The following is a 71,894-nucleotide window of genomic DNA, read 5'->3' as shown; positions in this document are numbered from 1 at the left end:
CATAAGCAATAGCCTGCCTTTCAAGTGCTGACTACCCTGGGGGAACCAAAACCATTCTTCATCAAGGTCTTCAAATATTGAAAGGCTTCCATACCAGATGGCAAGTAACTACCTGAGCACACTGAATTTTGTACATACACATTACACTTACACACACACACACACACACATATACACAGATACTTCCAGAAAAGTACTCAGTAAACATGAGCTCTTTGCTATTTAAAGAGCAGCCGTATTTTAAACACAGACCATATAAACAGGCAAAGAAAAATGCTCCTAGTCTCTATCATCCATCTGCACAGCTTGGTATCATCTAAAGTCAATTGTTGGGGGGTGGGGGGAAGAAAGGAAGCCCATTAGCACCAAGGACAAGAGAGCTGTCACCCTGCTCCATGCTGTGTCCCTTGAGCTGCTCCCTCAGAGGAAGAAGCCATCAGCCTCAGGAAGTGGCAGAGGTTTCCGAGTGTTTAAAAGGACGGTGTCTGCAGCATGACCCTGCCTCACACTCCATAGAAATAAAAATCGACCAAGAATAACAAGTACTTCCTTACTCTCCTATCTGATGAGTCAGAGTCATTGTCCGGCCTGTAGTTCTTTGTTTAAACGGGGTTATTAATGTAGTTGGCCAGACTCACTGGGTGTAGATAAATATAGCACGCTTTCTACTACATGTGGGCTCCTATGGAAAACTCCCATAAGGGGCACTTGTATCATGGCTCCAACATATTTGAAGGGGGATCAGTTCCTGTGATACTCAACTAAAACTTAATGCTATTACCTTTTAAATTTTTTGATTTTTCAAGACCACACATATTCTGTGATATAGTGGAAAGAGAAAAGAATTAAAATACCAACCTGACCATAACTGTCCGCTCTACTATGTATTAGCTATTTAAATTTGAATGGACTTACTTTGTGTCTTCGGGCTTGTTTTCTCACATGCATGATAAAAAAAGTCACTCTATGTGATGCGCAAGGGGTCCTGCAGTAACTAAATCGCTAATATATGGGTGCAGAGGCTTAGCTACAGTCTGTGGGAAGGAGGATCCTGTGTGCTTTCAAGTGTTACCATGTTGAAACCTGGCAATTTTAGTAGGTGTGATTGCTCATTTTCTCTGTTGGTAGGGATGGGTTATGGGTTATGGCAGATATTGGGTCAAACACAATTTTGGATATTTCACTGAAGCTATTATTTTTGGGGGGCTTATTTTTGTGTGGATGAGACTAGCATATAAATCAGTGTGCTTTGACTCTTCCCCACACACTCCCTAACTTGAGTAAGCCTCCTCAGATGCCTCTTTAAGGGATGACTGGAACAAAGACCTCTCCTCAGCAAGAAGGAATTCTCCCCACCTGATGGAGGAGGGTCATCTGACTATGTGTTACTTTCATTGGTTAATAAAGAAACTGCCTTGGCACTTTAATAGGACAGAAAATTAGGTAGGCAGAGTAGACAAAACAAAATTGTGGGAGAAAGAAAGCAGAGTCAGGCACACACCTCAGGCAGTTGCCATGCCTCTCCTCTCTGAGTCGGACGCAGGGTTAAGATCTCTCCTGGTAAGCCACCACCTCGTGGTGCTACACAGATTACTAAATATGGGTTAGTCAAGGTATAAAAATTAAGCAATAAGAGGCTAAAACTAATGGGCCAGACAATATTTAAATAAATACAATTTGTGTGTTGTTATTTCGGGGCATAAGCTAGCCAGGCGGCCCAGAGCCGGAAGCCGGAATGCAGCCCGCTGCTCCTTCTACACCCACCAGGCTGCCTATGAAACTCTGCCGCTAACAGTGAAGTCAGGACTCATTCTAGCCTGAGAAGATGGAGCGGAAGGGAAGGCAGCAGGTAGCAAAACATCCTAATTGCAACCAGGCACCACTGGGAGCCCTTTCTGACTGGCATCTCAGGCACCTAGGGGATTGATGTGCCCAGATGTCCTAGAACTTGTCCTGTCAAGTTATTCCTCGGCTCTCCTCGTTCCCCTTTTTCAAGTAGAAGAATTCAAATATTCCTACTAAGTCAACACTTGAAGATTTTGAAAGCTGAATAAAAAAGAAATAACCAAGGATAGAAGCTGGGTGTGGTAGTACATATTTGTGATAGGTATGAAGAGGCAAGAGGATCAGGAGTTTGAGGTCATCCTCAGCTTCATGGTAAGTTTTAGGCCAAGCTAGAATACATGAGGCCTACTCTCAAAAGATCAAGAAAAAAATAATTAATTAAAAGTACTAAAAATAATTACATTTTTAATTGGAAAAGTGTTATGTTAGTAGAAAAATACAGGATTATTTCTGTCAATTAAATGGTGGTAGCTTGCTTTATTAGTGCTCTGTAGTCCCGATTCACCCCCTTTATTATGCTAACAGCAATTTGCTTTATGTCTTATGCTTTTGTATTTTCAAATGTACAACAAGACTCCAACAAAGCATGTTAGCTATGGGTGGGAAACGATGTGATGGCCATCAAGACAGGGGTTTTAATGGTGCCAGTGAAATCTCACACAAGAGAAATGACTGACTTTTCTCCAGATTTCTAATTTACTATTGTATTCAGGGGTGGATTTCTTATTTGCTCCTGTATTGAGGGGTGGGGATGTAAAGTGTCCTTGGCGTTTGATTTTTTATCCCCTTGCATTTATTCCTTCATCTCCTCTTTCTGATGCAGCTTGAGAGGTCTACTCTGCCCATTCCTTGGCCTGTGGCTTTGGCTGTCTCAAGGGCTTTTTCTTACCGCTCTTGTGGCTAACCATGCGCTCACCACCTACTTCCCAACCTTCCTCTCAAGTTGGAAATGGAAACCTCTTACACTTTTTGTAGCTCTTCTACTGGAAGTGCTGGAGGATGCTCTCAAGCTAGAAGGATACATTCAGAATATGAAGAATACCAAAAGAAAAAGACCAGCCAAATTGCCTTAAAGTCAAGGTTTCAGAAAACAGGCAGCATTTCAACTGAGATAGAAGGACATGTCTACAAAGAAAGATGATAAAGGTGGAAACTATGGATTATATTCCAACAGAATTGCTCAAACTGCAAGATTCATGGAAGCTTTCGCTCCAGGATGCTAAGGCAGCAATGTGTGGGAAAGGAGCAGCAGCAGAGCGTAGCGCTGGAGCTTTATGGTGAGGAACAACGTACTCTATGCCCGAGTGTTTGGCCTTTATCCTGCAAGCTATCAGCACCCTAAGAAGGGTGCAGATTATTCATCAGTTCAGAGCCCTGGCTGTTTTTCCAAAGGTCTTGGGTTCATTTCACAAACATCTGTAACTTCAGTGTCAGGAGATCTGATGCTCTGTTCTGGTTTCCTCAGGTATGGGCACATAAATGAGACACAGACATACAAGCAGACAAAACACTATGCAATAATGTTTTTAAGTTATGATGGACAATAGATTATATCTTTTACAGGAGCTACTCCCTAAAATACCCTTTCTGTGTATATAAGGACCTCCAGGACTAACCTGGTTTCCTGGACAAATGTAATGACAGGCAAAGAAACCTTAGACAGAAACCAAACTTTAACTATAATGATAATTATATAATATGATAATTATATAATAATGATATTAGGCGGCATAAAAGAGTTAAGAAAGGCAGTTACCCTGCCTTTAATTTCAGCACCCAAGTGGAGCCAGGAGTGGGAGGCAGAAAGATCTAAAGTTTGAACACACATTCACCCACCTTTGTGGGGAAGCCAAGACAATTAGACAATTAGAGCTAGCTATTACATTTTCCTAGCCTACACAAGACCTGAGTTTAATCACCAGTACTGCCCCAAAAGGGTGGAGTAGTAAAGAGATAACATAAAAGTATTTCAGGGACTCTATTAAAAAGATTAACATAGAGTTAATTTTTAACGCCATAGCTGTTCTACTTAAAAATATGGAGACCATAAACAGACAGCTACTGTACGGTGCAATAAATACGTGGGTACGAGCTTTTCTTAAAAATGCAGCAAACCTCAATCAGTTCATCTAAGAAAATTTACTCTATGATAATAAATATACATATGGAACCTATGACCTGAAATATAAACTAAATCCAAACCTGTAGGTAAAAATTGCTGAGTCAAGCCAAACAGGTTTTGCAAACCACCAAAAATGGAAACAGATAGAGAATTAATTACATTTCTAAAGAGTGAAGGGCGGCCGAGGAAGCTAAGGTGAAGAAATATCAGCAGAAATGGATTCTACCTTTCCGTTCTCTTCTGACAGCCTCTTTTCTTCATCCTCAAAAGGGACTTTAGACAGTATCTACTCCAACAGTCTTTTCTCAGGGTAACTTTTAACAATAGGATGCCAAACAAACAGACAACCCCAAAAACAAATAGACACAGAATGCTCCTGCTGAGAAGAGGTCACAGGGAGAAGAGCCTCTGCATCCCCCTAAAACCCTCACCACTTACCCAGCTGTAGTGCCTTGGGACTGGCTCCACCCACAAGTCCTCAATTTCCTCAGCAATGTATAAAACACACTGGGGTTTATGAAGGCAGAAACTATGCTGTCTAAAGGATTGAAGCAGTTGTCCCAGGAGAGGACTTCCATTTCTTGGTACCTCTGCCAAAATTAGAATATTTCCTCTCCTTCACCAGTCCAAAGGATTTGATTAAAAATCATTTCCCAGCAGCTGGTGGTGCACTCACCTTTAATCCCAGCACTTGGAAGGAAGAGGCAGGCAGATCTCTGTGGGTTCGAGGCCAGCCTGGGCTGTAAAGAGAGTTCCAGGATAGGCTCCAAAGTCACACAGAGAAACCCTGTTTCAAACCAACCTCCCTGCTCCCCCAGTCATTTCCCATAAATCATTCTGGAAAGCCATGGCATGCCTTCATTCCAACCCAAACTTAACACAGGTCTGTAACCATTCATTGGTAAATGCTTATTTAAGATATCTAAACTTCCTCTGCTAAGAAACACATCAGCTCTTATTTAACCAACATTAACCACCACAGCATGGAGGGAAGGAGGCTCAGGAACTGTGAGTTGTTTTGTCCAAGGTTACAGAGTTAGCAGAGTAGGATTCTTGATCTGCCTCTTCACGAACAGAGTCTGGCACTTTCTAACCCATGCCTTTCTCTGTTCTGACTCCTAGAAATGCAAACTCGTTAGGACTCCTTGGCACAGGTCCTGAGGACCTCTTCCATCCAGACTTGTGGGACAATGCACGAAGAAAATGTGAAGACAAGCACGAAGCATTCAGAAAGCTTTTCGTAAAACCCGGAACTCAGGTTACAGGCCAGAGACCTGAACTCATCCACGTCAGATCTGAACACAGACCTTCAGCCCCCGCTATAAGCCCACGCTGTACATGTTCAGCATTAGAAGGAAACCGGTCCTGTTAAACACTTACTAAACGCCCAGAAGGCCAACTTTGGCCTGATACAAAGACGACAGGCTGGCACTCCAGATTTGATTAATATTCTGCATTATCTCAAAGGTAAAGGCATTGGAATTCATGTTTAGGAGCTGCCACGGGGCAAAGGATGATTGCCATGCTAAGCTAGGGGCCAGAACTGACCCCCAGCGGTTTGAATTTGGAGAAAGTAAAGGGAGTTCCGGTCGAGGCCCTTGGCTGGGCGCACGCAGGGTTAGTGGTAGCCAGTCAGCTACAGATGAGCAAAAATCTAAAGTATTGGGGGCCTGACCTCCAGAACTGGAAGAGAATACATTTCCGTTGGTGGGGGAGGGGCGATATTAAGTAAGTGGCCATGGAAGGAGAAATTTGAATGCCTGGTTTCTGTAAACTATGAGCGAAAGACTGAACAGGTCCTAGGCATTAAGAAGTCTGGGTTTCGGGGTATGTTCTGGTGTCTAACCTCCGAGGATAGACGATCTAATAGCTGGGATCTGGGACCTTGAGCTCCCAACCCCTATTACCTTCTGTTCGAAGTAAAACACTGAGTAGTTATTGGCCTCATTAGGTTGGAATGTGGGGAAGATTTGCAAGTTTAGGTTGGCGAGGGCCCTCAGGGCTGGATTGATGGCTGCGGTGGCCACAGGTGCCAGGAAAGGCAGGAGCAGGAAAGCCAGGCCGCCCATGGCTCAGGCTGGCCGGCAGGGCGGGTGGCAGGGAGAGAAGGCCACCGGCAGAAGCGCGCGCCTGCCCAGCCCACAGCTCCAGGCTGCAGGCTCCCTTGAGAAACCCAAAACCAGGCAGCTCGGTTCCCTCTGGCACCATCTGTCCTCCTTCCAGCCCCCCTTCCCTTTGGCGGTACTCCGAGTTAGCCCTAACACAGCAGCCAGGGCTCGCACCACCGTTTTCTATGACTTCCGGAAGCTTACTGCTCCGTCAGGTCAGGCTTTAGGACTGCCTGATTGTCACTGCCAAGCTGCTAGCACCGCAGCCCCATTGCAACAGCTCTGTTCTCAGCAGATGCCCACATAAGGGCATCAGTAAAGACTCCAAGGAAATTGACTGGCGATCATCACCGGGCGTGGTAACATTATGTGACCTCCGCTCACTCAACCACCGCAGCAACTGTGTGCACCACGCGTGACCGTCCTTTCTACTCACAAAAGAGGAAGGAGGAGGGCGCTCAGAGGTTAAGAGCATTGCCGGCCCTTCCAAAGGTCCTGAGTTCAATTCCCAGCACCACATGGTGGCTCACAACTGGGGTCTGGTGCCCTCTTCTGGCCTGCAGGCATACACACAGACAGAATATTGTATACATAATAAATATTTTTTTTAAAAAAAAAAAAGGAGGAAGCAGGTTAAAAGAAGTGAAAGGCCTCAGCTTTGCTGCTATCAGGAAGCAAAGACTGGAGCAAGGCTGGACAGATGGCTCTGCCCTCCTGCAGGCTGTTCAGGCTCTACACCACCGTTATGCCCTATTAATAACCTCGATCTCTGCCACCATGACCATTTTGTTTATGTGACCATTCAACTATGATAGGGATAGCCAGGGAAAGAATTTACTACTTTCTATACACAGAAAGGGCCATCCTATATACCTGATTACTGGAGTCCTCCCCCGAGTTTTAGATTTAACACGGGACACGAGCATCTTCACGTCTGCTGCTCACTGTGAGATATCTAGATATGTACCCTTTTCCTGGATGGCTTTCTCACCATTTTTTTCAGTCGTATTGTTTCCAGGTCCCCAACCAACCAGTCAAGCAATTGGCTACAGCCCACAAATCAGTATTTCATATATCTGCTCACACTTTCTTCTAAACAAAATGCATGACTATGTGCGCCAACCCAAACTAAGAGGCTTCCTGGAGATTGTAATATCCAAAGAAAGATATGGAGGAGGATGATAAACGTGTGGAAGAAGGCAAAGGACTCACTGGATAAAGGGAACCATGTGTTCAAAGGTGTCAGGAAGACGATCACAACTGGGAAAGCAGTGTGCGTGCCTCTCACTTGGAATAGCTGGAGGGGGACATGGGAGGGCCCGAAGAGCTTTCCCTGCCTTTTCCTTCTACTTCAGGCTATGTTCCATGCACAAGCATGTTAGTAGCATGTGGCAGCTGTGAAAGAAAGGTTGAAATGCATTGGCGAGGACCATGGAAGGCAGGTGCTAGCATGCCTGGGGACGCTGGGTGGCTGCAATGAAACAAATGCTCAGAAAGTCCCCTTCCAGGGTCCAGAGCATCCCATTGACCTAACAGGCTCCTTAAAGGGGCAATTATCCGCCTCTTAGACTTTGAAGGGAGTGAAAGGGGAAGAGGGGGAGAAGGAAAAGGAGGCATAAGGAAGGAAAGAGGGAGGGAGGGAGAGAGGAAGGGAGGGAGGGAAAGAGGGAGGGAGGGAAGGAGAGAAGGGGGAAGAGGAGGAGGAGAAGTCATGAGAGGAATGAGCTGTGTGCAGACCAGGCACATGAATATCAGTGCAGCAGGAGGAGAGAGCAATAAAGTGAGCAGGCCTGACGGAAGCTGGTAACCTGCTGAATTCCCAGGTCATGGAGTAATTTACCGGTTGGTCCTAAACTACTAAATAGATTGTCCTCACGGCCCCCATGCTGATGTGAAGCCTTCTGTGGGTTATTAATACTGGCAGCAAGCAGCAGGGAATGGTGGGAGCACAGGGGAGCAAACCAAGTTCTCAGGTTTCTGAAGAATGTGAAGGCCCCTGCCAGGGCCCTCTGAGAAAAGCCACATGGGGAAAACAGAGCAGCTTCAGTCTCCAGCTCTTGGCACCGCCATCATATGAGCCCCAGGGAGAGTCTCCAACGGATGGTGAGCTGCTTGGGTGAAATAAGCACACACACACACACACACACACACACACACAAAACAACAACAAACAAATAAACAAAACAACAACAACAAAAAACAGAATCTGAGTCCTGGAGTATGACCAGTTTGTGTCAAAAACCTCTGCCCTGCCGGGCGGTGGTGGCGCACGCCTTTAATCCCAGCACTCTGGAGGCAGAGGCAGGCGGATCTCTGAGTTCAAGGCCAGCCTGGTCTACAAGAGCTAGTTCCAGGACAGGCTCTAGAAACTACAGGGAAACCCTGTCTCGAAAAACCAAAAAAAAAACACCTCTGCCCCAACCTCCCTAGGTACTGACTGAACTATTCTGAGACCTCCCCAGAAAAAGTCTATGGAGCAATGTAAAACACTTGTCTTTTGTATGGTATGCCAGCTGGATTCATTGTCCAGAAATATGACCAGGGAAACAGTTCAGTCAGGTTCCCATCCCTCCCTGTCGGCCACAGAATCCATTTCACATTCCCAGGCTAACCACACTCTGCTCCAATCCCCTCTCCTCCTGCCGGTCCTGTCCTACACATTGTCAGTCTGATAGAAACAAGCACCAGCCTCAGCTTTCCAGGCCTTCACTCAAAGTAGCCAATGGAAACTAAGGAACAGACAAGAAAAGACCTCTCTAAATTCTACCTCCTGGGCAAGCCTGATTTCCAGTTTGGCCTCAGCTGAAACACACAATACCCAGTATCACTGACTTAAGAAACCTACCATGACAGTTCCCCAGAGCTTGAACAAAAACCTCTATTCCCATTTCCTGGAATTGTCAACTGTATTCTTCCCTCTTTTCAAGTAAATAATTTATATAAATGCATCTCAAGATGATCCTGTAATTCTCATTTAATGTTCACATCAAAATACAAGTATTCCTGGGTTGGCCGGCCACACTGCTTTATAAACTTGATGACGCCATTCTCAAGCGCTCAGCCTGATTTCCTCTTGGAAAGATGCACCCGCCATATCTTAAGAGGTTCCCATCCTCAGAGGTTTAGAATCTACAACTGAGAGCACATTCTATGATTCTGGACCATAAAGTGGCAACCATTCCAACCTTGCTGCACGCTTTATTGAAAATAAGCTACTAGAGGGGAGGAGGGAAGGGGAGTGAGAAAAAAAAATGTATAGCTCAACAAAAACAATAAAAAAGAACACTAAAAAAATAAAGCAAGCTATTAATCAGGTGATTAATTAAACACTTTACTTACTTCTCCCACAAAGGTAAGTGAGGGAGATTATAACCCGTGCATGCTACCTTTTTCACTGTTATAAAAAAGATACTCTACAAAAGCAGCAAAGGAAAGGAGGGAGGGATGAAGGGAGGAAGAAAGGGTAGGCTTGCTTTGGCTCAGCTTGAGGGTACAGCCTACCAGGGTAGGGAGTCAGGGCAGCAGAAGCGAGGCCATGGGCCACATTGCCTACACAGACAGAGCGCTGAGAGACAAGTGTATATGCTCAGCTGACATTTCGCTTTTGATTCAGCCCCAGGAGCCCAAGCCCATGGAATGGTGGCTCCCATGTTCAGAATGTGCCTTGCCTCTTCGGTTAGGGCTTTCTGGAATTACCTGCACGGACACACCCAGAGTTGTGCTTCCATGGTGATTCTAAACCCAGTCAAGCCTCCTAAGCACCACAACCTCGCCTCAGATGTCCACACAGCTGGTCTCAAACTGTTCCACACCGCTTCCCACACAAGCGCTTCTCCGACATTGCAATTTAACCTTGTTGTTCCCTCCTGGAACGTCTTGTCTCCTGGGTACTCAGTGCACTCAACCCTGGAACCCACCTGTGGTCGCCTCCTCTAAAGATGCTTTTGTAACTCGGGCTACACTATGGGCAAGTTAGACTAGGGTCACAGGGACTCTGCTGGTCGACCTCTGGAAGATGAGGAGAAGGGTCACCGCCTGCCACGGCTGCAGAGTGGATGAGGAACTCAGGTAAAGCGTTCTGTTGTCCCTCTGGGAAACAGCAGGCACTGTTCCAAGGCTTGGCTGTTATGGCTAATGACCGATCACCAATCATTGGCAAGACGCATCTTTCAAGATAGATCTTCTACCTCCTCCTGACAAGACTGTGACCCTGCTAAATTTCAGTTACTCAAGCCTGTTTCCCAGATTTGTGCATTCTGTCCAGTGTATGAGCACTCAGAAAAAGCATTGCTGTATTAAATTACACATCTAGAAAGGGAGTACACTTCTAGAAAAAGAATTTGCAATCTGAAATGAAATAAAAAGCGAACAAAAACATAGATGTCACACGTAAATGCCGCAGATTAGCCACTACACTTCCATGGTCATTCCCCATTTTCATTCTCAAAATTACCTCCTGTGACAGGCTTTACCTCTAGCTTATGAATGAGAGAGCTGACATTTAACTGTGACCCCCTCACAGACAGTTTGCCGAGTTCACCTCCCTGTCACTTTCCCCCTTCCTCATCTGCCCTAACAGGGAGTAAGCAGCTCAGCCTTTCTTCCAACTCAGGTGTGAGAATTGAAATGTCCGCAAAGGCTCTGTCACCCGCTACTCAGAATGGTGCTCTCCAAATGCCATTCCTCCTGGTGACCTCACTTCCAGGGAAGCCCAGGAAAAGGCTGGTCCTGGACCATGTGCCCTGCTCACAGTACCCAGAAGAGACGGGCATCTGTCCATCGATGCTTTGGGCCTGTCCAGGCTCCTGTGTTGCTGTGCAGCTGAGAAGGTGAAGCACAGGGCTACCAAAAGCTGCCAACGGCCCCTTCCTCTGGAGACAGGCATTTACTAGAAGACAGAAGGACCAACAGCTTCGGGAGCATTGTTCAGCCACATTCGAGAGGGGATTAAGCAGATACATTCAGCTATTCTAACAGATTTCCTTTAAGCCTTGACTGCGCCTCTCACACTCGGATAATCACATTAGTTTTGTCCTGAAGAGAGTCCTTTTATAGAAGGTTCCTAAACCGCTTACACCACCCAGAGAGGGTGCATATTTCATCGAGCACCAAGACAAACAAAAGGGATTTATATTCTCATGTTTCCCTTATCCTGAGAGAGGGAAAGAGGAGCGGGAGGAGAGAGGAGAAAGAGAAAAAGATCAAGGTAGAAATGACTTTGCAAATGGCCAGTCCCGGGCACTCAGAGCTGGGAAGATTGGAAACTCCCTCATTGTGAGGGCCAATGGACAAAAGCAGAGAGCGCTGCAGAGGCTGGGGTGGGAGGGGAAGGAGCGGTGTGGATAGCCATAGCTGACTTTGCTACAGGGAAACTGCACTGGAGACAAGAAGAGCAGAACAGCTCACACTGGAACTAGACAACTGCTGCTCACTGGCTCTGCGGCCAGGGTTATAACCTCTTGGCTCCACAGACACCCCTAAGAAGTTCTCTAAATCTATTTATTCCAACTGAATCGAGGTAATTAAGGTAACAAAAGATTTTTAAAAAAAAAGTCACTCCAATTTTAGACAAAAGAAACTCACTCTAATTTTGTATGATTCCCATTTCCTATGTGTTATAGTAATCACATTATGAGTTATAAGGATAATTTAAATATTTTTGTTTGTTTGTTTCTACAGTGGGGTCTCTCTTTGTTGTTCGTAATGGTTTTGAATTCCTGGACCGAAGTTGTCTTCCCGCCTGAGGTTCTTAATTACCAGGGGTTACAAGCAGATCTGCCACACCTAGGATAAAGATTTAATAGGGCTTATTTTATATTCTGAGTCTCTTTCAATTTAAAATTAACTTAAGAACATTCAAGTAAGGTCAATATAGGTTATGTATATTGTTGTATACATAAAATATACAGAAGTAGAACCAACTTATACTTGCATAAATTTTTTTGCAAGGTATTAATTCCCTCAGAAACTTTAATTTCAACTTCACCTAACAGCTAATACAACATCAAATGCCAAAGTATCTTAAAGCTTGCAAATTAGTAAAGAGATCTTGTGGAAAACCGCCTAAAATCTCAACATAAAAGTAATAATGTCCTCCAATAGACCTTTTCCAATCCTAAGCGTGAGCTAAGCAACAACAACACCAAATTGGATGGGAAAATCCCACAAGGCTTCATCCTACGCAAAGAGCTACGGAAAACTAAGGAAAGTGGAGAGATAGAGAGACAGCCTTCTCCAGGGAATAACACATCAACTGGTTACTCGTACCAAACGGTCAGTCCCGAAACCATTCATACAGTAACATGACACAGACTGTGAAGTTGGCACTTAGGAATATATATGTATATACATACATGTATACAATAACAATTAATTAAAAGAGGTCTTGAGCTTAAAAGAGAGTAGGGAGGGTTATTTAGGAGGGTTTAGAGGGAGGAAAGGCAAAAGAGGAATGTTGTGATTGTATTATAATCTCAAAAATAAAAAAGGAATAATAAAATAAAACCTTGTTGAAGGTCTGAGAATTTTTTTAAAAAAAACCAAGAAGTGTTTCCAAACATATGGTAAGAACATGACTGAGAAAATAATAAGAAACTGGGGAGAGAAGCTCTTTCGGCAGAGACCAGACTATTAGTCTCTGTGTCCCTGAAAGGTCTGGACTCAGCCTTATTTTCTATCCTAGAAAAGCCCTTTGGAAGAAAGGTCTCAGAACCGCTTGGAAGTTCCACCCCCTCTGGAAACGGGAAGGGTCCGTCATTTGTTAGTGTCAAGTATGCCACCGGCATACATTACTCTGCCTGTAGCCTGGAAGCCACACAGGAAAGTCCCCACGCACCTGCTGCTCGGTGTCCTGACACTTAAGGCTTTCATGATACTAGTAACCATGACTAGAACGTAAAATTCCTTCATGAAATAAACAGAAGTACATTCTATTTTCTCAATAGCTGATTTGTCAATTTTTAAAGGATTTTTATTAACAGAGTTTGTGCAGTTTTAAAGTAAAAAACCAGCATGCTTCCTAAATTGGCAGAATTTAGCCAGTCACCACAAAACAGACCTGAGAAACAAAGAGAAACAGGCCAGGAGAAGGCAGATTTCTTCCTGGCAGTACCACAGTGGCAAATATCCAGAACTAAGGAAAGCTGCCAAGGGGAAGAGAAAAAGAAAGGACTTTGCAAAGGCAGCCGGCCCAGGCACACGGCCTTCCCGCAGCTGGAGGAGACGGGAGCCACACAGGTAGGTCTGCCTTGGTCTTTATTGCAGCGCAGTTCAAAGGCCGCCATCGAGCTCACAGGAAGCCGCCCTGTTTCCTGGATTGGCACCACACAGCCTGCCAGCTGCAGCGGCAGCATTTCTAGCCCAGCTTCTGCTTTCCCACTGGGGCCAGGAATGGAATGGGGGCTCACAATGGGCCAGAGAGACAACCACCTCAAAACCAAGGACACGTCCCCGCTTGTGAGAAAAGTGGCTCTCCCTCTGCTGAAAGACAGTCTGGAACCATGCCAGTTCTGATGGCAGGAGAGCTGCCATGATAACGTTCTTCCTGGAGAGTGACACAAAGAAATGGGGACGGAGCAGTCACCTGGGTGGGATGGCTGTGCCCACCCTGTCACTCTCTTCTGTCTCAGCCTTGGCCCAACACATATATTGACAAACGAGAGAAAGTAATTACATATAAAAAAAACTCAAACTGAATTGGTACGTGTGTGGAGCGAACATAAAAGAAGAAACAAAAAGTTAGTTTTTAGAAGTTGCTCAGGACTGCCGTCTGGCATTTTGATAGAAATCCGCAATCCATTTCTTCATGTGTTTAAGTTCCAGTGAGCGCGATAACAGCACAGCGGGAGGGTCGAAGGCGGTGCTGGCTCGGAGATCTAAGTGATGGGCCCCTCCGGGGATGTTGATCGCCACCAGGGTATCTGTGATGTCTTTGGTTACTCCACCTCCTGACCACGGGTCTAAGTCACCGTTGCTGCAAATGAGGAGAAGGAGAAAATCAATATGCCTTTATATTGTCTCCACCTTTCGGACCTCACGAGCATTGCACATGTGAACACTATCACTCTCAAGGCTTCGTGTACATGCATGTCTAGATTTCCCCTGCGTATATCTAGGAATAAAATTTCTGAGATATGTGATACCACTTAACTTCCTCATGAACTGCCAAAAAATTCCCCAAAGTAGCTTCACTATTTAATAATCCCATTAGCAACCCAAGATTTGGATTCTTTTTCGCTGTGGATTGAGGTGGGATTAGAGGAGAGCTTGACCACCAGGCTACAAGTCAGTCTTCGCCGTGGTCTTGGTCCTCACACACACGCCCAGCTGATAGTGATCATCTTCTCAGGTCTTGGTAGGCCACTTGAATAGACCATTTGGAAAATTTTCTGAGACTATCCCGTTCCCCGCTGTGGTCCTAATAAAGGTACCAGCTCATAAATACCCGCCCTCTCCTTGCCTGCCCTCCCTGCCCTTCAGTGTGCAGACTTCAGAGGTGCCATGTACCCCCCCCCCCCAAGTTCTAGAAGCATGAACAAGACTCCTAAACTTCCACACTGTGGTTGTCACCTGTGTGCATAGATCCTGGTGGGTGTTTTTCTGTCTGGCTTTTAGTAGCTTCTAAGGAGAGCAATGGGGAAAACTGGCGGAGGGATTCAAGGAGCTTCATTTAAAATACTACCTTGAAAATGTTACTGCCGGGCATGGTTGCACACGCCTGCAATCCCAGCAATGAAAAGATGGGGAAGGAGGGTCAGGAGTTCAATGTCTTCCTTAGCTACATGAGGAGTTCAAGGTCAGACTATACTACATGAAACCTTGTCTCAAAGAACCAAATGAGAGCTGTCTTTCCAAATATGAGAGCACAAGATGTTTTCCTATTAAAAGGAATATACTTAGATAAGAGTTGAGAGATACGTTATCTGTGGGTATAAAGACATGACAAGTCATCAGAAGCTGGTTTGATATGATGTCCACTTAGCAGCACAGCAGTAGGAGGGCCTTCCTTAGGGTCTTTGACCTGTCTAACACATGTTCTTAGCTGATAAGGGTGCTGGGTATGGGTTTCGCCTTGTGGAGCTGGCCTTAAATCCAATGAGAAAGTGGCTGGTAGCTCCCATGATGTTTGTGCCACCGCTGCACCACCGGGCCTGTCTTCGCCTACCCAGTCATTGCTGCAGCTCACAGGGTTCACAGTGGTACGACTGACGATCGCTTTCTTCCTCCTGCAGCTCGTATAACACCGTGTAGAGTTATGAATCCTGCTTGGCTTTGCCATGTTCTATTACTCAAGTACGTGGCATCTGACCACCAAGTTCTGCAGGGTAACCAAGAGCAATGGCAACAGCCTGCTGATGTTTGGGGCTCTTTGGAACATCACCAGCAACTCCAAAATAATCAACTAACTCCTGCCACTGGGCTTTTTATTAGTTAGACTTTGATGTCTAGCAGGGGCATTGTTGCCCAATTATAGGGAAACTCTCATATATATGTGTGTGTGTATGTGTGTGTGTGTGTGTGTGTGTGTATACGTGTGTATATATATATATACACACACATACATATGTGTGTGTAAGCATAAGTTTTTATAATAGAAATTTCCACATAGCTTTTTTGAAAGGTCTTTAGTGGTTTTTTCATTTCTCCCATATTCACCTCCTCTACCCTACCCTTACGTCCTTGTGTGTGCACGCGCACTCATGCACTCGCACGCCGTTAGCTGTGAGTAGCAGTGAGAAGAACAATGAACTAAGTCTGCAAATACGAGGCCTACATCCTTACTACCTGCATAACTTCAGTAAGAACCTAGGAGAACCTCAATTCTCACTATATCATAGAAGAGAAATTTTCTTTACAAGATCAACAGACCCAAACTAAATAATATGTGGCACAAACTATATATATTACATATAGCACAAAGTATAAAACACTAACACCAAATTGCTATAACTACTATCATATAAGGATGAGAAGCATTAATATCACCAAAGGATAAAACAATAATAAAAATATATGTGAAGTATGTCTTAGAAGATCAGTCAAAATATTAAGTCAATCAACATGTGTATATGTGTGTTATGTTAGATGCATGTGTGTAAGCATGTGGTGGGGGGAGCATGAGCCTGCGTGTGTGCAGAGGCGAGAAGTCAGTGTTAGGTGTCTTCTTCTGTCTCTCTCCTTACTCTTTTGAGACAGGCTCTCAGGTTAAACCTGAAGCTCACTATTTTGGCTAGACTGGCTATAGAGATTTGTCCTATACCAACCTACCCCACAACAACTAAGGTACAGGCATGTACTACTACGGCCAGCTTTTGCATGGTGCTGAGGATCTGAATTCAGGTCCTCTGGCTTGTACAGGAAACATTTTCCACACTGAACCATCTCTCAACTCCATCAACCAACTCTTTCTAGGCAAATGTATAAATAAATATTCAGGTATATTATCTGTATTTAAAATACAAGTTTAAATCCCCTGTCCTATTATTATATACTTCTTGTTTAAGAAAAAAAGCAGTATTTTAATTTCTACTTAATGTAGAATTCTAGGGAAAAATTACTCTAAATATATTTGTTTGTTTCATTACAAAGCAAAGAAGAAAACTTCTATGCCCAATAGAACTCACTGTCTCGAAAAACCAAAAAAAAAAAAAAAAGAACTCATATATTCCTCTACAGTGTAAATGTTTACATAAACCACACAGAAGATGGATTCTCCTAAGTATACAAATTTCTTTTTTTTTTATTTTCCAATTAATACGCACAACCAGTCAGGAAACGCTCCAGCATTTGCAAAACAAAAAGTCGCTGCAGCCACGTGAAGAGCAAACTGCATCTGCTTTGAAAGGTCATCTGCAGCACCTGGTCACTTAGCAACAGTGTTTGGAGTTGCCCAGAGACCTCCTCTGCACCCGGACTAGAATTTCTCAGTTCAGATCAATGAAAGCTACCCCAGCCTCTGGGAAATCTCAGGGTAGAGACTCTTTTCCAGAGGGACTCTAGATACCTGGGTAAAATCCTCACATAATCAGTGGCAATAATTAATTTGCCTGGGAAACGATGTTAGTTAAACAGTTCTTCATGCGGTCTCTTATGAATTTATACTTAAATAACTGAGACTCACCATTGGAGAAATAATCTATGGGTTTTAGAAAACCCAAATCCTCCCAAGAAAACAACGAAAAGGATTGCCAAGGTAGGACTATAACAGCTACTTTGTATTACGGTCTCAGAGACCCAGCCAGTGTTTACTGAGTGCCCACCCACCCTGTGTCTGGTGCTCCATAGCAAAGGAGAATGGCAACACTGTTGTATTCTATGTTACTTTATTACCTAGCACTTTCCTAGTTAAAGGTTCTCGGCCATTCTGCAAGTGTCGCCACCAACCAGCAAGCTCACCTGAAAATGATGTTCGAATGTGAACTGATGTTTTTGCCGCCATACAAGGTAGTTATCCAATGAGGCCGTGGTTTCACACCCCACTGGCTCAAACAGTCATCGGAAAACTTCTCCAAGTCCCACCGATACGTTTCAAACATGTCATCAACACCATTAGCACAAAAGGGCATGACCATTTCTGTGCAGGACTGAAAAGCAAAGCCGGAAAGGAAACAAAGGGAAAGGGGTGAAAAGAGACAAATTATGCAAATTTATTCAGCTGCTAAATCGTAGAGCTTCAGCCCCCACCCTCAACTTCCCTGCCATACAACCCCTTATTTCTCATAGAAAGACATGGTTGAGATGCCACAGGAGTTAGTACTGTTTTCCTTCTTCCTTCCTTCCTTCCTTCCTTCCTTCCTTCCTTCCTTCCTTCCTTCCTTCCTTTCCTCCCTTCCTTCCTGTCTTCCTTTTTTCCTTCATTTCTTTCTTTCTTTGCAAAAACCCTTCCTTCATGTATTTAATCATATTTAACCCTCGAGACAACCCTGGCAGTCTTACTGTGCAGGTCACAGAATGGAGACTCCGAGTCAAGTTAGACTTCCCTTCCTTCATACAGCCTTACATTGCCTCCTGAAAGGACTTGTCAGGGTCTATTATAGTGTTAATTTATTTGTCTTTCTCATCAGGCTATATTTTATGGTAAAAACCACAATTTATTTATTTTTATATGTTTGAAACATAAGGGACTGTGATCAATGATAGCCAAGCATTATATATTTACTGATGATTAAATATAGGAAAAAGGGAAGGAAAGATTGAAGGAGAAGGAGGGAGAGAGTCATGTTGCAACTTCACAGTAGCCAGGCTTGGATGCAAGTAGGTAGCACAATGACTGGTTTCTATGACAGTGCAACAGAACCAGTAAAGAGCCAGTTGAGCTCGGGGAAACTATGATGCTCACCTGATAGCTCCAGCCCATGGAGCCTAGACTGCTGGTGGCTGTTTGTGAAATATTCAGGCATTTTGCTTGGCCTGAATAATTATAATATATATTCAGAGCTTGGAAAATATTCTGCAGCAGCACTGTATCAGATACGTTAGGATTTTTCAAGTATTGGCACACTACCTAAGGAAGAGTCAGATATGAATAGAAAATCAGTTATCCTTCAAAGGTAGAAATTGTTCAGCAACACATTAAGATGTTTATCAATGTTTTGTGACAAAATTGAGATATTTCCTCTTCATCTCACTCATTTGTTATTCATGCAGTCACCCTAAATGATTTTTAACATTACACCCCATTCTACAATAGTCTTGCCATTTTCAGCTTTATGGTAATTAGTAACAAAGTCTGTTTCTACATCTTGAATGATTGATACAACAGTACGCATTCTTAACCAGAGAGATATCTCTCTAGCTCCCTCCCCCTCTTATCTTTAGATAAGTTGTCCAAACTAAAAAGTACTAGAGAAGTCTCAGAGTTTAATTACACCACAGACTAGATGAACTTGACATAAATTTATGGACTATTCCATCTAACAAATACAGTGTTCCTACCACCCATGAAATAGTCTCCTGAAGTACCATTTGCTAGGCTTTAAATTCAATCTTATGGAATATTAAAGATTCTTATATATTTCTCATATAAAGTCATTTTTTCATTTTATATTTCTTGTGCATATAGGTGTTTTGCCTGTGTGTATATCTACACCCCACATGCGTGCCTGGTAGTGGTGTCAGATCCCCTGAAACAGGACTTACAGACAGTTGTGAGCTGCCATGTAGGTACTGAGAACTAAGCCTGGGTCCTTGGAAAAGCAGTTAGTGCTCTTAACTACCAAGACATCTCTCCAGTCCCTGGGAGTCATGCTTAGAGTAGTAAGTTAGACTCTGACAAATTACTGCATGCCTCTTTCATACATGAAACACAGATTTAAAGGTGTGTGTGTTTGTGTGTAAACTAAAAAAGGGGAGCATGAGAGGAGAGGCCAAGACCTGAACAAGGGAGTGGAACTAGAGAGCCAGAGAGTACACAGGACATGAAAGCGAAAGTGTCTGCTTGGGAGAGGAGAGGAACTAGCAAAAGTAGGGGACCAGAGAGTGGACGAAAACAATGGGGGAAAACAAAGAATAATGACCCTAAATACATATGAAAATTTTATAATGAAACCTATTACTTTAAAAAAAAAATCTCACAACAATGCTCTTTAAAACTGAGAAGAGGCCCAGTGGTCTTTGTGTATACTGAACAGTCAAACAACAGGATGGTTTTCTATTTTCCTCTTCTCTTCTTCCTGTGTCCTACATACCAACTCTATAATTATTTCCCCGTGGGTACGTAACGTCTGTTAACCGTGGGCAATGTAAGCGAATGTGCAAATCTCAAAAAGACAAATTAAAAAGTGACAATTGAGCTGACAGCAAAAATGATATTTAATTTACCTGGTTTTTGTTGGAAACACTGTATATGAAGTAAATAACTCCAAGAGAAAATAGATGTCTCCTATTAATTGCAAGGTTTTAGTAAAGGGACCGTTAAGTTACAAATAGGTGTGAACCAGACCTAGTGACACAGGTTTGCCATCCAGTCCTGGGGAGGCCTGCCTGGAAAACAGAGTGACTGCAAGACCAGGCCATGTCTCAAAACAGGAAGTAGAAAGAGGGTCGGCTGTACAGCTCAGCATGTGAGAGGTCCCAGGGTCGAACTGTACTGGGGGTGGGAGGTGGCGAGTCGGTACTTTTGAAACCCGCTGCTCACATGACGAATTCTAGCTTCATTCCCAATACCCACTTTGGAAATACGATCAATTATCTCCTCAAACCTCAACCATGAATTCAGCCAGGCTTTGGTTTTAAAACCAAGAAAGACATTCTTAAAAAAAGGAATGTTTAAAGTTGAGCATATGCAATAAATACTTTCACCATGAAAAGAACTTTAGCATCGTGAAAGATCGAAAAATGAGTGTGGGATGTTTTCACACTGGAAAAAGAACATAAAATTATGATAATTTACCACTCGTGGGTGTCCCCAGATCTAACAATTTGCAGAGTCCGCAGCAGAACTCCGCGCATTTACTTCCGTGCTATTGCACAGAGGAAGACGGAGCCTTGGGGAAGAAGCCCCTCGTCTAGGATCACAGAGAGGTAAGCAGCAGCTCCAAGCCATTCCCTCGCCACCAGCACATCAGGAGATGCTCTTGCACGCTGCTGTTTAGCATGTGGATCTTTGTCTATGGTAAGTGTGGCATTCAGAATGCCTTTAATGGCCCACTGACTCGGAACGGTGACAAAAAGCTGCCACCTATTCAGCTCGGCTAATGTGTACGTGGATCTAGGCATGATACATATATCACAAATATGGGACACAGTACATGTACAAGGTACAGCCCAGAATTTGGCACACAGAAGTTATTCCATTAGCATCCCAACTATTGGTTTTATTTCTTATTCCTATAATGCGCTAACTGATGAGATTTATCTCCAGTTCTTGAATGAGAAAACTGGGGTCAGAAGACATAGCTGACATTGCCTAAGATCAAATAATCAGAAAGCTGTAGAACCCAGGATTCCAGCCCACAATCATTAAGTTCACAGAGTCTCTAAGTAATTGGGATTTTTTTCTGATGTTGAAAGTCAGAGACTGCATATCAAAAAAAGAGAAAAAAAAATTTTTTTGTTTTTTTTTTTTGTTTGTTTTTGTTTTTTGAGACAGGGTTTCTCTGTGGCTTTGAAGCCTGTCCTGGAACTAGCTCTTGTAGACCAGGCTGGTCTCGAACTCACAAAGATCCGCCTGCCCCTGCCTCCTGAGTGCTGGGATTAAAGGCGTGCGCCACCACCGCCCGGCGAGAAAAATATTTTATATTAAAAAAAATAGAAGGCATTTTTCCATTACCTTGATAGGCCAAGCAGGCAAGGGCTGTAGAAAGTTGGCTTCATAAGGGTAGTCCACCATGGCCAGGTTCAACCAGGTCTCAGAGATCCATTCTTTTAAATATGAGATGTCCTCAGAAGTCAGGGGACTACAGAGGTGAAGGGCTTTGGTGAGCCATTGGAGACCACTGCCTGAAGACAGAAGGGCACTGCTAATTTGCAGATCGACCTATCATGTATTCTCTACTTGGTATTACAGAAAACACAGTTTCTACATGACTTCTCCAAGAAAATTTCCAACATTTAACAAAACATTTTAGGATAACTAGATATACTCATAAAAATTAATATTATTTCCTGGTTTAAGATACCACTGAAATAAATAAGAATACTAAAAAGAATGCATAAGCTACAATTAAATTAAACAAATAGATGCACTTAGTAATTAGAACATTAATTTCAACCTTCCTGATGCTGTGTCCTTTTAACATAGTTCCTTATATTATGGTGATCCCTAACCATAAAATTATTTTTGTTGCTACTTTATACCTGTAATTTTGCTACTGTTATGAATTGTAATACATATATCTGATATGCAGGACATCTGATGTATGACCACCAAAGGGCTGCAGCCCACAGGTTGAGAACCACTGAATTAGACTATTGAGCGCAAGACAATAAACAAGAAATACACAAAATCCCACACACTATGGAACTCTCATGACTAAGATGCCAGAATAAGAACATCAGCCTACGGTTCAAGGTGAGATTCACTGTGTAGATGTGAGGAAAGACTGGACAGCCACAGGCATTTATGAGGTGCTGGCCTTGTCTTTCCTGAACCTGGATACTACTGACACCAAGTGTTTGCTTCTAAAATATTATTTATTTATATATTTTGATAGGTATGATTCTCTATAGGTAGAGTGTGGGGGGGGGTCTGTCTGTCTGTCTGTCTGTGTCTGTGTATGTTAATGTGTGGCAGTATTAGACTAGGAAGACCCCTCAGTAGGTAAGGTCCCAGCTATGCAAACATACAAGACCTGAGTTTGAACTCCTATAACCCATATAAAGCCCTAGAACTGGTGGTATGTGCCTGTAACTCCAGGTTAGGTCGGGAGGGGCAAAGATAAGCAGATCCCCTAAGCTCACTGGCCAGCCAGCCTATCCTATGGATGAGCTTCAGATTCACCAAAAGTGACCCCTGACCTCCACATGCACACACATGCATGCCCACTGCACATATACACACTAGCAGGCATATACAAAACAATAAGCAAACATTTAATTCATCACGTACACATACACAGACAATACAGCAAAGACATATGACTATTTACATTTTTTTTTTTTAAAAGTCACAGTGTTAGTTTTTTGGTTTTTTTCGTGGGGGTGAGGTGCGTGTCTGGGACAGGATTTCTCGGTGTAGCCCTGGCTGTCCTGGAACTCGCTATGTACAGCAGACTGGCCTCGAACTCACAGAGACCTGGTTGCCTCTGCTTCCTGAGTGTTAGGATTAAAGGTGTGCGCCACCACCCAGTGGCCACATGGATTGTTAAAGGTTAGAGAAAAACAGACAAACTGCAAATTGACTCTCTTAATGAAAGCGTACCTGTGCTGGAGAGTCGGTCAATGGCACCCCAGGATCTGCGGATGCTCTCTGCACAATGTGGACCACTTTTCCTAAAATCCTCCGTTACAATCTTCATAAACACACCACAGGGAACCAAATCCTCAAACTGCCAGATAGGGGCAGAAGCTGCGAGAGCTCTGAATGGCAGAGGAAGCGAGAGGAGAAAGAGAGAAATGGGATTGTCTACTCAGTCTTTGTTTGTTGACTTTGCTTTTTCAAATGTGTGTGTGTGTGTGTGTGTGTGTGTGTGTGTGTGTGTGTGTGTCACATGTGTGCAAGTCCCTGTGGGGACCAGAGAAGAGGTCAGGTCATCCGGAACTTGAGTTACAGGCAATTGTGATCCACCTGAAATGGGTGCTAGGATACTATTGCTAATGAGAACGAAACCAAAAATGTCCATACACACAGCATGGAGCTTTACAAACCTCTAATTTTTTCTTGATCGTTAACTGTGTCCAGCATAAATGCACTTACCCAACTACTGAGTGAGGATATTTCATTCTGAACCAGGCTGCAAGCATGCCGCCATAAGAGCCCCCGATGGCAATGACAGGTTGACTTTTAGCTCCTGGGATTGTTCTTCTCAAGTGTCTGATTAGCTCTGCAAAATCAGCCAGGGCTTGTTCTGACGTCAGGAAATTCAAGTGTTGGGAATCCTGTATATGTGTGTATTTATTCATTTTAGGAACAAAGACAAAGAGACCAGGAATAAATGTGTACACACTGGCAGCCGAGGCACAGTGTAGATTCAGAGCAGTTTTCATTCCTTGAAATAGATTTTCAGACAACTGAGCTAAAATCCCACATCATCCACATCAAAGCAACCCACGAGAAGTAACTAAGTCTATGAAAGAACACGATGTATTTTCTAATCAAATGCAATTCTATTGCTTTTAAAAGTGTTTTTTTTTCCAAATGCAATACAGAAAGCAAGACCTAGCACACATTTAAACATTTAAGATGATGTCCTTAAAGAGCAGAGACCTCACTACGGCCTACTTAAACATTTAGCCAGTTGGATTCTTCGACTACAGCTCTGATTTTTGTTGAGAAATGTAAACTGTAAATATGATACATAGCTATTAAGTTACAGAACTCCTTACTTGTAAACAAGATAATACAGTTGAGGAAGATTTATAAAAGGAACCATCCTAGGGATGTTCCTGGGCAAATGTATCTGTGATCCATATAGAAGCATTTGTCAAGCCCAAAAGGCCTCCATTTTCCTAATTGGATGGTGATCCTCTTGCCTCCAGCAGGTCAGCATCCTCCAGAATAAACAGTGATGGTTTAGAATAAGGATATGGGTACCCACAGGGTCTGTGAAGGGAGGTTTCTTGAGCCCTTAGCTTATGTCTTAGGGGTGGATGTCAGTAATCTTGTGAGGTTTGAAGGATACTTTGGTTTCTCAGTGAAATAAAACTTCAGTAAGAGTTGTCACTATGGTGTGTCTCAACTGTTAAAAATCGCTGCCAAGTCTTCAGCCCTAAAATTTAATTCTCCTTCTTGCCTGGAGCCCACCAGTTCTACCCGGACAGAGCCTGGTTGTTTGGTTTTCACACAAACACAACAACCACAAAAAGAATCGAAACAATCGCCAAACCCAAAGATCTGTCAGAAGCCAGGGAGGATGGAGGAAGTGTCCTGAAAGGACTTCAGAGCTCCAGTCCAACTGTCAGACACGGGCAGAGAGCAGGTGTCAGCCGGCAGCGTAACTGAGGAAAGCACGTGTGGGTGCCGGGAACCACACCCAGGTCCTCTGCTAGAGCAGTAAGTGCTCTTAACTGCTGAGCTATTTCTCCAGCTCCCGGTCAGTTGTTGGGTTTTGTTTGCTTGTTTGTTTTGTCTTGTTTGTGGCTTTGGGGACCTGAGCAGGCCTACCATGTAAGGGCTCTACCATCATCTACAACCCCAGTTAGTTTAAGTGCAGTTCCAGGGGATGCAGTGCCCTCTCCTGAGCTTCTCAGGCACCGGGCTCCCACATGGCGCGCAGACAAATGCAGGCGAAGTGGTCAGATACATAGAATAATTCTGAGCTTATCAGAATAAACGTGACAGCAATTACAGAGACATAGCTTTAAAGGCCTTGGTGTAGAAATAGGAACACAGCTTGGTAGGAGTGTTCGCTCTGCACCCTGCCTTGGGTTTGATCCTCAGCACAAAAAGGACCAAATTGTCCATATTAAGGAAAGGCAAAGGACAATTATTGAGTTTCCAGGCAGTTCAAGTGATCTCACACTCTGCGGGCACAACATGCTCCAAACTTAAGCAAATCACTACCCAAAAGGGTGCCCCAAATCTTTGACTTTCACAGAAAAATGTGTACGTACCTTGAATGAGTCCTTGCCGAAGGGCAGGGACTCCCCATAGTACCGATGTTCAGCAAACACCAGCATTGCTTTCAGTTCCTCGGCCACTTCCCACATGAACCCCTGGAAGAGCCACAGATTCACAAGGAAAATGAGGCCATGAGGCAGCGCCCCGAACCTTTGCAAGCCATGTGAAACAGATGTTAAACCAGACCAGAAAGGGCTCTGGAAAACTGCAGTTTACAGGTGTTCCACAGAAAAATCCACAAGAGTTGCATCAGGTTGTACTAGAGTGGAGGAAATCAGACCAGATTATTCATGTGCTAGTCGCTTCACGTCTTCTCATCCTGACCCTCTGACCCTGAGTCAATACTGTATGTCAGTCTTCAAACCAAACTATGTCAGTATTCTAGGAAGGAGGTAAAGATATCTAAGCTGCCCAAAGACATACACAGACAACATAAAGGAATCAGCAGAAAAATGAGCATATTAAACTCGCTGGGGATTTTAATCTTATATGTTAGGAAACTAGCTAACATCAGCTGTTAATTAACTCCTGCTTTCAATGTGTCTGACACTGTTCTAACCACTCCATGTAATAACTCACCTAATTAGCGCGATAAACAGGGATCAGGAACTGTGGTTTTACAGACACGGACACTGAAACACAAGGCTCGGTGTTCACACAGGTGGCAGAGCCAAGGCTGAATTGCAGGCTGTCATGCAGAGCAGTCACCTGGGGCCACTGGACTCGCTTACAACCCCCACACTGATGGCTTCTCTAATCATTTGCTGCCTCTTTCCCTTTGACTGGATGGTGCCCTCTGGATCCTTCCTAAGAGAGCTCCCCAGGCAGACAGCATCAGTTGATTAGATGTTTAACATGGATTAAAGCCAAGTCATTCCTGATGATGCTGCTGGAGTTGAATTGTTACTATTTCCTAAAAAGGTATAGGAATCTCAAAAGGGCTTTGGTTGTTTTGAGCAATCTATGGATATGTTAGTCTGATACCTGTGGTTTTCAAGACCCCGCTTCTCTTTGGCAGAGCTGCTCACTCCTGCCACACATCCCAGGTCCAGCCACAACCAGCTCAGGCACACCCAGCTCAGGCACACCCTCCTCTGCACGCCCCAGCCCAGCAGAGCTGTCCATCTCTCCTCAATACAGAATACATACATATATATATATATATATATATATATATATATATATATATATCCAGGACAGCCAGGGCTGCATAGAGAGACCCTGCCTCAAACAAAGGAAAACCAAAAAGAATGGGAAAGAGGCAGGGCAGTACCACTTACACAAAATAGCCCCAGCAATCTGGACACTGGGTTCCCATGACATCATTTCTCAGGAGCTATTTTATTTTCAGTATATTCAAATTATTTTATATCATTTTTTTCTTCTAGTTGTCTGACTTTCCAGGCTGGGTGTCACTATAGAGGCCAGGCCAGGATGGACTCAAATGTAGCCTTCTACCCAACCCTCCTGAGTGCTATGGAGAGTTGTGCATCCCCATGCCCCGAGGATTCCGTTCTTGACAGTCTGAAGAAAATGATCACAAGTGAGTACTGCAGTAACAGTATAATTAGATTCATGTCTTTTCTGTCAACTCAGCTCAGTTCAGCAAACATTTACTGAGATCCCCTGAGCGTGGCGCCATGCCAGACACTGGCACCAGGGTCAGCACTATTCCCTACTTGACGGTAGTTCACAGACTAGCTTCTTGGTAGAAATTTGACATTTTTTAGTCACACCACTGGCATAATGCAAAGGAGACTTCCTTAGCTCTGTGTTGCTTCCGAATTAAGTTTTGTTAATAGCTATATTGTTAAAGGTGTTAGGAAATACAGCTATTATTTGAAGCAAGCTAACAGATCGCACCAACTTCATTGTCACAACTTAAAACCCAGCAGAGGGAGAAACTAAAGAAAAATGCGGTTACTTTGCCTCCGCCCTCCCAACGTGACAGCCAAACTTACATGTTTTCCTTGTTGGGAACATTATTTTCAGGTGTGTGACTTTTGTTTACGCTGCTTTTGTTTAACTCTGTGAAGCTGTGTTATCGTGCCTGTCTAAAACACCTGATGGTCTAATAAAGAGCTGAACGGCCAATAGTGAGGCAGAAGCAAGGACAGGCAGGGCTGGCAGGCAGAGAGGATAACTAGAAGGAGAAATGAGGAAGGAGAGTGAGAGAACAAGGAGAGGAGGACATCAGGGACCAGCGACCCGGCTACACAGCAAGTCATGGAGAAAGAAGTTAAGAAAGGCATACAGAAATAGAGGAAGATAAAAGCCCAGAGGAAAAATGTAGTCGGGATAATTTAAGAAAAGCTGGCAAGGAACAAACTAAGCTAAGACCAGGCATACATAACTAAGAATAAGCCTCTGTGTATAGTTTATTTGGGAGCTGGGTAGTGGGCCCCAAAAGTCAAAAGGGTAGAGGAGCAAGAACAACCAACGGCATTTCCTCTTTTACATTGGTTTTGTTTCAGACTTATTGACTAATTGATAAATATTTATTGAACATCTACTATAAATACAGCACAGTTCTTCACTTTTAAAATACAATATTAATTAAACAAAAATTTCTACCCTTACATTTACCTTCTATAGGCCATAATCAAACCAACTATATACAATAATGTTCCCATGCCTGCTAGCCTTATAATTGAGTTTTCCCAGAACACTGGTTTTGTCTATTTGTCTGTCTGTCAGTCAGTCTGTCTAGCCTTGACTTATATGGCAGCACAGGTTGGCTCTGAATTCCTAGCTGCTGACCCTGTCTGACATTTTTCATTCACTCGGAAACTTTTGCCACCTTTCTATTACTACTGAGTTTATTTTATTTTTGTATTACATTTATTTACTTATTTGGGGGAGGGCACGTGCCATATCACAGCGGAGGACTGTGCAGTTGGTTTCCCTTTTGGTCATGGGGTCTCAGGGACAAAGTCAGGTCATGAGCCCTTGCCAACTGAGCCACCTTGCCCACTCTCTTTTTACTTTTAAAGAACATTCCAGTTAAAAATGTTCATTCTTGGTCATCTCTACTGCTAACCCTTTTCCCCAGTGGTCACTCCAGAAGCTACATTTCAGTAGAAGAATCTCACTCGTGTGTACCTACCGTATTATTGCAAAACCAGGTGATGTCCCCTTCATTCCCGGTGTAGAACAGTATTGATCCACCATTTGTCCGCCAATGTCTATCAGCGATTAGGTACCGCTGTTTAAAAGTTCTTGTGTTGGAAAAGCCAAAGTGGTCGACCTATGATGGAAACAAAGCAGGGCAGACTTTAAGAAAAAGTGATTAAAATTAACATGCAGATGCCTCATTCTTCCATTGAAATCAACCCATACTCCAAAAACGATCAGAAGAAAATTCAAAGTTCACTTGCTCTTAGTAATACTAAGTCATTTTGAAATTACTGTGCTTATGTACTAAGATAAAACAGTATTTGTTATGGTGGTCAAGATTTTCAGTTAAAAGATGTAATTACAAAATCAAGTAGTTACTTAAAAACATGTCAAAATTATAAATTTTTAATTATTTGTTTTATCTGATAAATTTCAATGGAGAAATAAAAACTGTATATATTGTTATATAGTGTATATAGTGTTACAACGTATTCTGAAATATATATTTTACAGTGGATAACTTGAACATAAGTGTCACCTTTCATACTTACCTTTTTAGTAGGGTGAGGACATAATCCATGTCTCAATACTTTTCAAATCGTCAACACCTCCCACTAGTTTTCAAAATGGCCTTATTACCTGAATTGTCATTATTCAAACTTTTAATATAAAAGTCCAGGACTAATTAAACCACCTTAAAGATCTGTGAACTGAAGATTCCAATACTAACAGATATTCTAAATGTTGGGATTTGATGTCTAATACAACTTCTAAGAAAAGGAGCCAATAAAGGAACTCAGGCTTGTTACCAAAGCGACTGATGGACATCCAGGACAGAGAAATTACAAGCCAGGCCGATGCATCCCACGGCACAATGGCACAAAGAAAGGCATGCTTACAAACAATGGAGTTGCACTAACGGGTGAAGGCGCCAGAAACAAGGTGCTGTTTATTATTGGCTCACATTTTAATAAGCTTAGCATGAAACAAATTGACCACAAAAAGAATAAAGAATGTAATTGATTGAAACATTCAGTTCATGAAAATCAATAGTATATGTGCTGGGTGGTTTTGTGTGTGAACTTGCTGCAAGCTAGAGTCTTCAGGGGAAGGAGCCTCAGCTGAGGAAATGCTTTCTTGAGATTCAGCTGTATGGCATTTTCACATTTAGTGATCAGTGGCGGGGGAGGGGGCATCCCATTGTGGGTGGTGCCATCTCTGAGCAGCTGGTCCTGGGTTCTATAAGAAAGCAGACTGAGCAAGAACAGGGGAAGCAAACTAGTAAGCAGCTCCTTTATATGGCCTCTGCATCAGCTCCTGCTTCCAGGATCCTGCCCTGTTTGAGTTCCTGTCCTGACTTCCTCAGTGATAAGCTGCAATGCTGAAGTGTAAGCCCAATAAACCCTTTCTCCCCAACTTGCTCTTTGGTCATGGTGTCTCACCACAGCAATAGAACCCCTAAGACAGTATATAAGAAAACAATTTTAAGCCGGGCAGCAGGGGCACACTCCTTTAAAACACACAAGCCTCTGTGTGATTTATTTGGGAGCTGGGTGGTGTGTGTAGGCCCAAAAAATGTTAGCCTATTCCACCTTGTCCAAAGGTCAGAGTTATTTCGCTCTCTCCACGTTGTTTACACAACTGTGGCTACACACCCTGACCTAGGGCGTGGTTACTGGGTGTTTTGGACATCAAGATGGCCCATAAAGGTAGATCCACTCCACCCTGACCAAAGATTAGAGAACTCAAGCATATTTCTGCTCCTTCTTTTGAATTAGGGGATTTGATCTAGGGAGTGGCTGCCCTCAGGATACTTGGTCTAGGGTGGGTTCATTGCCAAAGCAGAATGCTTTTTCTCAGGAATTAATGACTTGATATCTCAAATATTGAAGCAAGTAACTGTTCTTGTTGTCCTTTGTATCATATTAAAGCAGTCTTTTGCCTTCTTCCCCCTTTATGTACTGGGGTATAGAAGTGTATGGAAAATTAAATATGGGCGAACTCAGGACTCAGAATTCAAGAATTCAGCATTCAGTATTCACCGAGTTGCCCTCCCTGTACTATCCTACGTCTCTGTGATTCTTTCTTATCACTTTTCTTCCTACCTAACATTTCCAATCTTCAAGCCCCTACCCTGGAACATACAAACCTGCTGCGGCTAGGATTGCAGCAATAGCCACCCCAAAAAGCCACTCCCAACAGTGGTGGGCCCCCACAAGAGTCAAAGAGTAAAAACCAACCAACAGCCGAACTTTGGATATACCTTTAAGGTTTTATTTTTTTGCCTTTTGAAATTGTGAGCTACCACGGAATGAAGATGGTAGCGTTCACACACAGCTACAGGAAGGAGCTGTACTAGAGCGTTTAGGATGGTGGAGGCCGAATACCTCCGTGACTAAAGGGGACAATATTAAGGATGTTGTGCCTTGTCTGAAACACACTAATCCCAAGAGGAATACTAGAGATGGGCAAGAGATAACGAATTACAAGAATTATTCTTCATTTATTGATATTTATTGAGCTCTACATTTTTCTCTGCTCCCCTCCCTGCCTCTCCCCTCCTCCCTTCAATCCTCCCCCCAAGGTCCCCATGCTCCCAATTTACTCAGGAGATCTTGTCTTTTTCTACTTCCTACTTCCCATGTAGATTATATCTATGTAAGTCTCTCTTAGTGTCCGCACTGTTGTCTAAGTACAAGAATGATTCTTACAGTGCCAACAATTCCTTTTTTTCCCTAAGTATTAAGCCAGATATATGCTATGAAATGTGCTTTTCACAACATGACTTTCCGGCGTCCTCCTGGCTCCTTCCTGCCATCAGGAACATCAGCTGCAGCCATGAGACCCTTTCCAGTACCCAGTGGTCACAGGCACACAGGGGACAGTGCGCCCTCTGCCGTCCAGACTGAGACCCACAAGTCCCTATCCAAGGCCTACAGTGGAGACTTGAGAAATCACAGCTTAAAAGGACTGCAGAAGCCATGGGACCTGCCCTGCTCTAAACAAGCTGAGCTTAAAGGGCTCAAATGCTGAGCCTGGGGTCAACAGAGGTGGAACTCTGAACCGTTTCTACAACTTGTCCTCGTGATGCAACAAAAGTAGGTTGTATGCCGTGCAAGCCTCACAGGCATGACCTGGAAAAGGAAGCACATCTCTGGTCGCACACGGCAGCTCTTTCTAAAATACGGTGAAAAAGAAAAATTCAAAAGATGCTTCCTGCCTCACCGTGTGGAAATGTGGAAAGGATCTGAGAGCAGGTAGGGTAGGAGGGAATGAGGACCTCCTCTAATAAGATCTGTGGGGCAACAATACATGTTTGCATTTTTTTAATTGCTCAAGAGTAAAGCATCCTTCCAGAAATATATTAAATCTACTAAGCACAGTTGGGTGACAGTTTGGGAGCAGTGAGGATGGAAAAGACACAGAGCACCTGTTTCCTGCTATCAATCACCTGGCCATCTCTAATCAACTGTGGATGTTTTCATAAAGTTTTATTATAGGATGATGACCCTTAGAGAGGTCACAAAATTTCTTAAATGACACAATTCTTTTTCCGTGCTCTGACAAACACTGCTTCCTAAGTTCTTTGTGTTTTTTTCATAACATGCAGTTAGCTATAGGCAGGGCTGATAACACGCTTCATCCCTCACCAGGAGCCACTCCAGAATCTTCCTCCAAAATCTGTGGATACAACCAGAAGCCATTTGCTAAGTCACATTCCAAAAGAACAAGGAATGCTGGTTCTTCTGCTGACCTTGATGATAATCATTGCTACAGTGCTATATTTAACTAAACTAGGTCAACGGATTTTTTTTTTTAAAAAAAAATCAAACTCTTTCTCCACGGCCTTTCATTTTAGGAACTCACCATATGGTGGTTTTATTTAGGAACTCAGACATGCAATAGTAGCTAGCAGAAATTTTATTAAAGATATTAGAAGATATCCTCAGAGATAAATATGACAAAAAAGAAAAACCAGATTCACTTCCAATGTGATAATAGGCCTTGAGGGAGGGCTTTCTTCTGTGCAACCCTAATCCAGAATAAGAAAATGAAGACCTTCTCTCTCCACTTAGATGTGTGTGTAATGGGTGGGTTAGAGATCGTGGCATTATTCTGTTAGCTTCTCAAACGGGGTGTGACAATGTTCCCAAGCACATTTGATTCCTGAAGGGAAGGACATCTTCAAATAGAAAGAGCACAAGTTCTCAAAGAAGGAGCCAAACCTAAGAATGGCCAGGAAATACAGGCAGGCCTTGTGGCTGGAGCTGGAGAAGCCCGTGTATCCGGGGTCAGTCCTGAACTGCAAGCTCTAGCATTCCCGGAGCTAGACCAAGAACGGAGAGCAATGCCATGTCTTGTGGATGACATTATTGTTGGGTATAACTCTGTTTATTTCCACTTTATTATGTCAATGCTATTCAAAACCTGGTTAAACACTTTACATTTATTTTTCTCTACAGCAGGAAGTCAGGAAACTGAATGTAGCTGAATTCAGGGGCAACAGTTTTCCGGGATGGCAATGTGACAGCCGAGAGATGACGGCAAGAGGAAGATGAATCTTACAAACAGGCATTATTCCTCCCTCCACTGCACCGCTAATCCCCGAGGTCCTGCTTCCACCTCTGTTTTGGTGTTAGGGTAAAGACTTAATGCATGCTTAGCACACACACACACTACAAAAACCCCATATCCTAGAGTTCACAAGGATGAATGGTGGCCACTTCTTCAGCTCTTCTTCAAATGGAACACCTTTCTAAGCAACAACAGCCTAATCTTTTTCAAAATAAATTGAGATTTATCTTAGGTGTATGAGTATTTACCTAAATGTATGCCTGTATACCATGTGAATGCAGTGTCCAGGAATACCAGAAGACTCCCAGAACTGGACTTTTAGATCATTGAGTTCTGAGGAACCATGTGTGGTTGAGATTTGAACCCTGGTCCTCTAGAAGGGCAGTCAGTACTCTTACCCACTGAGCCACCTCTCCAACCCCATGGCACTTATTCTTGACACACTTTTGTCTATAATAAACAGGAGAGACACAGCAATCCCTTCCTTCTATATTATTTCTTCACATGTTCTTCTTATAATATAGAAATAAAATATTATGGGAAGACAAAAAATGGCAAGTAAAAGGAAAATAAAAATAGCGGTCCATCATAGGAGCAGTTCTTAAAAACAAAGGTGGGATTCAGTTTCTTGTACTGAACTGTCAGTTTGGAAAGCAAGGGAAGTAGAGTGGAGACTGTTTTGCCTTCACAGCATTTTGGCAACTTAGAATGGCAATAGCTACCACAATATCTTTCTGTAAAACAGTAAACTTCATAAATAAAAAATACAGTCTTAAAGCAGTAGTTCATCATGTTTCTAAGTAGGAGGTTCCTTTGCTAGCAGTAAAACTTTGTCTAATAAAAATTAAACTATAAAACTTCCTTTTATTTATTCTTTAGCTGGTGAGGGCATTTTTTATTTTAATGTTTTTACTTTTGTGTATGTGAGAAAGACAACTCTCTCTACATATCTCAGGCTAGACTTAAACTCATGATCCCCTGTTTCTGCCTCTTGACTGCTGGGATTATGAGCACGTGCCATCACACTCATTTCTAGTTCTTCATAGATGTTATAGTCTGGTGGCCAATATCTGAGAAAATGAGGTTATTATAAATTTAATAGTGTTATAAGTAGCATCTAATTATTTGAAGAAAATGCATTTTCCTGTTTAGTAGGACTATAGATTCAATCACTCCCCAATAACTCTGAAGAGCCCAGTGACTTTCCTTTGACCAGAAGCCCAATCATTTTCTAATTAGCCAAAATGTTATGAAAACTAAATACCTTATGCTCTACTGCTAAAACAGGTGGAGACCTCCTGCTCTTAGAATGCCTCAGATATTCCTCTGCACATAAGCGCATGTGCGTGTGTGTGTGTGTGTGTGTGTGTGTGTGTGTGATTACACAACGGGTAATGGTTTCATTTAAAGGTTCTGTGCTCTAAAGGAGCACATGATTGATAACCCACAGGCCTAGGGGAGCTTTGTACCACTTCAGCTCTCAGACGAAAATATCATTGTACTGATTAGACACACAGTAATTTAAACTAGATCATGCATACAGGACAGATGGAAACAGACCTCAAGGTAAAGAACTACGTGCTGCAAAGATGCCAACTCTTCCATCTCCTCCTCTCTGCTCTTCCTCCTCCTGTTGCTTCTTCTTCTATTTTTAAAGACAAAGTTTCTCTCGCTCTGCAATCCAGGCTGGCCAAAAGCTTGAGAACCTCTTGCCCCAGTCTCCTGACTGCTAGGATTACAGACACCAATGTCCAGCCTAAATTCTTCCTGCCTTTCTTAAATACATATTCACATCACTGAAATCCGGCAATTGGTCCCCTTTTAAGTTTGTTTCTCACGTTTGCTTGTTCTGTGACTTACACTGGTCTGCTGCTCACTATGTAGCCCAGGCTGGCCTATGAACTCAGCAATCCTCCTCAGTGAGCCACCATAGCTGGCTCCACTTCCCATCATTTTAATGACAGAGGTCAAAATGTTGGAAGTCAGGAGAGTAGTTATCATTGCAAGAGGCAAGTGACTCAAAAGAGAATTAAGGACTTCCAGATTTAGAATGAGACATGCTTCCATGGTTAATAAAATAAACTCACAAATAGATTTTAACACATTCAGAATTGAGGACTGGAGAGATGGCTGAATGGTTAAGAGTATTTGCTGCTCTTTTAAGGGACCCAAGTTCAATTCCCAGTACCGACATGTTGGCCCACAGCCCTCCATAACTCTAGTTCTAGCATATGTGACATAATCTGACATCCATGGACACAAGGCACACATATGGCGCACAGACATCCATTCAGGCACTGCTCATACACATAAAATCAAAAAATAAATCTTTAAAATTCTTCAAAATCTCACAAAATCATGCAGCATTACATCTTTCTTTCATGTAAAATATTTATTTTTGGAAATGGTTCAATCAATGCTCACTGAACAACAACCTGAAGGAAAGAACTTAGTAAGACCCTATTGAGAACGTGGCAAAGGTGATGGAGGCGCTAACAAGCACACCATAACAAGGCCGAGTCCTCTGTGTGGAATGCTGGGAGAATTCAGAGGCAGAGATACTATGCTGCCCATGGAACCATGGGACGCAGAGTGTAGGAGAGTAACCTGCATGCTGAAGCTTGAAGCCTGACCAGAATGCTCTTGGGTATAGACGAGGAACGCAAGCAAAGAGAACAACATGTATAAATCCTGTGGGCTGTACAGAGCATGCTCCAAGTAAAAAGCTGTTGCTGGTAAGAAGGATATGGTTTTGTGAGGGGAGAAGTAGGAGATGAGATTAGATTCTTCAAGCCACCATCAGATTTAGAGGAAAATCTCTCCAAAGAGAAACTAAGCTGAAATCTGAGATTGTCTCTCAAACAAGCCATGGGTGAAATAAGATCGCTGGAACAGAACTTGAGACCGGGACTTTTTCTTGTTCTTCGCCAAGTCATCAGTGATTAGAATCATACGCAGCATACAGCAGGTTCGCGGATACATAAGGAATACATTATGTGCCTTGGCTCTGCAGTTCTATGAAGAGAGCCAGCCCTCGGTTCATGGATACATCGGGAATACATGAATACATCATGTACCTCGACTCTATAACTACTGTGAGAAGAGAGCCAGCCCTCGGTTCATGGATACATCGGGTATACACAAATACATCATGTACTTTTGATTCTGTAACTACTGTGAAAACAGAGCCAATCCAAATTCAAGAACATGACTCAAAACAATGAAAATGGAGTGCTTGATTCTCAAGATCAAATTTGTGCAGACAGGTTCACTGCATTTGCCCAATGGCTAGATACATTAGGTTGAGATTTTCTGTAGAGAGGCTATGACAGAGGATGGGCAAAACAGTCACTATCAACCCTGACCTCCATGCAGCAGGAAATACTCAAGCTACAGGTCTGCGCTGTCACAGGCAAATGCAGGCACTATCTGCCTGCTAGAAACAGGAACTTAACTAGACTTGTCTGTCCAATGCTAAGCCACCAGTAAACTTAACAATGCCTGATCAGTGAGTGTGCAGGGGAGGAATTCTTGCATTTACTGCAAGAATATTCCATTTTGAAGAGTAAACTTCTTGCCAGGACAAATAGACACAACACAAAAGCATTTCAAAAACAATCCATTAATAGTGTATGATGCCATGGTTTCTCAGACAAGTATTTATGTTTATAATATCCTGATTTATTAAATACAAAATGACATATTACTAATGTTCCTCCTTCATAATCTCTTGTTCTAAAGGTTCCTACATATGCAAATATTCTCCTGATACCATTGTTATAATTATGCGCCAGGCCATATCCCAGAAATGGAGGCTAGAATCTACTGTAATGAAAACGGAAAAGACACTCCCCTCTAACACCAAAACCAACCACACATCTAGCATAGAGGTAAAATTCATGCAATTTACAATCCACTCTGACAATCTACTAATCCTTAGGGTGTGGAGATGTACTAACTTCCCAAATCTTCCTTAAAACTCTGTTTCTAAATCCCTAAAAACCCTATGTATATCCCCTTACAAATATAGTGCCCAAGATTAAATTCTATAGCGGTATATTATTTGTGGGGGATTTTTTCAGTATAGTCGAATTTATATATTATTTGTGTTTTAATAAGTAAAACTTGCCTGAAGATCAGAGGGCAAAGCAGCCATACTTGTCACCAAGGCCAGGGAGTGGTGACACACATCTTTAATCCCAAAACTCGGGGAGACGGATCTCTGTGAGTTCAAGGCCACCTAGGGCTACACAAGACTGAATCTATCTAAAAGAGAAACAGAGCTCACACAAAGGTGATCCCAGCACTTGGGACCGCAAGCCTTTAATCCCAGCACTAGGGAGGTGGAGACAGGAGTGATATGGCTGGGCGGAGAGAGGAATATAAAGGGAAGGAGACAGAAGCTCAGTGGAGTATGGAGTCTGAGGATTCGTGGAGACAGGACCTCGCCCTCTCAGTCTACAGATTTGGTAGAGGTAAAAGGTCTCTCTAGTGGCTTGGCTGTTTTGCTTTTCTGATCTTTAGGCTGAATCCCAATATCTGTCTCTGGGTTTTTATTACCTGTGCTATGAATAGTATAATTGTATTATTTGGGGAAATGAATGCTAGGGATCATTTGGCTGTCAGTAGCTCTAAACCTATGGGCCATGATCCCTATGGGGGTCGACCAACCCTTTCACAGGGGCTGCCTAAGACAATCAGAAATATCTGTTATTTATATTATGATCATAATAGTAGCAAAATTACAGTTAAAAATAGCAATGAAAATAATTTTATGGTGGGGGTCACAACAACATGAGGAACTGTATTAAAGGGTCACGGCATTAGGAAGGTTGAGGACCACTGGGTTAAGTGAGATATATCAGACCTTCAGATAAATGCAAATGTTACTTGCTTTTTGTCATATGCACAACCTAGTGAGTGTGTGTGTGTGTGTGTGTGAGTGTGTGTGTGTGTGTGTGTGTGTGTGTGTATGATCATTTGTGTGGAAGAGGGGGATTTAGAGAATGGAGAACAAGAGAAGGTGATGTGGACAAAAGGAACGACAAATACTCCTGTTTTCTCTTAAATGCAGAATCTGGATTCAAACATCTCTATAGACAGGTGAAGATCTTTTACATGACAGCGGAAGGGAAACTGTGTGCGGCAGGAAGGGGACCAGTACAGCATATACTGATTTTCAGTATGGCAACTAACAAAATCAAGACAGGGACTGGGGAGCAAGCACCATGCTTCCCAGGAAATTGCTCTACCAATGACCTTTATCCTCAACTGAGAAACTGCCTGACTTAAGGAAAGAACATAAGAACAATAGTATATCATGATGCTAAAATATGAATCATCCTCACCCTGGGAGAATCCTCTGCAAATCATACTTATGACACACACTAATTTAGAAAACATGCAAGGCTTTCCTTGTAGATGACTGCACTGAAACCACCATTTTGTTACACTGAAAATGCATGACTAAAGGACATGGGAGGGGGGATGAATTTTTACCAAGTCCCCACATGAGCAGTATCCACCAAAGGAAGCAACTAAAGAAAGCAATCCTAAGTTCTTTTCCTCCCGGGGAACTCCGACATCCAATTTTCAATACTGATTCACTATAAAATGACCTCCAGGGACTTCTTATCATCATCTTAAAAATACACTCTACAGACTATGCATTGTTTGGAGCACTGTAAAAAAGATAAAGGAAGGGCAAAGGACATCCTCAGCTAAACCAAAACTTAGAACAATCACAGCAAGTTCAAAAGAGACCCTGTGGCTTCCTTTGATTACCTTCAGGTGCTCTGGCACGACACCAACATCTTTGATGACCACTGCCCAGAGTTAATAGGATGTACAAACAAATGGCCGTCACTGACAGGACACGCGTTTCTTGAGTCACCGCCATGGGGCAATTAGCAGAAGTGTGCGGGTGAACAAGATGCACATGGTCTTGTGTTCACGGTGCTTAGTGTCTGGCAGCAGACCACAGGAAAAGTGAGCACGCCATCAAATCCAGTTTTATTCTGACAGAGCTTCACAGAGGTCAAAGAAGGGATAGGATAGCCTAGCATCAAAGCCCTGGGTTTGAGCCTCAGCACCCGAATAAAACAAAGCAAGCATGTCTTACAACTCTGCTGGTACAAACTCCAAGAGAGAAAAAACGAAGTGGCACATTCAGAGGGAAGCTGACTAAGGTACAATAATTGGCCTGCCATTTATACTTAGCAAAGCATCCCCTCCCTAGAAAAGCACGGTGCTGGCAGCCTGCCAGGAGATGGCAATCGCCATCATTTGCCAGTGAGATTTTCCTCCATGCCTCATCATTGGAGCTCACTGTTGTGGAATGACCACTTTTAGTCATCCTCGGAATAGATGAGATCCTGCTCTCCTCTCTCCACGTGCGAGTCAAAAACTTCAACAAGCCCTGCAGGTAAACATGAACAGAGGGAGAGCAAGAAAGAGAAATCAAAAGCCCGAGGAAGGCTAGAGGATGGAAATGTGTGTTATACACCTGCCCTTGTTAAAAACAAAAGGAAAGCATTGGCAAGGAAGCTCTGTAAACTATTGGCCTGTGGGAGTACAGAGCAGGAGACACCACCCAATGGGCCACTCAGCATCCTGAACAGGTCCTTTCAGACATTTTGCCCCTACACAGGCAAGGCTAGGATTTATGACTTTGCCATAGAAACGTTTTATTTGAAGTTTATATTCAAGCATTAAAAGGGAAAGGCACCTAGGAAAAATCTGATACATACCTGAGAAGGGTGTGGGGGTTCAAAGAGAGCCTTGCCATTAGGTGTCTGCCCAAGAGCCATACATATGATATTTGTTATCACGCTCACCTGCTACCTCTCCTGTCCAGCGCTCACTCCCAGTGACCTCTCTGTTTTCCCCGTTAGTACCCCTTCTACTGTCACATGGCACCTCTGGAGAAGGGCACTCACGTGCCGCAGCTCATGTACGGAAGTCAGAGGACGACTGGTTGGTAAGCCTCACATTGCATCTTCAAACAGGGTCTCTTTGCTTTTTCAGCATTATATAGACTAGGCTAAGCTGGCCCATGAGATTGCAGGGTTTTCCTGTCTCCATATCCTGCCATAGAAGCCCTGGGACTACACAGGCACTGCCATCCCCGGCTTTTTGTGAGTTTAGGAGATTCAAACTAAAGTCTTTATATTTGCATGACAAGTGCTTTACTCATTTTCTTCATAATGACCCCATGTTTTTCACGAGGGCTGCATGTTACAGGGACAGGGGCACCTTTCCAGCAACTATACCACTAGAGAAAATGTTTCTTCCTCCTCTATAAGCCATTACTGCTGATGCGTCCTCAGGGAGGGTGGGGCTTCATGAGGTAGGCCATGGACCCCATCTTGTGCAGGTAACTGCAGTTTCTGTGAGTTCAGAAGTCCAAGTGCCATGCTGTGCCCAACTACAATCCTTCCTCGGGCCTACATTCTCTCCACCCCTCTTCTGAGAGGGCAATAGAGATGTCTTGGTTATGCCTAAGCATTCAACAGTTACTGATTCTCAGCCCTTTGACGAGTTATGAGTCTCTGCAGTTACTGCTTTCCACTGTAAAAAGGGTACACACTAAGCACGACTGCTGACGACAGTCCCCCCTGGCAGTCTGGGTGGCACCTCTGAAACCATGAGGGCCAGCAGGCTGGAAGGAAGCCTCCATCTCGTTCTGGTTTGTTTTCTCTGTGTCCTGTAACCAGTGGCTTCTTCAGCTACAGGATCATATAATCTAGCTGTCGTGGGAAACCAACAGCCATGCATTGGCCTACAGTGTTTTGAAGCTTAAGGGGCCGCCCTGACCAACTCACAGGGAGGCAGTCCACTCCTAACGCTGGGATTTTCACTTAATGAGAGTGGCTCCTAAGAGCAGCATTAGCCACTTGCCCAGGTATCTCCAGTTGAACTTTTTAAATTAAGTTTTAAATTAACTTAGCAAGTGTCAGGATTGTTTTCAGCTTTACAGACATCTTAGATCCGGCTAGGCCTCCCTAAATCCCATCCTCTCCTCCCTTCCTTGCCCCACCTCCCCACATAAGCCTTAGAATCCTTATTTAAAATCTCTTTATAAAAATATTGTCACTATGGAGCCAATGTTTACAGTAAACTTTGCTAGTTGTAACAACATTCTTGACTCTCACCTGGTGAGAAAGTGCACTCAGACACAAGAGTGAGGGGCTGGTTTTGCTCCTGATGCCCCCTTAATTTTCCCTGTGGAGCTTGTCTAAGAGATAAATGCCAAAGTCTCTTTTCCTCAAACAGAACCATCTTCCTGCAGAGGAAGTTGCTTTCACCATGAATTGTGTCTCCTCTGAATTCCCATCCTCACGTCTCTCCAACCTTAAGCTCTTACCTTAGGCTCACCCTGTGGCAGGCCTAGCCTTATTGTGCCATTATGAGAAACATTTATCCCTGTATGAGCTAGACAATGTTTTATAAGATGGAGACTATGATTCATTAGTGGACTATAAAATCAATTTATTGGGCCATGACATCTTTTAAACAAAAGTGCACACCACTGAGCTGCCAACCTACGGGTTTTCAAATTATTTTTATCTTAATAGAAAGTCAAAGTGCATCATGCCCCTGTGAGTGTAACTCTATATAAAGAACAACTACCTGTTAAATCACATTCCAAGAAGTAATTACAGTCTCATAAATTAGAGCACATTTAGCAGCCAGATGGATACCACAGACGGTAAATTGTAGGGCGGTATGGAGTATAGTTCCCACCTGGCCAGGTCAGTTGGAGAATCTTGAAGGAAAATTAAGACTGAAGCAAGGTCCAGTACGGCTGGAGTAGAAGGGAGAAGCTAGTCCGGGGATGGAAGAACAGAGAGACTGAGAACTATTATAATGTAATCCGGAGTTACATGAAACAGGAGTGGCATGGACGAGGCTGGCGAGTGGCTTGGTGGCACAGCATTTGCCTAGCTTGCATTGCAGCAAGGTCCTAAGCTGACTGGCGAGCATCGCAACTAAGAAAGGCACTGACATGAGGGGCGGGCATAAACTAGGAAGAATCATGAAAGCCGGCGGTGGCTGGATCTGGGGGATAGCTGTGAAGATGATGAAATCAGTCAGTCCCAAGTGACTAGGCTAAGAGAGACAGGAAAAATAGCAGAGCGGTTTTTAGAAAGGATTGTAAATATACTAATATTTGTTATAATCTTTACTAGTCTGGGATACCTGTATCTGGGAAGGATGTTAGGGAATATACGCATTTAGTCTTAAGGTGTTCAACCTGAAGAACCAAAGCCAGTTTTCATCAAGGTCTTTAGGTAGAGCTTAAAAATCACTTGCATTATTATTTCAGCTCTCCAAAACTGAGCAAAGGTGGAGAGTCAAGACATCTTAGAAGGCCAAGGAAAGATGGCTCAGAACGTACAAGTCAAGACAGGGAATGCGTGTCCTCACCCAGAGTTGCCTGTACTTGTGAGCTGTGTGTTCAGAAAAATGAGCCTTGGTGCTACAGAATTTCCAGGTCCTCAGACAAGTAAGATCAAGGCAGACGCACCCAGGATTAGAAATACATGTGTACAACTCAGTATCCATGGGCTCCTGCCTTATAAAGAGTGGTCACGCCTTAGAAATTAGAGCACAGACTTGGGCAAGCAGAAGTCCCCCCCTTAGCCGGAACTTCTCATTGTCATGAAAAGACAAAGGTCAAGGGATAGAAAGGAAGCCCATCAGTACCAAGGACAAGAGAGCTGTCACCCTGCTCCATGCTGTGTCCCTTGAGCTGCTCCCTCAGAGGAAGAAGCCATCAGCCTGAGGAAGTGGCCGAGGTTTCCGAGTGTTTAAAAGGACAGTGTCTGCAGCATGACCCTGCCTCACACTCCATAGAAATAAAAATCGACCAAGAATAACAAGTACTTCCTTACTCTCCTATCTGATGAGTCAGAGTCGTTGTCTGGCCTGTAGTTCTTTGTTTAAATGGGGTTATTAAACCACAGTGTAGTTGGCCAGACTCACTGGGTGTGGACTAATACAGCACACTTTTTAGCATCTGTGGACTCCTATAGAATACTTTCCTAAATGACACTTGTATCAAAGTGTGTGTGTGTGTGTGTGTGTGTGTGTGTGTGTGTATGTGTGTGTGTGTGTGTGTGTGTGTAAAATAATGTGAATTAGTATTAATGACACTTATTAAAACTTAACTTTTAAAAGCATTTTCTCAAAGCCACAATGTTGTATAACATAGAGGGTTTTTCAAAAGGAATAAGAGTTTTTTCAAAAGGAATAAGAGGTCAGGTACGGCGGCACGCCCTGTAAACTAGGCACGGTGGATACAGAGACAGGTGAGGCTAGCCTACATGCGCTGAGAATCCGCCTCAAGAACAAAGGGGCAGGGGCACTAATAGAAGGATGCAAAGCAAATACCCTAACATAAGGCAAGATAAGACACCGGTCACCACAAAGTGTAATGAGCTGCCCAGCTTTACGCCACAGATTTTGAAATGACAGGCGGTGGCAGTGTCTGCGATGGAGCTTTAGAAACAACGGATGAGTGGACGAGGCTGATAAGGGCAGGGAGGGCTAACCGAGAGACAATGGAAGGTAACAATGTGAGCTGGGAACAGAGACGGGAAAGGAATGAACATGTGTGGAGAGCAGATTAGAAACTGGAGGCACAGAGTGAAAACCCATCAATGCAACCAGATTCTGTTCTCCCCGTCCCTTCCTTGGTCTAAGACAGGGTCTCACACTGTAGTTCAAGCTGACTTGAACTCACGACAACCCTCCAGAATTGGTCTTCCAAGGCACGAGTCACCAAGCTAAGCTCAGGATAGTGTTCTTAATATAGCAAACAATAGGGAACCATGGCACATTCTGAGAAGAGTGACTTGATTTAGATGATGAATGTGACCCATGGGGACAACAGTAGAAAGGGATCTACAAAGACAACCAACTGGTCTTGTTTTCCAGAAGTTAGGGTGTCACCGCAATGGGGTTACAACAGTGGGGGGACAGAACGGAAAATAATAGATGGAATCAACACTAACATTACAAATGAAAAGATGGCAAAAGAAAGAAGAGTCCAAAATAACTGACACCTCAGGGTCTCAGGTTTTCCTTCTGCTCAGGCTCAAGGTCCTTTCCTCAGAGAAACTGTCCTCACACACAGGCACACAGACACATACACACACTACCCCCTATTTGTTTCAAGATAACCATTCCAAGTGTAATCGTTTTAATTATGTGTGTATAGGTGTTTTGTCCTCATGTATTCTGTGCATGTGTGTGAAGTACCTTTGGAGAAGAGAAGAGGACATTAGACCCCTGGAACAAGGTTAGATGGTTATGAGCAGCCATGTGGGTGCTAGGGATTGAATCCTGGTCCTCTGAAAGAGCAGCCAGTATATGTAACCACTGAGCCATTGCTCCAGTCCCCCTGCTATAATCTTCTTTGCTTGTTATATTTTTATGGCCCAGGCAGAAAATGAGCTCCTAAGGAGAAGTCAAACTGCCATGTCCAAAGCCATGCTTAATGTATATAAACATTTCCTCAACTGTTTTGTGATAATTGGCCTGCAGAGAAAAAGTCAGACCTATTAAGAAACTTCACATAGAAATATCAGGGGGCAGACTGGAATAGTGATTAAAATAGCTAAGCCTCTGTGGTTCCGTTTCCTCATGAATAAATTAGAGATATTAGGACCAAGATAGGGCTACTCTGAAAATGACTGAAGTGCTTGGAACACTGCCTGGCACACAGAAATAACTCACATGGTATCTATTATTTACGACTGGGATTGTGTTGGGGGGATGGAGACAGGGAGGAGAAAATTAAGCTGGGCACAGAACAGTTGAGGTGAGAGACCACCTAGGAAGGGTTTGACAATGGCCTAAAAGCACCAGTCAGACTAAAAGCAGACAGATGGGAGAGGTCAAAGGGTGGGAGCAAATGCAAGCTCTGGTCAGATTTCTGTGGCTTTCACTCCCTTTCAGACATACCCAAATTCCTCTTGGCAATCTTTCTTACTGGTTCTTCCCCTCTATCCCTCTTGTAATCATACAGAAATGAGGTAGGAAAGGGCACATTATTTTTCTCCTTTTATTAATCCTTGTCCTGGTTGTAAACAGAAGACAAGGAAGTAAAAGAGAACAGGTATGAAGCAGCCGTGGGGGCACAGTAAAGGAGAAATGAACGAGACTACATCCACCCGGGTCAGGGCCATGGTACTGACGGCCTCAGAGTGCCCAGGCCCAGGCTCCAATGCTGTTACGTACTACCTGTCAGTCAAAACAAAGCAGATTTTTATTATACCCTTTTAAACTGATCATTACATGATTCAGGTTCATTGTAATTTGAAAAATATTGAGAGGTAGAAAGTACAGAATGAGATTTTACCTACTGCTGATTTTCCACCACTGCTAAAACCACCCTTCACTCTGCAGCTACAGACATACTTGCGAGAGCACTGGGACCTGTCAAGTGATGGTGTGGCTCTCAATATCATCCCATTACTACTCCCTGAGCTGGGGTGGCCTTGCTCTTTGTTTCTAAGTCTTCCTTCTTCTTCCGCAGCTCCCGCGCTAACATGTCATGGAGCTAGCCAACCTTGCCAGCCCTCCTGTACAATCACCAGTGACCCGCTCTTTTCCCCTCTTCCACAACATGAGTACTTCATTACTGCCATTCCATGGAATACCTTGATTTTTTTTTCATTTATCTTGCTGCATTTTCTTTCATCTTCCAATAATTTTTTTCTGCTTGGTCACTTCTTCATATCCTAGATCTTGTCATTCCCAATAACTCCAATCTCACAGCACTCTGAAATGTCCACCATTCATCTTTCCTCTTTCATTGACGTTTACTATTTCTACCATGAGTCCCTAAACCCTTCAACCTCACGACTGTCCTTTACGCCACTCATCCTGACCCCCCCCTGCTCACATAGCTGAAATACCATGGCCAGTGGCTGCAGTCATGCCCTTGGCATGCTCTATGGCCCTGTCGCACTGAGTGATGTAGGCTGGCCAGGTCACCAAGTGCTCCTCCCACCCGACTCCTGAGTGGCAGGAAATGCAAGCGCTCTTCACCATGCCCAGCTAGCATGAGCATCTATGAGAAAACATCATCACTGCCTCCTCGGTTGTTCTTTTCCACCCGGGACATTACTGCTTATCTGCATACTAGAGGCTCAGATGCTTCCTGCTCCACCTGTCGCAAGTCTAGGAACAAGTTCTTTATTTCCTCCCATCCCCAAACTTACTCCTCCCGAAGCTTTCCCCATCTTCATCTTCCAATCCTTTCGGGTCAAGAAACCATGAAACCATCAACCTCTACCTGTCACCCCACATCTATACGTCAACTGTACCTCTCTACTGTATCTTCAAAGAAATTCCTGACCTTGAGCCCTTCTCACACTTCGGCTACTAGTCTACTCATTTAATCCAACACTGACATCTGAATCCTTTTTCAGTAGCCTACTCTTTCTGCTCCACCCAGTTCACCTCCATAGTCCATTAACACAATTGCCAGATCACATCTGTTAAAACATGTCACTCTGCTACTATTGATGCTCAAAAGGCTTCTCATCCAATCCTTAGTAAAGACTCAATTCTTTACAATAGTCAAGGTTCCCATGCAGTCTGTCCCCTTCCTACCCTGACTATGAAAGACACTGGTCCATGTTCAGCATGTGGGCTGGTGGGTGGGTGAATAACTGAGTAGAGCAGTCATGAGGCACTACAAAACTTCTTGTCTCTCTACCCTGTGGCTTAGTACCATCGATTAACCAGCCCAAGCCAAGAACTGTGAAAAGAAATGATCTGTTATGTTCGCTGTGGAGCATGTCTTGACTTTCCATGGCCCCTTTTTACACTTTTCTAGTCATCATGAAAACATATGTTCAAAGGAAGACTCGGTCAGCCCCTTGCTTGTTACAATGGAAATACAGTAGGACGGATGTTTATCTTACGTGAGGTCACTGAAATTTTGGGGTTTTATTATAGCAGCACAACCTAGCTCATTCTGACAGGCATTACAAAATAAGAGAGTGACTCGGAGTTTTTCCTGAAAAACAAAATGTTACAAATATATGGTATAACTCGATTGTAGAGGGCACAAGGTCCTTGTGGTGCCAGAGAAGGAGGAGAGTTCAAACATATGGGCTGTCTGTTTTCTGCCCACAAAGCTGGGAATGGATATAATTAACAGGCTGGTGACCTGTGCCATTTGTATGGCCAGACCACACCTGGCTGCCCCAGACTCTTCCTCCCTAGACCTTTATCATTAGAGGCATTGCTCTCAGTCAATAAAACCCATCAGCATGGGAAATGTAACTTGTACTTTACAACAGCCTAGGTGACTTCTGTTCTGTCTGTGAGGCCAGGCCAAGCCTGACTCGCCCACAGACTATTAGGTTTATTTCAGTCGTTCTCCCTATACCCTTTATCTTGACCATCGTTTCTGAGTTAACATTACCCATCTTTTCTTTCTGAGACAGGGTTTCTCTGTGTAGCTTTGGAGTCTGTCCTCAAACTCTGTAAACCAGGCTGGCCTCAAACCCACACAGATCTGCTGGCCTGTACCTCCCGAGCGCAGGGATCAAAGGCATGTACCACCACTGCCTGGCAACAGTACCCATCTTTATAGAAGAGGCCATATGTACTTTGCAAAGAGTTTCAATGTAAACATGTCTTAAACTTTGTTGTATACATGGGGTTAAGTTAATTATCATCTGAAACTTTTTTCCAAAATTCTGTTGTGCTTAATTTAAATGACTAAAATAAACTGCCGAGTGTCAGGCTCTAAACCAACACCAACTAAGTAGTGTGGAACCGGATTTCTTTTATGCCTCATGCGGATGATGATTCGGCTAGCCCTGGGGTTTGCAGTGACCCCACACTCAGTCCTGTGACTTAACCTTTCTGAAGGAGTACTGTTGGGGAATATTATTTTAAGGTGTGTGACTTTTGTTTATGCTGCATTTGTTTAACTCTGTGAAGCTGTGATTCTTTGCCAGTCTAAAACACCTGATAGTCTAATAAAGAGCAGAACGGCCAATAACAAGGCAGAAGCAAGGATGGGTGGGGCTGGCAGAGAGGATAAACAGAAGGAGAGACGAGGAAGAGGACAAGCAATGAGAGAACAAGGGGAGGAGGACATCAGGGGCCAGCATCCAGCCTCTCAGCCAGGAAAAAGCCCAGAGACAAAAGGTAGTTGGGATAATTTAAGTTAGAAAAGCTGGAAAGAAACAAGCCAAGCTAAGGCCGGGCATTAATAAGAATAAGTTGCCATGTGTTATTTATTGGGAGTTGGGTGGTAGACCCCCCCCCCAAAAAAAAAGCCAAAAGAGTAAAGAGCAAAAACAACACACAACAGAGTACTCTTCCCTATCAAGTAGGATAGTTGTAGCATCTACTCACAGTATGGCTATCAGGATTAAATAAGTGAATGTTCACTAAACAGTCACCATATTACCTAAAATACATAAAGCCCTCAGTAAGTACCAGCAGATTTCTACAATACCAATATTCTAGACACATGCTCTCCATTTCATTTTACTCTTCTGCTTCTTCACTTTAACTTGTGGTCAATTTTTTCAATTCAAAGTTTCTTAATGATCTGTACCATGTAAATCAAGTATCTGCCTGTGGTCTCAACAGGGAGACTGAGGGAAGAGGATCTCAAAATCTAAGTCAGTATATATTGGCAGCAGGAATCCATCTCAAAAGAGGGTGGGGGCAAACATATATCTACCATGTAGTGGCACTATGCAAGGCATTAGAAGCAAGTATAAATAAGACATAGCTTAAGGTCTTTTCCTTACTGATGCTCTTTCTTCTCCAATTGGCCTACAACCAAGCAAACGGAAGTCACAAATATGCTGTAGTAGAAATGGCAAATGTTGGATTGAAATGTACTTTGTAGTTGTATTTATATCTCCTTCAAAGTCAGAATGACAGGGGCTAGAGAGATGGCTCAGCGGTTAAGAGCATTGTCTGCTCTTCCAAAGGTCCTGAGTTCAATTCCCAGCAACCACATAGTGGCTCACAACCATCTGTAATGAGGTCTGGTGCTCTCTTCTGACCTGCAGGCATACACACAGACAGAATATTGAATACATAATAAATAAATAAATATTTTAAAAAAACAAAGTCAGGATGACAATACTGCGTAGGAGCAACTCATCGAGAGCAATGAACATTACAGCTAAACACAGAACCTGTGCCACCCTGCTGTCCTCATGCAGAGCACTGCAGACTAGAGGCACTCAGTGGGCAGAAGTCAAGGTGCGTTAGAGATGAGCACAGCCAACCTTATTCCAAAGGTTAGTAAAGGATACTTGAGAAAGTTAAGAAACTGGTGAAAACCAGGACACAAGTTAGTAGAAGGGCTGAAGTGTTCTGTGTCTAAAGCCCATAGAGCACAAAATGTGCCCACAGAGAAAACCCTAAAGTTTATTTGTATTTAGCAACATTTTAACATAGGCTGGAAAGATGGCTCAGCGGTCAAGAGCACTGCCTGCTCTTCTAAAGATCCTGAGTTCAATCCCCAGCAACCACATGGTGGCTCACAACCATCTGTAATGAGGTCTGGTGCCCTTTTGAGGAAGAGACCTGGTCAGTCGTCCTCAACAACTTAGACCATGAAACCCAATATGGACAAGTTCAACAGAACCGCCATATACAGGCTGCCCATGCATGCTTCAGCATTGCCAGGGCATAAACTACATTTATTTCATTCATTCACATTTTAATATTAGCTGATAAAAAAGTAGGCACTCAGCTACTAGAAAGAATTACCATTTTAGTAGTCTTAGTAATAAAACGTCATTCTAACAATGTCTAAATTTTCCCTTCACATTTTGCCAAAACTCAAAATAGTATAGAGAAAAAAAAAACAGAAATAGTTTGGTATTCTTTTTACATATCTACCTGAAAGAAAAATCATTTCAAGAAAGAAAAGCATTAATCCCTTTGCTACAATCCTGTAAGCTTATAAAACAAGTTTCAAATAAAATGCAATAGAAAAGGTTCAAAGAGATTTTCACATTTCCCAGAATAACAATTTTAGCTATAAGGAATTCTTAAATATATTATTCTAAGTAGAAAGAAGTAAATTAAAACACTAAGCAACAGAAAGATAAAAATAATTATTGCTTAGCTTTACTGACTGACCAGTGGTTCACACTGCCAGAAAAGCACTTTGCATGCTAGAGTGTGCACACATCAGCACATTCCTAACAAACCCGTGAGAGGTGTGCAGTGCAATTATTATCAGTTGCTCACTATATAACAGGGCTACGTCCAAGCAGCTCATCAATTTACTCAGGGCAAAACCAGAATTCATTCCAAAAAAATTCTGTTTGTCTCTAGAGCTTGTGCTGTTAATTATTACCATGTTTAACTTCCACCCAGCTCCCTGCCCTCGACCGTGTAGATCAAGCGCATCATCTCTAAGGGGCCAGCTCCATGAGCGTCAACACTCCATCCAAAAACAACTCCATCGTCAAACACAGCAACAGTTAACAACTCAACAACACCAGCTGTGCTCCAGGCCTAAGGCAAGGTCAGCAACAGAGGCCAAAACTGAGAGGAAAGAAGAGGGAAAAGATAATTATCCATATCCTCTCCCAAGCTGCTCCTGACAGCTGCATTTTAGTGGACATAGGCCTCTGGGGCAGAAGTTGAGAAGGGGAACTGCAAACAGGAACAGAAAGCAGAACTGAAATGATGTACTTATGTCAAAATACCCCAGCCCACTGATGTGCTCACCCCAAAACTTAGGGAGGGCCTGCAGGAGCCAGTGGTTATGAGGCCCACTCTGGGACAAGAGACAAACTTACAGAAATGCTGACCGACACTTAAGGGGAGTACAGCTGTACAGAGGACCAGTAGGCTCCAGAAGAGACATGATCACAACAGTCCTGAGTCAGGCCAGTCTCAAAGGTATAACCAGCCCAGTGACTGAGCAACCAGATGGAGCAGAAATAAGAGATAAGAAATTTGAGGAGATAAAAGCAGAGAACGTCCTTCTGGGCACAGGCAGAATTAAGAAATCTGGCAGAAAGAAGCTGTTCCTTGTGCTGGGGGTCAAGATGACCCTTGATTCTACTCCTATTTACACATCTGCCTTGCTTGCTAAGACATCTTTTGCCACCTACACCTAGAATGACATGCTGTCTTGAAGCCTTTTTCTACTTTTAAGAATACACTTTTATTAAGAATGTATAAATGACTGGAGAGATGGTTCAGAGGTTCTGAGTTCAATTCCCAGCAACCACAAGGTGGCTTAAAACCATTTATAGAGAAATCTGGTGCCCTCTCCTGGTGTGCAGGTGTACATGCAGGCAGAACACTATACACAATATAGAAATCTTTAAAAAAAGATTTGTATAAGTATGTTTAAGTGGGGCTAGACAGATGGCTATCAGTAAAGAGCCTGAGTTCTGAATCTCCCCCAGACTCACATTCTCTAAAATACGTTCTGAAAAACATGGCTTTTGCCTATAATCCTAGAACTGAGAAGGCAGAAACAGGGAAATCTCTCAAGCTCATGGGCCAGCTAGCCTGAATTCAGTGAGAAATCCTGCCTCACAAAGTTAGATGGGGAGCAATCGAGGAAGAAAACCCCTGCAAGCTTCCACACATATGTACAGGTGTACACACATGCACACACCACACCCACACGAACATGTACATCTAACACAATTACACATACAAAAAAGTATAAATGGGGTGGAGATGTAACTCAGTTGCTACATGTCATTATTGTAAAAAACAAAATTGAACTCAGGCCTGACATGCACGAAGCCCTGGGTCTAATTCCCAGCACCACATAGAGCAGAAACGGCAGTAAAAGTGTCTGACAGTACAAACTCTGTTCAAGCCTAGAGTATGAAGTTGTACTGAGTAAAGTCAAACATACTTGCCAACTGCTGAAAATAGCTTTTAAAGGTCTTAAATTATATTAAATAGTAGAAGGGATGGGGGGACGGCTCAGTAAGAGCATTTGGTGTGAGAGCATAGGGACCTAAGTTCAGATCAAAGCACCCACATAAAAAGCCAGCCATGGCCCCACAGTTGCCTGCCACCCCAATGGGTGAACAGTGGGATCACTGGGACTAATAGCCTGCTAAACTTCCAGGTTCAATAAGAGAACCTGTCTCAGGGGAATAAGGCAGACCTGACCTCCTCCTCGATTCATATGTGTGCTCACTAGTGTAACACACACACACACACACACACACACACACACACACACACGAGAGAGAGAGAAAGAGAGAGAGAGAGAGAGAGAGAGAGAGAGAGAACAAAGGAAAACAAATTAGCATCACTCTATCCCTCTACCCTTCCGTTCCCCTATGCATTACTCCCAGAGAGAGTTTAGAGACCACATGTTCTATACCCCACCCCCAACTTTTCTGCTAAGAACTGGATGCTATAAAGAGTTACATATGTGTAACAAAACACTCAGAAAGTTACAGGACAAAGATTAGGGACAGTTCAAGGGTGAAAGGCCTTGAGTACAATTTTGTTTTTTACAATAATGAACATTTTTAAATCCCAGTATAAAGAAAGCAGAAGCAGAACACCTCAAGGGTGGGGGGCAGGGAAAGAGGAGTTCCCTTCATTTCAGCGAGACCCAGCAGCCTCCACAGCAGCCTGCTCCACAGAAAGGCTTTCCCAGGGAAAGTATAAAAAGCCATGCTCTTGACTCCACCTTCTCGACATGCAAATGAGAACTATTCTGCAGGAGATTAAAGTAGCTGCCTCAGAAAGACTCTGCAACCTCTGCTAAAACTACAAGTTTCTCTTTTTCATAAACCCAAATTTCTATGTTTTTTTTTTAACTTCAAAATTAAATTGTTCTACAACCCCATGCCGTTCCTCTTCCCCAGACTCCTATCCTGAGGATAGGAGTCCCGTCTCTCATCATGCATGGATACCTGCCAACTTCAGACAGCTCCTGTGCTAGGGGCGTGTTATCCACCTTCATTTCATCTTCACTAGGGCCTTCATTGAGTCCAGAAATGCGGCTCAGAAACTAACTGTAACCTGTCCAGATCCCAAAGTTAGGCCGGAGCTTGCTGAGAGTTCTAAAGCCACGGTCAGACTCTGGGATTCTTTTTCTAAACCCAGTGCCTTGCACATTCAAGCGTACAGCGACTCCTGGAAATATATCTAGGGTTTCTTGTCATTTCAGAGGACACAGGTACTTTTCTACTGAGACTGGTGGGCCAAGTACCAAAGCCCTGGAGAAGCCTGGCTTGAACCAGTAGACTGAAGCTAAAGAGCAGAGACCCGATCCTTGCACGCCCCTCAGATCTGGGTCCAGACCTTCAACCTCCAGAGGTAACATTTCAGCTGAGAAGGCAATTTAGTGAAAAAAGAAAAAAAAAAAAACAGTGCTGGTAATATATAGTAGGTGCATTAGAATTCGTGTTCAGAGAACTAGTGATCAAGGTTAGTCTCCACACACTAGAATTGGGGCGCAGAGGCCTGGAGTCAAGGTGAGTCTCCATAATTTGGTTTTGGTCAAGGAAAAATAAATAGTTTAGATTAAGGCATCCTCTGAGAGCTGGTTCTGAAGTGTTTTTGTTTTTTTGTTTGTTTGTTTGTTTGTTTTAATGTAACCCAGACCTCCAGAACTGGAGGAAAAAAATTCTCTTGGTCTTTGTTGAGGAACATGGGAACATTTTTATTGATACATTTTAAATTAGGGCTTAAGGCTACCCTCCAGAAACTGTGAACTAAAACCAAAGTAAGTCCTAAGCATTAGAGTCTGTATTTGGAAGTGGGCGGTGGTGCTCCAACCAGCTTTACTAGCCAAGCAAGGTACGGGCGGTTGGTACCTGGGACTTGGAACCCCTACTTCCCAGCCTCCGCTTACCTTCTGTTGGAAGTAAAGAACTGAGTAGTTATTGGCTACGGCAGGGTCGGATGTGGGGTTGGTTGGCAAGTGCAGGCTGCCGAGGGTCTTTAGCCCAGACCGGATCGTTGTGGCGGCCCCAAGCGATAGGAAAGGCAGGAGCAGGAGAGCCCGGCAGCCCATGGCTCAGGCTGGCAGCCTCAGGCTGGGCAGCTAGAGAAAGAGGGCCACCGGCCGGAGCTCCCAGCCTAAGCCGGGCCCAGCTCGGAGCTCCGCCCGCAGCAGACTAGCTCCTCCCTCCGGGACACCCAAAGCCAGGCAGCTCCTGACCCCACCGGCATCGCCGCCGCCACCCTGGTCACTCGCCTTCCCTCTCCTCCCCGCCCACCTCCACTGCGGTCACCGTCTACGTCGGCCTTTATCCCGCAGGGCTTTGCCCCGTCCTCATCTATGGCTCCCCCGAACCCTATCGATACTCTAGGTCACGCCATATTTCTGCCTTTATAGTCACCATCCCACTGTCCCCGCAAATCCTACGAGAAGAGAGAGAGAGAGAGAGAGAGAGAGAGAGAGAGAGAGGAGAGAGAGAGAGAGAGAGAGAGAGAGAGAGAGAGAGAGAGAGAGAGAGAGAGACTATGTATTGACAATCTTCACCAGGCATAACACACACGTGACCTCTCGCTCAACCAGCACAGCAACCTTGTACGACTGTCATTTCTGCTTCGATCGGGAAACAAGTCCTCGATCGAACCTAGGTCTTTCAGGCAGCAGGAAATGGAAGAAAGTTCGCAGATCGCTCTGCCCTCCTGCAAGTTTTTCCGGCTCTTCGGCTCCATAGCGCCCGCCCCGTAGGGGGACTCAGTCCTCGGGCTACCCCACCCTCCGCGTCGCCCGCACAACCCATCCTTTCCGAGCCCGCCGGGTCGTCAGTGCAGACGACGCCTTCTCCCCCGTCTCCCCCGAGCCGGAGCAACCCCTGCAGGCCCCGCCCGGCCAACCACGATGGCGGCTTCCTCGCCGACAGCGCCCCCTGCTGCCCACCCCGCGGCGGCACCACGTCCGCCGGAGGGGCGCCGGAGCCCCTTCCCACGCCTCGCGCCCTCCCGGCTTCCCCCGCCCTTCGCCGGAGGAACCCCAGCTCCACCAGCCCGGGGAGAACGTCCGTCCAGAGAAGTCTCCACCCGCAGCCGGGCCAGAAGGGGCGCTCGCCGGGCGAAGCGGCCCGCCCCCGCGGAGCCCTGTTCTCATTGGCTCTCGGGGAGCTCCGGCAAGGCGGTACTTCCGGCGGAAGGGACCGCGGGAGATTCGAGTGCGGGCGGGCGGTACGCGGCTGAGGCTGAGCGGCCGGCGTCGCTTCACGGTAGCCCGGGCTCGTCCGGTTCCTTTGCCTCAGGTGAGAAGCTGGAGAGAGCGGTCCCTGAGGGACTCTGGGCCGAATTTTTTCAGGACCCGTCCCCGTAAAGGGCGGAACCGGGCTTAGAGGGGAAAGTCAATCATTTTCGTGTTCCTTGGCGAAAGTTTAGCAACATTTACTGTTGCGGTAGAGCGAGCCCCAGAAGCCCAGAGAGGAAAAGGCTCGACTTTCTCCAGGGAGAGGTCTTAACTATGTCTGCTGGCTGCCGTGCAGAGCAGTGCTAGGTGCCGGCGCAGGTTTTTTGGTGATTGCTTTGTTTTCCCCTCGAATAGCTCAGTAGTGCGCGCCATCCAGACACTGACAGATCCTTGATCTCTCCTATCCAGTCCGAAATCCACGTCCTGCTCGCCCCCAGAACTGCCCTTAACATAACCGAAGCTGTCCCCTGTTGCGCAGCAGTGACAGTCGGCTTCCAGCCGTTTCCCCTGCTTATCCATTCCCCGTATGACCGGGAAAACAGGTGAAAATTTTAACCAAGATATTCCCCATTTAAATTATTTGAAATGCTCCTGTTTCCTCCGATGTTTCACGTCCAAAGCCCTTTGGCCCTGCCTACCTCGCCAACTTCAGCTCTAGACCTTACCATACCGACACATAACACCTCTCAGTGTGGGAGAGCAAACCCAGGATACCACAGTCCATTCATGCCATGTCACTGGATTATCCCCAACCCTCCAAACATTTGCTTATTCCCATGCACACCCCAGGCTTGTTCTTATTCATTTGTTATTTCTTAGTTTGCAAAAGTTTTGTTTTGTTTTGTTTTGTGTTTTGATTTGAGTTGGGGTAACAGCATTTCATACCAAAGGCTGGCTTTGAACTCTTGATCATCCAGCACTCCATAATCTTTTATTCATTCTTCAAATACATTTTTAAGTGCCTCCCATTACAGGCCGTCTCCTTCTGAGTGCTGGCCTTACCGTGGAGTATGCTTTCTGTACGCACTGTCGCTCCCCTGAAGAAACGTGATCTCCCCGTCCAGCAACTGTCGGGTGAAAATAGTTTCTTGACTGGGGGTAAGAACTTCTGTTCACTTCTCCTTTCCCATGCTGGGATTTTCGTCTGTGTTGAACCTGTGCGGGTCTTGTGTGGGCTGTCACAATCTCTGAGCTCTTGTGTCTGCCGACTCTGGTGTGTCTGGAAAATGTGGTTTCCTTGAAGTTGTACGCTTAGGATCTTTCTGCCTCTTCCAGGTACTCCTTGAAGTGAATGTTTTTATGTGAATAAGGTTTTTCATGGGCTTGCCTTCTGACAAGTTAGTAATGAGAAAAATGAACTGGAAATTGGGGTCCAGCAGTCTGTTTTCTCAAATGTGATTTTGACATCTGCTCAAGTGTGGAAACTGGACAGTGTAGCTGACCGTAGACCACAGAATTCGAAATGAAAATAGAAGTAAAGTCGGAGAGCTCCTTGGCTATCACGAAAGTGGGGTACACTTGTAGTCAATGCATTTACACCCAGTGCTGTTAGCAGCACATCCACCAGCAGACAGAGGAGTCCCTTCCTCCTTAGGGGTCTCCGTCCACTAAACCTGATCCTTGGCTATGTCTCAGAAGAGAGCCTGAAGCTGAGCAAAGTTGGTGAGTATTCAGACAAGTCATTTAGGAAGAGGTCAGAACTGCAATCCCAAGACGTGGTTGGGGCTTCACAAGATTCTACAGTGTCTCTTTCTGTGTGGCCCACTGGCTGATTCACATTCCTCCAGACATGCAAGGCCTTTGTCGTTACAATTCTGAGATGATCTGCTGAGGTGAACTGCTTCGATTTAGAGATTAAAGAAAAGTGTGATTGTGTTAAAAACCCAAAACCCATAGCTAGAAGTAAGTTCATTTGCTGTTTTTAACACCCATATTTGAAGTCTTCGGAACATATACTTACATAAGCAATTTTTCGGGACTCAGTGAGAAAGACAGCCTAGAGGGGCTTCTTTCCCTTCTATGGCCCCACATTTCCCCTTTCTGTCCTGCCTCATTGCCATTGACAGAACTGTCTGTAGAGTGAAGAGGATGTTCTGCACATTAATTCGTTCACCATACGACCCTTCATTAAGTACCTTTCTGTTTACCGTTTATCTTAACACAGGCTGAGACACCGAGAGAGAGCTTCCCCTTCCATGTTACAATTCTCCTTCTCTCTCTCCAGTTTTTTGGTTTAGGTTTTGGGTTTTCCAAGACTGGTTCTGTATATCCCTAGTAGTCCTGGAACTAGCTCATAGACCAGGGTGGCCTTGAACTCACAGAGATACGCCCCCCCTCCTTTACTGCTGAGCTTAAAGGCGTGTACCACCACTCCCAGCTTAGTCTCACAATTTTTTTTTCAAGACAGGGTTTCTCTGCAGCTTTAGAGCCTGTCCCGGAACTAGCTCTTGTAGATCAGGCTGGTCTCGAACTCACAGAGATCCGCCTGCCTCTGCCTCCCGAGTGCTGGGATTAAAGGCGTGCGCCACCACCGCCCGGCTTAGTCTCCTAATTCTTTTTCATGCTAAATTAAAAAGTAACCTTGGTTGTGGTGTAGTTCCCCCAAATAGCTTTAAGACTACACTACCCCGTGCCTTCCCTCTTGGTCACTGACCTAGGCAGTCTCTGGAAAGCAAAGGAGGGGACAATTAGTTCTCCTCAGAATGCCACGCCACTTAGACTTTCTCCTGTCTCTCTCAGTCTTCTTATTTCTGCTCTTAGATGTATGAGATTAGGAGAAGCTGATGTTTCCTTGTTTCTTATTGCTCTTTCCTACCTAGTATTTTTATTATGGTTTTTCTTATTATAAGAGCTATACCTTTAGGGGAGAGATGGCTTAGCTGTTAAGAGACCTAGCTGCTCTTGTAGAGAACCTGGGCTCAGTTTTCAGCCCCCACATCCAGCCACTCAAAACCACCTGTAGCATCAGCTCCAGGAGGTGGTGCATAAATACATAGAGAGACAAACACATACATTAAGAAAAAAAATGAAATAAATATTCGCCCCCAAAATTATACATTTAGAAAATATTTTAGATGTATAAAGAATTTTAATGAATTTTTAATACCAACACTCTAACAGAAAATACTTTTTTCTAAACAAAAATTACATTATCCTAATTCTGTCTCCTTATCCCACCCCACCCCCAAGCAAAGACCTGATCAGTCTCTTTTTAAATTTTCTCAAGGTATTATGTACATCTCACTTATATAGCTTGTCATTCATTTTCTGTCATCTCTTACACTAGAATATAAATCCAGTAAGTAGGAAAGGACTATGTCTGGCTGCCCCTTACTACATATAGCAACAATTGGCATTTAACAAGTATATAATATATTTCAGTAAGTAAATATATTGAGGTTAAGAAGTTGGAACATGGTTTGCTGACTGATGAAGCTGAAAGAAATGTGATACTGTACTGTCATCCTTCTCAACAAAATAGAAAGGAGTGTGTGTGTGTGTGTGTGTGTGTGTGTGTGTGTGTGTGTGTGTGTGAAGATGAGCCAGATAGGAAGTTGTTCTCAGGTCTATAATGTTTTCCTAACTTTAATGCTTACTCAGTCCTGATACTTCATCAAGCATGCATTCACCATAACCCATGCAAAGTAGTAGAGATATAAGATAGGAGACATTTATCATGAAGGAAACAGGTTCTGAAAACAAAGAAAAAGTACACTGACACTTAACTGCCTTCACTTTGATAACGAAACAAAAGATAATATTGACTGATTGGTTTTCTCTTTTTCTTCTTCTTTTTTGGGGGGAGGGGTGGTGTTTGAGACAGGGCTTCTCTGTGTAACAGTCCTAGCTGTCTTGGAACTAGCTCTTGTAGACCAGGCTGGCCTCAGACTCAAAGGGATTCACCTGCCTCTGCCTCCCGAGTGCTGGGATTAAAGGCGTGTGCCACCACCGCCCGGCAACTGATTGGTTTTCATAAGAAGAATAATTTACATGTGATTTGACATTTGCATTAAGCCCCATGCTTGTTTTCTAGGACAGCAGACACATGAATAGAAGACGGAGATTCCTTTTTGCCTCAGTGCTTGCCCTCCAGAACTCGAGTTTTATATATCCATCATGTCAGAGGTGCTTCTCTCGGATAGTCCTTGACTCCCAGAGGTAAAATTAAAGACGGTGTGAAGGGGGAAATACAAGTCGACACCTTGTGTGACTTAAGGGTGAATGCACAGAGTTCACCGTACAGAGCATTAGATTCTCTCAGGGATTCTCAGGGTTGGTTCTTGTGCTATCTTAGAATAGAACTGAGTACTAATCTAGTTTCTAGGGGAAGTTTAATAAGAGTATTTATTTGTTTGATTTTTTTCCTTTTTTTTTCTTTTTTTTAAATATTTATTTCTTTATTTATTTTGTATACAATATTCTGTCTGTGTGTATGCCTCCAGGCCAGAAGAGGGCACCAGACCCCATTACAGATGGTTGTGAGCCACCATGTGGTTGCTGGGAATTGAACTCAGGACCTTTGGAAGACCAGGCAATGCTCTTAACCTCTGAGCCATCTCTCCAGCCCCTATTTGTTTGTTTTTTAATGGTCCTCACCTCAGGTTATTTTTTAAATAGATACAAGTAAATAAACTTAGTAGCTAGTGCCATGCTTATTTATTTATAAAATGCTTGGGCGCAGATGTGTTTCAGATTTCACAACTTCGAAGGTTTAAGACTATTTGCATAAACTTAGTTGCGCGTATCCCTGACCTAAACCTGAAAAGGAAGTGCTCCAAGGTGGATGTGTGTTTGCTTGTTAGCGAGTGGATCTCTACAGCCCAGACTGCAAGTCTGCAGCGTTTTGAGTCATGTCAGTGCTCAAAAACTTTTGCAAGTACTCTGAAGTTCAGAATTTCGGGTCGGATGTGCTCAGGTTCTCGTAGTCTTTTGTATGACAGCAGCAGTGCTGTTTGGCCACATCTGATTACCGTGATTTTATGTAGTGAGAACCCAGCTGTACCTGCCACCTGGCATTGTCGAACAGAAGTGAAAAGTTGGGTTTGCAGTTCTTGTACAGCTTTGTGTCTAGACATAAGACAAAGATGTTAGTAACGCCTAGTGGTATGGAGATAACAGTAGTGCGCTAATAATGTTAACTAGTCTCAGGTCAAGTTAGAATTGAATGGGATATGAGGAAGAATCAGGACCCTTTCTTAAAACTATTATGGAGTATTTAGAGTTCGTGCTGCACAGAATTGTAGAAGGATGCTAACATCTACTGAGAGTGTGCCATGGGCAGGAGATGTAGATTCTGTGGTCCTAATTACTTATCTGTAAAGTAGAATAACTACAGAGATAATGCACAGAAGTCTAGTACAATACATGATTGTGTGTGTGTGTGTGTGTGTGCGTGTATACATATGAGGATTTCTAAAATGGAATCCTTTTTACTGAAGAGCTTTTCCAAGTGTTCTTTTCCTCTTGCAGTATATCACAATAGTTAACAGCACTATTCTGTGGAACCAGAATGCTTGACTTTAATAGGCTGGCCTGGAACTCAGTGTTTATCACATTGTAACCACTACCTTGTAGCAGTCCTTCTGTCTAAGCATTCCTAATAGGGAGATTATAAGCATTAGCTATGGTATCATTCCCCAACTCTCAAAGGTATAACTGTATGATCTTGCACAAATCACTTCAATAGTTAGGGGCTAAAACTAGAGAAAAACCATTAGAATTTTTATGTGGATCAGGTAAGTTGCTATAGATAACATACTTAGAACATTTGTATAATATATAAAATTTTTTTTAAAACTTTGTGATCTTTTCCAAGTAAGATAGAGTATCACTATATAGCCCAGCTGACCTTAAACTTGTGATCCTCTGGCCTCTGCTTCCCAAGTACTAGGATCACAGGCCTATATTACCATACTCAGCAGACCCAAGAATATATCTGGAGAATAATCTTTCACAAAGATTTTAGTTGAACAATAATACCACTGTTAGTCCTTTAGACTTGTGTTATCAATATATACCATTTATGAATGTTTATTGTGTGCTAAGCATGATGCTAGGAACTTTGTAGATATTATATCCCTTCAATACAAGAGATTTTTATGAAATAGGTACTACTGTTGATCCCAAATTAGGAAGCTTAGAAAAAATGAAGGACTTTCCCCAAATCACACACCCTGCTAGTTAAGGGCATAAACAAACATTCAAGGCTGAACAATATGACTAGGGTCTACCTCCTACCTTGCCTCATTACCTCTGAACTAACAGTGCAGTTTATATTTAAATTCCTTCTTAAAATTCCATAGGAAAAGAGCTCCAGCTAGATGCATAAAACCCCAAAGCGCATGGTTCTTTCCTGTGGAAATTTAATCCACTAGAAAGTAACAGTGTACCTGTTCATATTACACTAACAATACCACAAAACTCAGTGCTGATGCTTGACCTTTTCTGTTTTTGCTTCTGCTCTCCTTTTTTCTTACTGGAAATGAACCAACATAGAAAACAGAAATTCTTCTTTTCCGTCGCCCCACTACTTTAGCCAAGTTTGTGACGAGTCCCCTACCACAGCCTCTGCAGGTCCTGTTTTTACTGCAGATCCTTAGCAGTGACAACCGCAGTAGATAGATTCAATGGAAGACTCTTATCTCACCAAAATAAAGTGTTCCTTCTAGGGACCTAATATTTATTGGCTGTAAACAGCAGCAACCTTGGGAGTGTGTGCAGCCTGTTGCTTATATGAGCTTCCTTAAGGACCCTGGAAGACAATTTTATGGTGGATAGTCAGGTCTCTTATCTCAGTGCTTTCCCCAGTCTAGCCTTCAGAAAGGTACATGGGGTGCCTTTCGGAAGCCCTGGGTACAGTGACTGCCCAGGTCATTACATATATCCATACCAAGCTGAAGAATAAGGAATGTGTGATTGAGGCCCTGCATGGAACCAAGTTCAAGTTCCCTGGCCACCAGAAGATCTCAAAGAAGTAGAGCTGCACAAAATTTAACACAGATGAATTCAAAGGCGTAGTAGCTGAGAAAAGACTGATCCCTGTGGCTGTGGGATCAAACATCTCCACTGTGTTCCCCTGAACAAGTCACAGGCCCTGCACTCCTGGGGACTCAAGGACATTGTTATTTGAGTTATTTATGTAAGTACTTAACTACGAAGTATGTAATGCACTCTCAGCATAAAATATATGTGAAATATAGTGTGCCAAAAACTATAAGTAAGATGTATTTACATAGGCTATCTATGCTATATATGATAACTATATATACCCAAGAACTCGAACACGCAAATTGTCTCCTGAGTAACTTAATAGGACCGATAAATAATTCCTTTAGTCTAAGGCTCTTTCTTAACACTCATAAATTCCTTTCCCTAACTGAAAATGAGAATCATAGCTCATTATGGGTACAGGAGCAGAAATTACTCAAAGACAACTGCATCACCAAGGCCCACCCCAGCATGGATGACTTCTCATGATAACCGGAAACATGGGGCTCACTGCACAGCCTGTAAGTTCAGCAATTTGCAGAGAATCCTTTCCAGGTAGATCAGTTGGTCTAAGAGTCTTCTAGGCAGTTCAGCTTGTCTGAATTTAAGTCAGGAGTCTCTGTTTGGAATATATTTTGTATGCCCTTGCTTTTCCATCAGCTTCACATGGACACTTACTAGAAATACAGAATTGGGAGTCTTGTCCCAGGCTTGCAGAATCAGTATTTTAATTTTAACAGGAACCTCGGGTGATTGGTATGCTGTTCAAGTTTAGAGGTGCTAATTTATATTAATCATATTAACATTTATTTCAAAGATTAAGAACTATATAAATCTCTTCAATATATTCATATTTTATAAAAGTATGTATATAATATAGTATATCCATGCAGTAAAACAAATAAGCCTGGGTTGTCAACTATCAGTGCTATCCTGTTTGTCATCAGTCATATTTTTTATGGTTATGATAAAGAAAATCAAGAACTTCAGAATAGGAAGCCAAAATTTCAGATTTGAGTCAGAATTCACTGTCACCTTCTGCAAAAATCCAAACCAGTTTTTCCATTTGTATAAAGGGTAAATACAGAATAAAGTGATATGTGTTAGAAACTTTCATAGATACAAAATATTAATACATATTAATTATGTTATGATTTGCTAGTAATTTTCACTATACATAAATGCATTATTACTTTAAAACTCTAAAAGATTTATTGTGTGTATTTGAAACAGTTCACTTTATACACCTTGGGACTAATAAAAATGGACTTATAGTCTAGCGAGTCAGTTTTCTTTATTCTGTGGTCATCTTATAGTACAGACTCTAGCAGATTTGAATGAGATTATATGAATGGATTCTTACAGGTTCATCTTCAGTGTTGCCCAGAAAAAGCAATAATAATTAGCCTGTGCTAATATTATTTATGATGTGTTGAATCTATGATAGTGTTGAATCATTTCAAAAGCTAAGGAATATAGACTACACCTAATAGCTTCCTGGCAACAATCGCTAACATTGGTTTCTGTTTCTGCTTTGATACTCTGTAAGCCAAATTATTAGCAGCATGGGAAAGTAAGATCCTAACATCTCCCATTACTATGTTTTAAAGGGTTGTTTTGAAAAACAAGAAAAATGAAGATCACAGCTGTTAAGATATTGCAGACTAGAGCAGGAAAATACTACCTGCACCTATAAATAGTTCAGTGGTGAGGAGTTGCCAAGCACAGACACAGCAAGGATTCCTGAGGGAAATACAGTGTACTCACTGCAAAAAGAAGCAGACTGACACTTTAGCTTGATAGATTTGTGCCCTGGTGTTTGTTTGATTTTATTTTCTCTTTCCTAGGCATTGGAAGTTACAGACCCAGTCCTCAGGATTCCAGGCATCTAGTAACTAAATCAAGGCCAAGCAGTATAGAACAAGAGTTTACACTTGATGTCCATTTTTAAGTACCCTTTGGTTACAATTACATATTATCTTACTATACTTTTTTAAATTTATTTATTTATTATATATACAATGTTCTGTCTGCACGTATGACTGCATGCCAGAAGAGGGCACCAGATCTCTTAGACAGTTGTGAGCCACCATGTGGTTGCTGGGAATTGAACTCAGGACCTCTGGAAGAGCAGCCAGTGCTCTTAACCTTCGAACCATCTCTCTAGCCCTTATCTTACTATCTTGACAAGTTAACTTGTGTGCCTTTGATATCTAATTTTTATAATCTAATAATAATCTAATGATCTTAACATATCCTCGTGAATTAAAGTGACTTTTAGAGGTTGGAGAGATGATGACTCCAGCCCCAGGATACCCAATACCTCTATTCTCGGAGGTCACCTGTGTACCTGTATGCATGTGCAGACACATACACATATTGAAAAACAAATCCTTTAAAAACTAATACATTTCAGGACATTAAGAAAAATACAAGTAACTTCTTTAAAGAAATTTTATTTAATTTGATTTGATTCTTCAAGGCAAAGTCTCTTGGTGTATCCCTGGCTGTCCTGAAACTTGCTTTGTAGACCAGGCCAGCCTCGAACTCAGAGATATGCCTGCCTCTGCCTCCCAAGTGCTGGGATCAAAGGTGTCTACCACCACTGCCTGGATTACAAGTAAATTCTTGGTGTATAAATATTTCAAGGTTATTATTTTGTTAATACTGTTTCCCATCAGTTTTTTCACAGTTTGGTATATGTGTCTTTTAGTTTGATGGTATTAAAATCTATAAAGTTCATCGGCCTAGCTGTAGTTCACGACTCTAGTCCTGTCTTCCTGGAGGGAGAGGCCAAGGATCTATTTAACAGTCTGGGGCCAGTTTTGTCACACAAGACCCTGCCTCGGGAAAGAGAAAAAAAAGTTGTTGATTGTAAATAGTTTAAGAATTAAATCCACTATTGGTATGCAAAGTGTCACCCTAAACTTGGACAACTCTTTGCTGTCTCCCCAACTTTTCTAGGTTTACTTGTTCCAAGTGTGGCTCTACTGGTAAAGCTGAAAATGCCAGTTACAGATACAGACTGTCCTTAAAAGTCGCAGAATCCAGCAGATTATGTGTTGTTACTGTGTTTGGGAGCTGCTTAGACACTTTTTTTGGACTCACTGCCACTGGTTTGAAAAGGTGAGAGTCTTTAAAGCATTCTTTTACCTGGCTGCTCTTCTAGCAAGCCAGTAGGATTGGAAAATACATGTATTAAAGGTGTTTGAATTTACTAAAAAGAAGCCTTTTATCTCAGGCCCTCGGTTTCCTTAAAAGGTAATCAACTGAAAAAGGAAAATTTAACTATTTAAAGCATTATAAAACTATGGCCAGGCAGTGGTAGCACACATGCCTTTAATCCCAGCACTTGGGAGGCAGAGGCAGGCAGATCTCTGTGAGTTCAAGGCCAGCCTGGTGTACAAAATGAGTTCCAGGACAGGCTCCACAGCTACAGAAACCCTGTCTTGAAAAACCAAACAAACAAAATATTATAAAACTCTAGGGGGCTGGAGAGATGGCTCAGAGGTTAAGAGCATTGCCTGCTCTTCCAAAGGTCCTGAGTTCAATTCCCAGCAACTACATGGTGGCTCACAACCATCTGTAATGAGGTCTGGTGCCCTCTTCTGGCTTTCAGGCATACATACAAACAGAATATTGTATACATAATAAATAAATAAATAAATAAATAAATAAATAAATAAATAAATATTAAAAAATGTGTCTCCTGATTGTACTGCAAAGTAAAATTTCAAAGATCATCACTGTGAACACTTTCTCTCAAAGGTACCTTGAGGATTCTGGTGGAACCCCAGAAGCCCTGGACAGAGGTGGGAGGCAGAGCCTCTTGACCACAGCAGTGGAGAATTGTTTCGTCGGGCAAAGCTTTGTCTTTGGAGTAACGGTAATTGAAAGCGACTTCCTTTTGAATGTCCTCTGATCCCCATTGAAATGAAAAGGTTGTAACTCTCCTTGTTGTTTTTAGAATAATATAGATATTAGAGTTGATAGGCACACATGAAACTATAGAAATAGCTTACATGGGATCTATTCAAATATTATAGGTTACAGCCCCCTATTACAAAAGCCAAAGAAGCCCAATTGAATGTTTTCAGAGCTTTAAAAGGGGAAATTTATTATGAATTGCAAAAAGTATTAGATTTTTGGTTCTGAAAGATTACTTTTCTTTTACTCCAAATTCTATACAAATTGCTTAGTAAAATTTTGTGTTTTCTATCAAAAGAGAGAAATAACCTCAAAGACAGATGTCTAAGTATTGTTTAAAAACATTAAAAATATATTAAGGCCAGGGATGGTGGTACACACCTTTAATCCCAGCACAGATGAATCTCTAATTTCAAGGCCACCCTGGTCTACATGGCAAGTTCTGGAACACCCAGGGCTATATAATAAGACCCTGTCTCAAAAAGAATAGATTAAGAAGAATGTTTTTAAATTAAATACATATACTTAAATACATAATAGTAGAAAGAGTTAAAATGTACTAACTCTGAAGAAGTAGTAAGAAACTATTCTAAACTAAAAAGAGCAAATGGAAATTTGATTACACTCTAAATGGAATGTAGTAGAGAGAATATATTACTACCAAATGGGCACTAAGGAAAACCCAAAGACAGAAACCAAGAGCTAACGAACTATACTTTGTTAAAATATTACATAGTTTAGTTTTCTTTTTTCTGCTCTTTCTTTTTTTTACAAATATAATGGTATACCAGCATTTATGGAATAGATACTGTTTGCTAAGTATTATCCAATTTTGTTATTGTTAATCAACAGCCTTTATTTCGTAAGTCAGAAAGTGAGGCACAGAGGAGTTAAATAACTAATAACTACCCAGAACCCCAGCGTCCCTAGTAGCTGCTGGAACGTCTCTGTGCCCCAGTCCATGGTCTTTGGTATGTGCTGCTCTTGCAGTAACAGTGCAGGCCTTGGAGTTAAAGGAGTCGGCATCACTCTCATTTAGCCTTTAAATTCCTGTCGCTTGTGCCAAGAGACAGCCATCTTCTTCTCACTTAAATTCATTTACTTCTTTCGTAGAATTTTGGAGATGTATGTGGACACGATTCAGACCCCGGTAACTTGTTGCAGCCATGCTGTCAGCACGAAGGAGAAGTCAGAACGCTGGTAGCTTCCCAGATGGTTCTGCCCAGCCCACATGTGACAGGCTTTACTGTCATTGACTACTTAAATCAGCTTTTGCACAGTTCCAATCTCAAGAAACAGCACTGCGACTCTCAGGAGTGCAGCAGCCACTCGCTCACTTTAGATCACTCGGACAGTGATCTTAGCAGCAGACGTAGCTCTGGGGAAACACCCAGCTCTCTGGAGTCCTATGGCAGAGATGATTTTCTCAGATTCTGGCAGCCATCTCTTGAACTGACTTCTACTGATTCACAAGTAACAGCTAATGATGACTTTTCAGCCTCAGAACAAACCATGGCCAGTGGTACTCCTAACCAAAACAGAGAGTACATCTCCTTTTCCAAAGCCAGCGGTTCCAAGAGCTGGCATGAGCCCCTTCAGAGTTCTCAGAGCCGTGTTTCTTGTGTGGACAAGGATAATACAACGGGGAAGGTGGGCGGAGAACTTGGTTTACAAGCTGATCATCTGAGTCCAGTTTGCCCCAGTTTTCGTGAAACTAGGCTCTCTGACTCTAATAGTTTATTCCCTCCACAAATGCAAGACCCCTTTGAAGAAGACAATGCAGAATGTTACAGTGAAGCAGCAATTAAAGGTGAGTGTCCCCAGGATGACATCCCATGTTACCAGCATCGTGACATACATACTACCACCATCCTTCAAGAGAGATCTGCATTTTCATTGTCGTCATTGAGATCTAAAGAAACACCAACTGCTTCCCAGACCTTGATTTGGGATGACCTACCATTCTCTGAAAGCCTGAACAAGTTTCTGGAAGTTGTTGAAAGTGAGATTGCTATCACTGAGACAGATCCTAAGGACAGAAAACAGGTTACAGATAAAGGTATTGATAAATTCCACACAGACAGCAGGTTATCTGTGACTCCCAGGAGAAACACTGGAGCCTTGAATGCACCACCTTTATGCTTAAGATCATCGCAAGCAATGATGAAAGAAAACTCTAGGAAAGAGACATTCTTTTCCAACTGTGAGTCTAATCCAAGTCCTCAAATTGAAAAAGACTCAAACCCCAACAAGACCGCAGAGCCTGTCTCCACAGGCAGTGATGGAAGTGGTATCTCCGAGTGGTTTCTGGATACTTGCCTGTCAGCTCTCTTTACATCTCCAAATGATATGGAAGCATCAGTTACCCAAAAGCAAATCCTACAACAAAGGAATGAGATTTCACTCAGACCTAGTACCTCAACAGGTGACTGTTCTCATCTTAGGAACAAATGTTGTAATGGGTGTGGAGAAAAATCATGTTCAGATTCAAAAGGGAAATTGGCAAGCTTGTGTTCTAAGAAACACAGTGATGTTTCCTATCTTCACAAATTAGAAAATAAGCAGTATTATAGATGGTCAAAGAACCAAGATGACAATTTTACAATATGCCGGAAACTAACATATCCTTTAGAGACTCTTTGCAGTAGTCCAAGAAATACAAATACAGCAGAAGAAATACCTCCCAGGCCTCTCAGTAGTAACTTAACACAAAGTTTCTCTGCTGATCATGAAGGTAGCTACAATGCTTCAGCTGATCTTTTTGATGATGTTGCTAAAAATAAGGACATTGAAACAGAAATTACCAAAATGTCACAGGATGTTTTGTTGCGGTGGGAAGCATCTTACTCTGAAAACTGTGCTGTGGGTGAAAACTGCAGCCAGGCTTCACAGAAACTACCCTTGCAGAGCATATCAACGTCAAGGTGTCCAAGAGCAAGTTCTCAGTCAGACTCAGAATCTGACTTTTCAGAAAGCCAAGACTTTGTTCCATGTTCACAGTCAACTCCAGTTGCGGGCTTCCACCGAAGAATTCATGGCTTACGTGGAACTTTCAAAATTTTGCCTTCCTTATATTCAAATCTTAATGTTAACTATAAGAAAACAAAAATTTCTCCTGAAAATGACAAACGTCAAGCCACTCCAGCCTTCCCAAAAAATGTAAAAACACCTAGCCAGAAATCTAAAAGTCTTGTTGTATCTGGTTTGACACAACCAGAGATTTTCAGCCACTGCCCTACTGCTGAGTGCCTTGAAAGTGATGTGGATGAATGGGTGCCCCCTACCACCCAAAAAGTATTTCTTTCAGATACTCTTGGACTCAAAGCCATGTGTTTAAGAAAATGCCTTGCTGTCCATTATTCCCCTGACCAAAAAGAGTTACCAAGAAAGAAACTGATAAAAGTCACACATAAAACCAATGTCTAAAATTAAAAGTTAAGGAATATGTTTATAGCAGCAGTTGCAAAAACAGAAGTGTCCTAACTAAGCACAATTATAAATAGGCTGAAAACAGGAAAAGTCCATTTGGGGATGTTTTTTCAGAATTCAAATATCACCACTTTTAGTGTCTGAAACAAAAAGAGCTTGGTCACCAAAATTATTTTCATATAAAGTCATTTGAACCCAGTTCCCAGAGGTTTTAAACAGAGGCAAATCTGCTTGGGAATTTTTGCTTTTCATGGCTTTCAAGGTTTCCTCAAGGCTGTTTTCTCCAGAATACTATGATTTAATAACTGAGCACTTTATCTTTTATTGACTACACTAATCTGTTGACTTTGTATTTAAAAGTATTTGTTAAAATATAGATATCTAGAAATAAAACTTTTACAAACCAAAATATATTTATTAATTTTTAGCTAAGGTAAGAGCATAACTCCTGGGCTGAGATTGTAACACACGGCTACTGAAGGTCACTAATCTCACTGCATTTTACTCCACTGGATAAAACAGCGTCAGTACTGTACAGGACGTGCAGTGATTTTGATGTGTTTCTCTTACTTGAAGGCTAAAACCTGACTGAGTCTTTGGTGCTTCAATACAAAGAGCGTCGTAAATGTTTTTCACAGCTGATTACTATTCTGTCCTTAGAATTGTCACTGGTGAGAGTACAGCTTTGCATAAATGGGTAGTACAAAATAACAGAAGTATTTTTAGAATCATTCAGAGATGGTTGGAAATTTTATACTTTTTCCAAGCTAAAAATCATTTTACAATCTTGAAGGCACTGGAGAGATGTGGAAGTAGCTAGTATCACTTGCTGCACAGTTATGAGGATCCGAATTCAGATCTCATCACCCACTTAACAGGCCAGGTTTCTTGCAACACCCAGAACTACAGCCCCAGCTAGCCTTTGCGCCCACCACAGGCATGTGGACTTACACATGTGCACATGCATACACAGAGATGCACAGCAAACACATGTAAATCTTTTCAAAAAATAAAAACTCAAGTCTTGGCAGTTTTTAAAATCAAACATTCTACACTTTCTATGAGTCTAAATATGCATGAATTTGTCATTTACATATCTAGGAACGATCATAGAAGATACTATTCTTTGTTTTCCACAAGTAAACTCTGTAAGAGCAGAAAATCATTCATGTGCAATGAAAACACTGCAGTTCACAACATACAACACTTTGGCACTGCATCTCATACATGCACAGCTCAGAGTGCATGTTATGTTTCTCAAAAACCTTTTATTGCTACCAAAGGAATTTTTTTTTTGACTCCCAACATTAAATTGCATGACCCTAAGTGGGTTTTAGAAACTGCGCATTTATATATATATATAGTATGTATGTATATATATACACACATATATAATCATATATATGTGTGTGTATATATATATATATATATATATATAATCAAGCAGTCCACATCTGGTATGTTCTTGGCAGGAGATAAACTTAAGAGTGTTAATAGCCAAAAAGAAGAGCAGTTCCCAAACGAGTCGGCGCCTCAGCTGTACCTGTCAAGTCTCGCCAACTCCTTGTCACTTCCCTTTGCCATTCTGTGCAGGAGCTATTCCACATCTTTATCTGCCCTATGTCACCAGCAGACGGCTATTCTCTTTCCCTCATTTCGTATGTGATACTCCGATCACTCTTGTGGTTGTTTGAATGAGATGTCCCCCGTAGTCTTGGGCATCTGAATGAACACTTGGTCCCCAGTTGGTGGTGCTGTTTGGGGAAGTATGGCCTTCCTAGAGGAAATGTGTCACTCGGGAGAAGCCGGTGAGATTAAAACCTCTGCCATTTTTAGTTTGTTGTCTAATTCGGGCTTGCACAATGTAAGCTCTCAGCTTGCTCCCGTCCCCACACCTGCCCGCTGCCGTGCCTCCTCCCTGTGATGGTGATGGACTGCTAGCCCTTTGGAACCCTAAGCCCAAGCAAACCCATCTTGAAGTTGTCTTTGTCATGATGACTATCACAGTAATAGAAAAGTAGCTGATACAGCTCTCAGCTTGTCATGTCGACATCTGTTGGGTTTTCTAGGTCTGTACCACTCACTCCACTGCTTTCCTTTGTATTAGAAAATGATGCATAGAATCATGGTAGTAATCTTTCTCTTTGGGCTATGAATTCATTGTGTCTGTCTGTTTTTTTTTTTTTGTTGTTGTTGTTGTTGTTGTTTTATCTTGAACCAAATAATGCCTCTTCCTTCCCAAACTCTTCATTTTGACAATATACAAACAATCCAGTAGCACCTAATTGTATTGCCTGGATCCATTTTTAGCCTTTGGTCTTTTATGTATGTATGTCCTCATGGTAAGGCCGTGACCAAAAGCAACTTGGAGAGGGAAGAGGTTTATTTTGCTTACAC

At 43.0% G+C, this 71,894-nt stretch overlaps 3 protein-coding genes and 1 pseudogene across 3 annotated transcripts in view; 2 read left to right on the top strand and 2 right to left on the bottom strand.

Annotated features, from left to right (window-relative positions):
* LOC119802519 (lysosomal Pro-X carboxypeptidase-like) overlaps nt 1-6,012 on the bottom strand; it is a 55,620-nt gene extending 49,608 nt beyond the window's left edge. The window contains exon 1 of the mRNA XM_038313449.1: nt 5,875-6,012. The gene's annotated coding sequence lies outside the window, so the exon portion shown is untranslated. The remainder of the gene's footprint in view (nt 1-5,874) is intronic.
* Nucleotides 6,013-13,020: 7,008 nt separating this feature from the next.
* Nucleotides 13,021-54,113, bottom strand: LOC119802717 (prolylcarboxypeptidase). Its single transcript, XM_038313808.1, has 9 exons — nt 53,844-54,113; nt 28,398-28,538; nt 25,285-25,386; nt 23,429-23,610; nt 22,934-23,091; nt 21,344-21,513; nt 18,413-18,577; nt 17,470-17,657; nt 13,021-14,047 (listed from the first exon to the last, which is right to left on the bottom strand). Exons 1-9 carry the CDS (start codon nt 54,003-54,005, stop codon nt 13,831-13,833), a joined length of 1,485 nt encoding a protein of 494 aa, XP_038169736.1. The 5' UTR covers nt 54,006-54,113; the 3' UTR covers nt 13,021-13,830.
* A 1,025-nt stretch (nt 54,114-55,138) lies between these two features.
* Nucleotides 55,139-69,814, top strand: Ddias (DNA damage induced apoptosis suppressor). Its single transcript, XM_038314044.1, has 6 exons — nt 55,139-55,215; nt 56,114-56,252; nt 59,188-59,312; nt 65,106-65,267; nt 65,910-66,027; nt 67,182-69,814. The coding sequence occupies exons 3-6, from the start codon at nt 59,200-59,202 to the stop codon at nt 69,492-69,494; spliced, it is 2,706 nt and encodes a 901-aa protein (XP_038169972.1). The 5' UTR covers nt 55,139-55,215; nt 56,114-56,252; nt 59,188-59,199; the 3' UTR covers nt 69,495-69,814.
* On the top strand, nt 61,805-61,918 carry LOC119803131 (annotated as a pseudogene).
* Nucleotides 69,815-71,894: the final 2,080 nt, after the last annotated feature.

Source organism: Arvicola amphibius, chromosome 12 (assembly GCF_903992535.2).
Source record: "Arvicola amphibius chromosome 12, mArvAmp1.2, whole genome shotgun sequence".
Lineage (NCBI taxonomy): Eukaryota > Metazoa > Chordata > Mammalia > Rodentia > Cricetidae > Arvicola > Arvicola amphibius.
This window is presented reverse-complemented; position numbering and strand designations above follow the sequence as displayed.

Coding starts and splice junctions, on each gene's coding strand:
- LOC119802717 (XM_038313808.1), bottom strand. CDS start 54,005: ATGGGCTGCCGGGCTCTCCTGCTCCTGCCTTTCCTATCGCTTGGGGCC. Junction 18,578..21,343: donor TGCCTGCTTGGCCTATCAAG/GTAATGGAAAAA, acceptor ACTCTTCCTTAG/GTAGTGTGCCAATACTTGAA. Junction 14,048..17,469: donor CATTCGAACATCATTTTCAG/GTGAGCTTGCTG, acceptor CCTCATTTGCAG/CAACGGTGACTTAGACCCGT.
- Ddias (XM_038314044.1), top strand. CDS start 59,200: ATGAATAGAAGACGGAGATTCCTTTTTGCCTCAGTGCTTGCCCTCCAG. Junction 59,313..65,105: donor ATAGTCCTTGACTCCCAGAG/GTAAAATTAAAG, acceptor CAACTTTTCTAG/GTTTACTTGTTCCAAGTGTG. Junction 66,028..67,181: donor GCTTTGTCTTTGGAGTAACG/GTAATTGAAAGC, acceptor CTTCTTTCGTAG/AATTTTGGAGATGTATGTGG.